This window comes from Nicotiana tomentosiformis, chromosome 9 (assembly GCF_000390325.3).
Source record: "Nicotiana tomentosiformis chromosome 9, ASM39032v3, whole genome shotgun sequence".
Classification (NCBI taxonomy): Eukaryota; Viridiplantae; Streptophyta; class Magnoliopsida; order Solanales; family Solanaceae; genus Nicotiana; species Nicotiana tomentosiformis.
Genome location: NC_090820.1, coordinates 62902894 through 62974982, shown reverse-complemented (window position 1 = coordinate 62974982; position 72089 = coordinate 62902894). Strand labels below are relative to the sequence as shown.

Below are 72089 nucleotides of genomic sequence, written 5' to 3'. Positions count from 1 at the left end.
TCCTCGTATTTTACTCATTATCTGGTTATGCCCCGTGAGTCTCTAGTTTTATCTGTTCATGTATCCACTCCAGTGGGCGATACTATCATTGTGGACTGTGTATATCGGCCATGTGTGGTGACTATTGGGAGTCTGGAGACTAGAGTGGATCTCTTGTTACTTAGTATGGTCGATTTAGAGTGATTTTGTGTATGGATTTGTTGTCTCCATATCATGTTGTTCTAGACTGTCACGCTAAGACCGTGACGTTGGCGATGCCGGGGTTGCCTAGGGTTGAGTGGAGTGGCTTCATAGACTATGTTCCTAGTATAGTGATTTCTTACTTGAAAGCTCAGCGGATGGTTGAGAAGGGTTGTCTATCTTATTTGGCCTTTGGGAGGGATGATAGTCAGAGGCCCCCGCTATTGATTCTGTTTCGGAGGTGCGAGATTTCCCGGATCTGTTTCCTGTAGACCAGCCGGGCGTGCCGCCCGACAAAGATATTAATTTCGGTATTGATTTGGTGCCGGGTAATCAGCCCATTTCTATTTCACCATACCGTATGACACCGGATGAGTTGAAGGAGTTGAAGGAGGAACTTCAGGAACTCCTTGATAAGGGGTTTATTCGGCCTAGCGTGTCACCTTGGGGTGCATCAGTTCTATTTGTGAAGAAGAACTATGAGAATGTGCGTTGATTACAGACAGTTGAACAAGGTCACAATCAAGAACAAGTATCCTTTACCGCGTATTGATGATTTGTTTGACCAGCTTCAGGGAGAGATAGTGTTCTCCAAGATTGATTTGAGGTCAGGGTAACACCAGCTGAAAATTCGGGACTCATATATTCTTAATACAGCTTTAAGGACCCTATATGGCCATTATGAGTTCTTTGTGATGTCTTTTGGGCTAACCAACGCCCCAGCAGTGTTCATGCATCTGATGAACAGTGTGTTTCAGCCTTATCTTGACTCATTCGTTACTCTCGTAGCCAGGAGGAGCATGCCCAGCATCTGAGGATTGCGTTACAGTGGTTGAGGGAGGAGAAACTTTATGCAAAGTTCTCCAAGTGTGAGTTTTGGCTTGGTTTAGTGGCGTTCTTGAGGCACGTGGTGTCCAATGAGGGTATTCATGTAGACCTGAAGAAGATAGAGGCAGTTCAGAGTTGGCCCAGACCGTCCTGAGCCATGGAGATTCGGAATTTTCTCGGTTTGGCTAGCTATTACCGTCGTTTTGTGGAGGAATTCTCATCCATTGCATCACCCTTGACTAAATTGACCCAAAAGGGTGCGCCTTTCAAGTGGTCGGAGGAGTACGATGAGAGTTTTCAGAAGCTCAAGACTGCTTTGACCACGGCTCCAGTTCTAGTTCTACCATCAGCTTCTGGTTCTTACATAGTGTATTGTGATGCCCCGCGGATCGGCATTGGGTGTGTTTTGATGCAGGAGGGTAGAGTGATTTCTTATGCTTCGCACCAGATGAAGCCTCATGAGAAGAACTATCCTGTCCACGACCTTGAGTTAGCAGCTATTGTTCACGCCTTGAAGAATTGGCGGCACTATTTGTACGGTGTCCATTGTGAGATTTACACTGATCATAGGAGTTTGCAGCATCTGTTCAAACAGAAAGATTTTAACTTGCATCAGCGGAGGTGGTTGCAGCTTCTTAAGGACTATGATATCACCATTTTGTACCATCCCGGGAAAGCCAATATGGTGGCCGATGCCTTGAGTCATCGGGCGAAAAGTTTGAGGAGCTTAGCATATCTTCTAGCAGCAGAGAGGCCATTGGCATTGGATGTTCAAGCCTTAGCCATCCAGTTTGTTAGATTAGATATTTCTTAACCGAATCAAGTATTGGCTTGTGTGGTCTCTCGGTCTTCTCCTTATGATTGTATCAGGGAGCGTCAATATGATGACCCATATCTGCTTGTCCTTAAGGACACGGTTCAGCACGGTGATGCTAAGGAGGTCACTATTAGGGATGATGGTTCATTGAGGATGCCCAATGTAGATGGTTTGCTTTAGTTGATTCTCTAGGAGGCTCACTGTTCGCGGTATTCCATTCATCCGGGTGCCACGAAAATGTATCAGGATTTGAGACATCATTACTAGTGGAGGAGAATGTAGAAGGACATAGTGGAGTATGTAGCTCGGTGCCTAAATTGCCAGCAGGTGAAGTATGAGCATCAGCGACCAGGTGGGTTGCTTCAGAAGTTAGAGATTCCGGAGTGGAAGTAGGAGCGGATCACTAAGGATTTCGTTATTGGGCTTCCACGGACTCAGCGGAAGTTTGATGCAGTTTGGGTGATTATGGACCGGCTGACCAAGTCAGCTCATTTTATTCCTGTGATGACTAACTATTCTTCCGAGAAGCTGGCTCGAGTGTATATCCGCGAGATCATCAAGCTTTATGGCGTACTAGTATCTATCATTTCTGACCAGGGTACGCAGTTTACATCACGGTTCTGGAGGGCCGTATAGCAAGAGTTGGGTACTCGAGTGGTGTTGAGCACAGTATTTTACCCTCAGACGGACAGACAGTCCGAGCGCACTATTCAGATATTAGAGGATATGCTTCATACGTGTGTCATAGAGTTTGGGGGTTCGTGGGTTCAGTTCTTACCTCTAGCAGAGTTTGCTTACAACAACAGTTACCAGTCGAGCATCCAGATGGCACCGTATGAGGCTCTGTATGGTACGCGGTGTAGGTCTCCAGTGGGTTGGTTTGAGCCGGGCAAGGCTAGATTATTGGGTACATACTTGGTTCAGGATACTCTGGAGAAGGTTAGGGTGATTCAGGATAGACTACGCACACCCCAGTCCAGATAGAGAAGTTATGCGGATCGAAAGGTTCACAATGTTGCATTCATGGTTGGAGAGCGGGTCTTGCTCCGGGTGTCACCCATGAAGGGTGTTATGAGGTTCGAAAAGAAGGGCAAGCTGAGCTCGAGGTTTATCGGTCCATTTGAGGTATTGCGACGTGTTGGAGATGTTGCTTATGAGCTTGCCTTTCCTCCCGGTCTAGCAGGAGTTCATCTAGTATTACATGTTTCTATGCTCCGGAAGTATCACGGCAATCCATCTCACGTGTTGGATTTCAGCTCAGTCCAGTTGGACAAGGATTTATCTTATGTTGAGGAGCCGGTGGCGATCTTAGATAGGCAGATTCGAAAGCTGAGGTCGGAGAATATTGCTTCTGTGAAAGTTCAGTGGAGGGGTCAGCCGGTCGAGGAGGCGACTTGGGAGACCGAGCATGATATGCACAGTCGTTATCCTTATTTTTTCACCACTTCGGGTATGTCTTTATGCCATTTTGAGGACGAACACTTGTTTTAAGAGGGGGAGGATGTAACGACCCGGCCGGTCATTTTGAAAGTATTAGTCCCGATCCCCTATTTATTGTTTTCCATGTATCTGTTTCTGTTTATGTGACTTGCCGGGAGGTCTTGTTTTTGGTTTCAGAGTGATTTGGGACACTTAGTCCCTAAAATAGAAGCTTAAGTCTCGGGATTTGGACCGTAGTCGGAATTGTGTGAAGACGACTCCGGAATGGAGTTCAATCGGTTCCATTAGCTCTGTTGTATGATTTTGGACTTAGGAGCGTATATGTACTGTGAATTTGAGGTCTGTAGCTAATTTAGGTTTGAAATGGTGAAAGTCGAATTTTTATGAAGTTTGACCCGGGGGTTGACTTATTTTCTATATCGGGGTCGGATTCCGATTCCGGAAGTTGGAGTAGGTCTGTAATGTTGAATATAACTTGTGTGCAAAATTTGAGGTCAATCGGACGTGGTTTGGTAGGTTTTGGCATCGTTTCCGCACCTGCAAGGGAAATTCCGCAGGTGCGGCGTCGCAGGTGCGACAGTGTGTCCGCAGATGTGGAAAAATGGGATTTCGAAGGTTTGATTTCCATTTTGATTTTGGGACTTTGAGAGCTAGGTGTGAGGCAATGTTTCGAGGTTTATTCAAGAATATTATTGAGATAAGTGATTCTAACTCGGATTGGATTATATTTCATGAATCTGTTGCTATTTTTATCATCTAATTAGGGATTTGAGTTGTAAATTTGGGGGAAAATGGTAGAAACTTCATAGGCTAAAGTCTCGGGTTTTCGAAGGTGATTTGAGCTTGGATTAGAGTAATTCTTGTATAGTTGGACTCGTGAGAGGATGGATGTTCATATTTTGTGACTTTTGTCAGATTTCGAGACATGGGCCCGGGGGTTGGTTTGAGCCTATTTCAGGTTTTGGCTTATAGTTTCGTATTTTTCTAGTGGAATTGATTCTTTTAGCCTATATTAATTATATCATACTACTTGTGGCTAGATTCGGGGCATTTGGAGATTGATTCGAGGGACAAAGGCATTGCGGAGTAGGATTTTACGCGGTTTGAGGTAAGTAACAGTTTTAAATCTGATCCTGAAGGTATGAAACCCCGTATTTTTGGTATGATGTGATTATTTTAGTTGTGACGCATATGCTAGGTGACGGGCGCGTGGGCGTGCACCGTGGGGGATTCTGACTTGGTCTGTCCCGTGAGACTGTGATGTTGAATAGCCTATTGATAATTACCTATTCTCTATGTGTTATAGAAATTTGATTGCAAATAATGTTAGAAATCATGCTTAGGCTATGTGATGGTACTGTTGGGACCCGCAGAGGTCACGTACTTGTTGAAATAATTGTTAATTGTTGTCCTGTACTCAGTCATGGTTTTACTTGCATATCATATCTCAGTTTCTTCTTGATTCTTGTTGACACACTATGTTATTTTTTTGTTTGGGATGATCTTTATGATTTCTGAGAGCCCGAGAGACTAGAGAGGTTGGTGACTGAGTTAAGGCCTGAGTGTCGAGCTATGAGCTATATATGTGTATATGGATCGGGTTGCACGCCGCAACGAGCCTTAGGGTTGTATGTATGTATCGGGTTGCACGCCACAACGAGCCTTAGGGCTGTATGTATGGATCGGGTTGCACGCCGCAACGAGCCTCTGAATTGTATATATATATGGATTGGGTTGCACGCCGCAACGAGCCTTATAGATATTTTTGTGGGATTGGGCTGCACGACGCAGCGATCTAGCGCTTGGGCTGAAGGAGCCCCTTCGGAGTCTTCACACCCCCAGTGAGCGCAGGTGCCTATTGAGTGTGAATACTGAGGGCTGAGAGCCGATTGATTGAGCTATTGTGACGAGTTGAGTGACTGTTGCCCTGAGAGGATGTACTTGATTTTTCATTTGTTGATGCACTTCGTTGCTATCTGTCATTGTCGTGAAATTTTTGAAAGATTCTATATCCGGATTTACCTGCACTTTAACTGTATAAAACTGATTTGATTTGAACTGCCAAATTTGAAAGCATGTATACTCTTTGCTGGAATTATTGAAAATGAATTGTATTTGTATAGCTCGTCACTACCTTCTTAGTTCCTTATTTATTTCTGTTACTTGCTGAGTTGGTTGTACTCATGCTACACCCTGCACTTTATGTACAGATCTAGTTGTGTTTAATCACGGAGGTCGTTGAGTTCGTGCGCGATCGAGTACCAGAGACTACGAGGTAGCTACCGGCATCCGCAGACCTTGTCTCTCCTTCTATTTTTTCTTTCTTTTTTGTATTGATACTTAGACACTGTTTGTATTAGACTGGATATCTAGATGCTCATGACTAAGTGACACCCCGATGTCGGGCTATTTTCCCGCACTTATGCTTTGGGTTTTACCCCGTTTTTATGAAAGACTCCAGTTATTTTAAATATATTAATTCATTTTTGTTAAATGTTGAACGTGTTTTGGAGATATCGGTTTGCCTAGTATCATGATAGGTGCCATCACGGAGGGTTAGGTTTTGGGTCATGACAATTTGGTAACAGAGCCTAGGTTACATAGGTCTCACGAGTCATGAGCAGGGTTAATAGAGTCTTGCGGATCGATACGGAGACGTATGTACTTATCTTCAAGAAGCTGACGAACCCTTAGGAAAAACTTAACATTCTTGAATTCTTGTCATGCGAATCTATTGATTTTGGTGACTAAAAATCTGTTGTTTCATTCTCTCACAGATGGTGAGTTTTCGTACTACGGGACGGGATGGACAGCCACCAGTACCTCCAGCCAGGGCCGCGAGAGGCCGAGGTAGGGGTAGACATGCAGCCCGCACAGCAGCTGTGGAAATACCAACAGACCCACCAGTTGCACCAGTTCAGGAGCAGGCTCCAGTTATGGACGAGCCTGTGGGACCAGCTCAGGCACCACCCGTGCCCATGGTGATTCCAGGCCTTCAGGAGGCCTTAGCTCAGATTCTGACCACTTGTACCAGTCTTACTCAGGCAGTCTCTGTTCTGGCCGCAGCAGCCACTTCTCAGGCCATGGGAGGCGCTCAGACTCCCGCCGCCCGCATACCAGAGCTGGTGGTAGAGGGATTCCAAACACCGGGGGCACCACCAGCCCAGCCGGTTGCAGATGCTCAGGATTATGTGGTTCCTGCTATGCCTAAGAATGAGCAATGTAGATTGGAGAGCTTTGGGAGGCTCCATCCTCCATCTTTCAATGGTGTGAAGGGAGAGTATGCACAGGGTTTCTTGGACAGATGTCAGACGATACTCCGTACGGCAGGTATTCTGGCGACCGGTAGGGTTTCGTTCACTACTTTTCAGTTTTCTAGGGCTGCCTTCGGTTGGTGGGAGGCTTACAAGAGGCGTAGGCCGGTCGGCGCAGCAACCCTTAGCTGGCAGCAATTCTCCGTTCTCTTTCTGGAGAAGTTCGTGCCTCAGTCCCACAAAGAGGAGCTACGCAGGCAGTTTGAGCAGCTTCGTCAGGGTGATATGTTTGTGACACGGTATGAGATGAGATTTTCTGAGTTATCCCGTCATGTTATCTGGTTGGTTCCCACAGACAGGGAGAGGATCAGGAGGTTCATAGATGGCCTCCCTTTTCAGCTGTGATTGCTTATGACAAGAGAGAGAGAGTGTCCGGTGCAACTTTTAATGAGGTTGTCGATATTGCTCATCAAATTGAGATGGTTCGCAGTCAGGAGCGGGTTGAGAGGTAGGCCAAAAGGCCTCGTGGATAGGATGGATTTAGCGGTGTTCCTTCTGGGGGCAGTTCCACCACGGTAGAGGTCGTCCTTTCAGACATGCTCAGACGGCTTGCCAAGTTCACCGTGGTGCATCATCTGGCCATGGTTCACACAGTTATCAGCAGAGTCAATCATCTCTCAGTGCTCTCCCATCTCAGAGTTCGTATCATGCTCCATCAGGTTAGGGCTCGTCTATGCCAGGTCCTTCTACTAGTTATCCCGGTGCTCAGGGCTCCCTTCAGTCCCCAGCACCAGCACCGGGGAGTTGCTATGAGTGTGGAGAGTTTGGCCATATCAGGAGATATTGTCCCCACCTTATGGGAAGTCCGTCTCAGCAGAGGAGCCAGTCTTTGACATCAGCACCAGTTTTTCTACCACCCGCTGAGCCAGCTCATGGTGGAGCCCAGTCAAGCTAGGGGTCGCCCGAGAAGGGGAGGCCAATCAGGGGGCGTCCATTGCCAGACCAGATGTCGTTACTTCGGATACTGTGATTACATGTATTTTCTCAGTTTTCCATAGAGATGCCTCTGTATTATTTGACCCTGGTTCCACTTATTCATATGTGTCCTCGTATTTTACTCATTATCTGGTTATGCCCCGTGAGTCTCTAGTTTTATCTGTTCATGTATCCACTCCAGTGGGCGATACTATCATTGTGTACCGTGTATATCGGTCATGTGGACCGTGTATATCGGTATTCATTGTGGATCGTGTATATTGATTGAAAGGTAATTCTAAACAACACATGTCGCACTTCGTTAAAACATGTTGGGACTTATCGAGATTATCTTATCAAGTACTAGCCACGGTACAGACGTTTTGGATTGTACAATGCATTGGGGAGTTAGAGGTAAATTGTTGCGAAAAATGGCATTTCTTTGGTCCATTATGCGACCGCAAAATCACTCCGCGGACCGCAGATCCGTCGCGGAGTGGAACAGAAAATGGGAAAATTTTGAAAACAATTTTGCTGCCCACATAACCATTATGCTGGCCACAAAATGATTCTGCTGCCCACATAACGATTCTGCTACCACATAATTGCATCAGATAATTGACTTCGAGGGGTCATTTTTGGAAATTTTCTTATCCGACCCTATTTTGATATAAGGCCTTAGGGTGTCATTTTACAATGTAAAATCTGATATTTTAGAGAGAGGAGAGAGTTATTCTAGAGAGATAAAGGATGTCACCAACATCTTCATGCTTCAAATTCTTGCTCAAGCTTTGGAGATTTATGGAAGAAATCCACAAGATCTTCATCTAATAGGTAAGGTTCTACTCCCTAGCCCTAAATTTCAGAATTTGGACTGAAGGTAGGTCATGAGAAGTATGATCCTTAGGTGTGGGAGTTGGTCTTTGTGCATGAACGTAACCATATGGGTAGTAGGGAGGTTATTTAAATAAAAGGAGTAAACTCTTGGTATTGAATTGGTTGTGGGGTGAAGAAAATCTTGTAGAAGAACCTTGTAGTCAAATTTGCACACCAAGTGTTTGATGAAATGCTTAAATGAGGTGAACTCACGAATATCTTCCTAATTATGGTTCACTTTTGTTATGTTTCTTAATAGATTGAAGTTGCTAGGATTTTCGAAACATTGTAGTGATGTAAGGAAAGCTCAAGAAAGGTATGTTGGCTAAACTTCTCTCTTAAAATTGAATCCCACGATGTTCTTGTAAGTACCGAGTTATTCATTATAAATTATTCCGAATAAGCTTTGTGCGAAAGAGATATGTTCAATATGTGTTTAGAATGCTCTTATCATGTTATGTTATCCTTCGGAAATGTGTTCAAAGTATGGGTTGTGTATTAAAATGTTATGGCTTTGAGTCGGGTTTCAAATGAAAGTTATGATGCCAAATTGTGTGAGAAAAACTTAATGTGCTTAAGACTCTTAATTTTTCATATGTGTATCTAATATATTGATTGAAAATGCCTTGTTGTTAATAACCCATAAAGATGATGGAAAGTGAAAGAAGTGGATTGGAGATGTAAAGTGTGGCTACCGTGCCAATAATGAAAGTTAAATTTGTGGCCAATGGTGCCAATAAAATGAAATGATGCGAGAAAGGTTATGAAATGAGCCTTGATTCAACTGCTCCAAATTGACTTCGAAAATAAATTTTCCTAAAAGCTTATGTGCTCAAGTCATGTCCAAATGTGGTTGTTTTAACTAATGTTATGCTTTGTAAGTATTTCCAATGTGTTATAAGCTCCTACGTTCTCATGAGTAAATGATATGGTGTTCCTAAATATTTTAAATGCTCTTAATGTTCTATGATCACCCATGGCAAGTACAAATAAGTGATAGTATGAACATGAAATGTGATCGCTTGCCAAAATGAGAATTATGAGGCATTATATGTTTCAATGGTTTCAATCATTGTATGTATGCTTCTAAAATAATAAATGCAAATGACTTCGATGTTAATTCCCCAAGAATCATGAACTTAGCTAATGACCTCAAGATGACAAGTGAGTGAATAACGAGATGAAAGGGAAATGTCCTATGCTAAATGATGATGAACCTTATGTCATGATCCAAAACCTTAGCCCTCGTGATGGCGCCTATCATGATACTAGGCAAGCCAACATCTCCAAAACACTTTCAACATTTGACAGAAATAAATTAATATATTTAAAATAACCGGAGTCTTTCATAAAAATGGGGTAAAACCCAAAGCATAAGTGCGGAAAAATAGCCAGACATCGGGGTGTCACTAAGTCATGAGCATTTAGATATCCAGTGTAATACAAACAGTGTCTAAGTATCAATACAGAAAAGAAAGAAAACATAGAAGGAGAGATAAGGTCTACGGACGACGGCAACTACCTCGTAGTCTCCGATACTCGAACGCGCACGAACTCAACGACCTTCGTGATGAAACACACCTGGATCTGCACATGAAGTGTAAGGTGTAGCATGAGTACAACCAACTCAGCAAGTAACAGAAATAAATAAGGAACTGAGAAGGTGGTGACGAGCTATACAAATACAGTTCATTTTCAATAATTCCAGCAAAGAGTAGATATGCTTTCAAATTCGGTAGTTCAAATCAAATCAGTTTTATGCAGTTAAAGTGCAAGTAAATCCGGATATAGAATCTTTCAGAAATTTCACGACAATGATAGCTAACAACTAAGTGAATCAACAAATGAAAAAGTAAGTACAACCTCTCAGGGCAACAGTCACTCAACTCGTCACAACAGCTCAATCACTCAGCTCTCAGCCCTCAGTACTCACACTCAATAGGTACCTGTGCTCACTGGGGGTGTGCAGACTCCGGAGGGGCTCCTTCAGCCCAAGTGCTATATCGCTGCGGCATGCAGCCCGATCCCATAAAAATAGCCATAAGGCTCGTTGCGGCGTGAAACCCGATCCATATATATATACAGCCCTGAGGCTCGTTGCGGCGTGCAACCCGATCCATACATACAACCTTAAGGCTCGTTGCGGCGTGCAACCCGATCCATACATACAACCCTAAGGTTCGTTGCGGCGTGCAACCCGATCCATATACACACATATAGCTCACAGCTCGGCACTCAGGCCCTAACTCAGTCACCAACCTCTCTAGTCTCCCGGGCTCTCAAAAATCAAAAAGATCAGCCCAAACAAAAATATAACATAATATATCAACAAGAATCAAGAAGCGACTGAGATATGATACGCAAGTAAAACCATGACTGAGTACAAGACAACAATTAGCAATTGCTTCAACAAGTACGCGACCTCTGCGGTCCCAACAATACCATCACATAGCCTAAGCATGATTTCTAACATGATTTGCAATCAAATTTCTATAACACATAGAGAACAGGTAATTAACAATAGGCTATTCAACATTACAGTCTCACGGGACAGACCAAGTCACAATCCCCCATGGTGCACGCCCACGCGCCCGCCACCTAGCATGTGCGTCACAACTAAAATAATCACATCATACCAAAAATACGGGGTTTCATACCTTCAGGATCAGATTTAAAATTGTTACTTACCTCAAACCGCGCAAAATCCTACTCCGCAATGACTTTGCCCCTCGAATCAATCTCCAAATGCCCCGAATCTAGCCACAAGCAGTACGATATAATTAATATAGGCTAAAAGAATCAATTCCACTAGAAAACACGAAAATATAAGCCAAAATCTGAAATAGGCTCAAACCGGCCCCCAGGCTCACATCTCGAAATCCGACAAAAGTCACAAAATGTGAACCCTCATCCACTGACGAGTCCAACCATACAAGAATTACTCGAATCCAACCTCAAATCACCTTCCAAAACTCAAAATTTTAGCCTATGAAGTTTCTACCATTTCCCCCCAAATTTACAACTCAAATCCCTAATTGGATGATGAAAATAGCAATAGATTCATGAAATATAATCCAATACGAGTTAGAATCACTTACCCCAACAATCTTCTTGAAGAAACCTCGAAATATCGCCTCACACCGAGCTCTCAAAGTCCCAAAATCAAAATGGAAATCAAACCCTCGAAATCCCATTTTTCTGCCCAGTTCTTCCGCATCTACAGACACACTCTCGCACTTGTAGAATTTTCCTCGAAGGTGCGAAAATGACTTAAAGGGCTGGGTCCGCATCTGCTATGTAGGGGCCGCACCTGCGAAAAATGGTCCGCTTTTGCGTTCACGCCTCCAGCTCACTTTTTCCGCATCTGCGGAACTTCACGCGCATTTGCGGGTCTGCAGATGCAAAAATCCCCTCGCACCTGCGACCCCTGACCATCTCCTCAACCCTCGCTTTTGCGCTTGGCCTGACGCACGTGCGTGTCCGCACCTGTGGTTCCCCACTTGCAGGTGCGAAACACTAGAACACCAGAAACTTAGCAATTGCACAAGTTCAAATTTTGATCCGTTAAGCATCCGAAACACACCCGAGGCCCCCTACTCCAACTTCCGGAATCGGAATCCGACCTCGATATAGAAAATAAGTCAACCCCCAGGTCAAACTTCCTAAAAATTCGACTTTCGTCATTTCAAACCTAAATTAGCTACAGACCTCAAATTCACAGTACAGATACACTCCTAAGTCCAAAATCATACAACAGAGCTAACGGAACCGATGGAACTCCATTCCGGAGTCGTCTTCACACAATTCCAACTACGGTCCAAATCCTGAGACTTAAGCTTCTATTTTAGGGACTAAGTGTCCCAAATCACTCTGAAACCAAAAACAAGACCTCCCGGCAAGTCACATAAATAGAAACAGATACATGGAAAACAATAAATAGGGGATCGGGACTAATACTTTCAAAACGACCGGCCGGGTCGTTACATCCACCCCCTCTTAAAATAAGTGTTCGTCCTGAAACAAGCATTAAAACATACCCGAAATGGTGAAAAGATGAGGATAATGACTGCGCATATCATGCTCGGTCTCCCAAGTCGCCTCCTCGACCGGCTGACCCCTCCACTGCACTTTCAAAGAAGCAATATTCTCCGACCTCAACTTTCTAATCTGCCTATCTAAGATCGCCAACGGCACCTCAACATAAGATAAATCCTTATCCAAGTGGACTGAGCTGAAATCCAACACGTGAGATGGATTGCCGTGATACTTCCGGAGCATAGAAACATGTAATACTAGATGAACTCCTACTAGACTAGGAGGAAAGGCAAGCTCATAAGAAACATCTCCAACACGTCGCAATACCTCAAATGGACCGATAAACCTCGGGCTCAGCTTGCCCTTCTTTTCGAACCTCATAACACCCTTCATGGGTGACACCCGGAGCAAGACCTGCTCTCCAACCATGAATGCAACATCGTGAACCTTTCGATCCGCATAACTTCTCTGTCTGGACTGGGGTGTGCGTAGTCTATCCTGAATCACCCTAACCTTCTCCAGAGCATCCTGAACCAAGTATGTACCCAATAATCTAGCCTTGCCCGGCTCAAACCAACCCACTGGAGACCTACACCACGTACCATACAGAGCCTCATACGGTGCCATCTGGATGCTCGACTGGTAACTGTTGTTGTAAACAAACTCTGCTAGAGGTAAGAACTGATCCCACGAACCCCCAAACTCTATCACACACGCATGAAGCATATCCTCTAATATCTGAATAGTGCGCTCGGACTGTCTGTCCGTCTGAGGGTAAAATACTGTGCTCAACACCACTCGAGTACCCAACTCTTGCTATACGGCCCTCCAGAACCGTGATGTAAACTGCGTACCCCGGTCAGAAATGATAGATTGTATGCCATAAAGCCTGACGATCTCGCGGATATACACTCGAGCCAGCTTCTCGGAAGAATAGTTAGTCATCACAGGAATAAAATGAGCTGACTTGGTCAGTCGATCCATAATCACCCAAACTTCATCAAACTTCCGCTGAGTCCGTGGAAGCCCAACAACGAAATCCATAGTGTTCTGTTCCTACTTCCGCTCCGGAATCTCTAACTTCTGAAGCAACCCACCTGGTCGCTGATGCTCATACTTCACCTTCTGGCAATTTAGGCACCGAGCTACATACTCCACAATGTCCTTCTACATTCTCCTCCACTAGTAATGATGTCTCAAGTCCTGATACATTTTTGTGGCACCCGGATGAATGGAATACCGCGAACAATGAGCCTCCTAGAGAATCAACTAACGCAAACCATCAACATTGGGCATCCTCTATGAACCGTCATCCCTAATAGTGACCTCCTTAGCATCACTGTGCTGAACCATGTCCTTAAGGACAAGCAGATGTGGGTCATCATACTGACGCTCCCTGATACAATCATAAGGAGAAGACCGAGAGACCACACAAGCCAATACTCGACTCGGCTAAGAAATATCTAATCTAACAAACTGGATGGCTAAGGCCTGAACATCCAATGCCAATGGCCTCTCTGCTGCTAGTAGATATGCTAAGCTCCCCAAACTTTTCGCCCGATGACTCAAGGCATTGGCCACCACATTGGCCTTCCCGGGATGGTACAAAATGGTGATATCATAGTCCTTAAGAAGCTTCAACCACCTCCACTGATGCAAGTTAAAATCTTTCTGTTTGAACAGATGCTGCAAACTCTGATGATCAGTGTAAATCTCACAATGGACACCGTACAAATAGTGCCGCCAAATCTTCAAGGCGTGAACAATAGCTGCTAACTCAAGGTCGTGGACAGGATAGTTCTTCTCATGAGGCTTCATCTGGTGCGAAGCATAAGAAATCACTCTACCCTCCTGCATCAAAACATACCCAATGCCGATCCGCAGGGCATCACAATACACTATGTAAGAACCAGAAGCTGATGGTAGAACTATAACTGGAGCCGTGGTCAAAGCAGTCTTGAGCATCTGAAAACTCTCCTCGCACTCCTCCGACCACTTGAAAGGCGCACCCTTTTGGGTCAATTTAGTCAAATGTGATGCAATGGATGAGAATTCCTCTATAAAACGACGGTAATAGCCAGCCAAACCGAGAAAACTCCGAATCTCCATGGCTCAGGACGGTCTGGGCCAACTTTGAACTGCCTCTATCTTCTTCAAGTCTACCTGAATACCCTCATTGGACACCACGTGCCTCAAGAACGCCACTGAACCAAGCCAAACCTCACAGTTGGAGAACTTTGCATAAAGTTTCTCCTCCCTCAACCACTGTAACGCAATCCTCAGATGTTAGGCATGCTCCTCGTAGCTACGAGAGTAACGAACGAGTCAAGATAAGGCTGAAACACACTGTTCATCAGATGCATGAACACTGCTGGGGCGTTGGTCAGCCCAAAAGACATCACAAAGAACTCATAATGGCCATATCGGGTCCTGAAAGCTGTATTAAGAATATCTGAGTCCTGAATTTTCAGTTGGTGTTACCCTGACCTCAAATCAATCTTGGAGAACACTATCGCTCCCTGAAGCTGGTCAAACAAATCATCAATACGCGGTAAAGGATACTTGTTCTTGATTGTGACCTTGTTCAACTGTCTGTAATCAACGCACATTCTCATAGTACCATCCTTCTTCTTGACAAATAGAACTGGTGCACCCCAAGGTGACACGCTAGGCCGAATAAACCCCTTATCAAGGAGTTCCTGAAGTTGCTCCTTCAACTCATCCGGTGTCATACGGTATGGTGGAATAGAAATGGGCTGAGTACCCGGCACCAAATCAATACCGAAATTAATATCTCTGTCGGGCGGCACGCCCGACAGGTCTACAGGAAACAGATCCGGGAAATCTCGCACCACCGAAATAGAATCAATAGCGGGGGCCTCTGACTAACATTGTGGACCGATATACACTTCAGAGGTTGATAGCCAGCCGACATCTTCAAGCTATCAAATCTTGAAGTGTATGGTTTTGCATATGCAAAGGAAGACTTGGCAGCAACTTCATACTTATCTTTGATTGTTCCCTCAATGAACTCCTCCAACCGGTTAAGAGCAATCAAGCATTCAGATGATATTTGTTGATCCTTAGCAAGAGGCACTTGCCTTATAGATGAGTCTCATTTATCTTTCACCTCAAGAAGCTTTCCAGGTGCATGACTAGTATCTCTATCTATCATGCTTTCAACTCTATCTATTGACTTGACAATCCGATTATCCCGATCTTGCACATTCTTTGTCAAGCCTTCAATTACTTTCTTCAATAATTACAAGTTGCTCTTCAACAGTTAAAGTGTTAGTTATTGTTGGTTGGATGGCTGTCGTGGATAATAAAGCAAAGCATGAATTTTTTCTTACCGTACCGTGAGTGAGCAACTCACGTGGCGTAATTGGGACAGATCTGGTGTTGAAGGCATCATCATCATCTTATGCAATGGTATCCTTAGATCTTAGATGGGCTAAGTAGAGCTAACATATTTTCGACCATTTTAGCAATGTTCTCTCCTTCTTCCAATTCACTTAAGAAGGATCTTTCTCCTTTTAAAGTTTGTGAACCAAAGACAGGAAATGATGTGGACGACACTAGAAATGCTTGTTATCCCAACAAGTATGCTTTGTTCCTGGAGATAGGTCCGAGACTTAGTTGCCTCCAGCACACTTTCACGTCAGAGAAAAACTTGGAATCAATAGCCTTAGTAGTAGCAAATTTGGAGATGACCTTCGTAGGAGCCATTTCTTGAATTTTGAAGGTAGCAGAGAAGAGATGAAAGGTGGAGGTGGTTCCACTGGGCGTACCAGAAATTTGTGTTTATTTCTCGTCATTTTTATTCAAGTCAAGAAGAAGGTTACAAATTACAAAATATAATATGAAGAGTTGACTTGGATTACAATCTCCATATTGCTACTAAATCTACAAATGACGTCCTCTGATTCTTCAACTCACAAACATCACTTCAAGGGCTCTTGGCTTGTTCTTGAAAAGACAAGATCCGTCACAAATAGTTTGATGGATGTTTACAAACCAAGATTTGAGATTTGGTTGCCACGAACGAAAGATTTGGAGATGCCCTCCTAGATTCTTGACTTGCACTTTTGTTGTTGGATTGGATCACGAACGAAGAACGCAATGTAGAGAAGACTTTAAATGTTTGCTTCATAGCTTCTCCAGCTTTCCTCCAACTTGCTTGATGTATTTCTTGTGTCCCTTTGGCCTTATGGGAGCTCTTTATTTATAATGGTAGAATAGCTTTCCTCCAATTTGCTTGATGTATTTCTTGTGTCCCTTTGATCTTATGGGAGCTCTCTATTTATAATGATAGAATAGAAGAGTTGTGATAAAGCCAAAATTATTTGCTTTAGTTTGATTCATCCATTTGAATTATGAAGCAATCTCATGTATCTACACTTGACATGCTTGGATTGGCAAGTTACTTGACTTGGTATGCCACATCACTTACCGTATGATAATCTTCTATTGGCCATACTACATAATTTGATATGTGGCATTAGCTTGGGCTTCAAGATTAACTAGTTGCCACTTGGTCCTTGAGCTAGTGAAATGAGCTCATATTTTGAAGTCCAACTAAATGAGCTAGATTGAATAAAGTTTATCTTCAATTAAATTCATGTTGACTTGAATAATTAACCTTGATTTGGGTTTAGTATTTCTTGAACTTAAGAACTTAATTCAAATTTAACATGAACTTCAATCCATAAAAATTTGTATGTCTACAGTTTGACAACAAAAAATTTGGATAAACGAACAACCTAGTTGCGACTTATACAAAGCTGACGCATAAACGGGCGAATCATCGAAACATATCTGCACACTTGCTAAAGATTTCCTCGGCTTATAGTTTGAAGGAAAAATAAAATAAATGGACTTGCATTATCTAATAATTTACATGTTAATATGGATTTTCAGTCAGCTCTTTTACATCTATCAGAAAGATGGTTCCCCTCCAAGGATCTACAATTTCCTTCTGAGGACCCAGAAAGGAAGGACAAAATTGCGCACATGTACAATTCTATGATAAATAATATAAAAGGATAAAAATATTTACCCCCTCTTCCTTCCACCATGTTTATTCTTACTAAACAATCTAACCTGAAAATTTTTCCCCTCCATGTTTGATCTCATTAAACATTGCAGTCTGAAAGCCATCCGAGCTTGTGATTCTCGTACGTGCGGGATCCAGATTATAATCCACGGAAATTTGTCCTCCATGGTGCATGGAAGAGTTAGATGAATTTAATTCCATAAAGCACCATTTTAGTGAATTCCAATGGGATATTTTATCCTGTACAAAAGTTCTGATGTTGAAATTCTTGTGAACCAGCTCCTGCTTTCACATGATAAGCACAAAGAGCAATAATCAAGCACAGTGTAAATAAATAGAGCAAGAGCAAGATTAGAGTAATTAAAGATTTAAGAGGTGATATGTCGTCTTTATTTCACTAGGTACCCACAGGAAGCAGAAGTGCTGGAAAAATGAACTAAAGGCTAAGAGAGTAAGCTGAGACCACTAGCTTTATATTTCTGCGGGAGAAATTCACATAACTAAAGCAAACTCACACTGAGAAGTCCATGTTGTACAGAAGATAAGATTTAATACCTGAAGATGGCTTAGTAAACCAATCTGACACACCAACAATAAGGTCGAAGTATATCCTTAGGATTCCATGTGCTGGCTAGTTCTGGACATATGACACTTACCAAACTCACTGATGGACAAGAAGCTTCAAATATCATCAGGAGATCTCTCATCCATGAAAAGAATGCCAATAAAATTAATGGAAACAAACTTCCACGGTTGTAATTTCAGAGGAACTTCATGAGATGACATAAGAGAAGCTCCTGAAGCAACAACCTGAGCCAGCCCAGTACAGCAACTTGGCATCCATGTTCCGGGGAGTATTATTCTTTGGTTAAACACACATATAAATGCACACTTAGAACCATTTCATGATGATATCCTCCTTGGGCTTGCAAGTTGGCGTACTTTTCCTGCAGTTGGGCTCCATGATTATCACAAGCATTGAACACCAAGATTCTTCAAATGGCAATTTCATAAAGCACAGCAAAGGATCATGTGGCAGGTCATTCATTAGACAGATGAAGTAAGCCCCGCATTTGAAGGTAAGGATTCTCCAGGAGTTTTTCATTGTTGCTCTGCAAAGAACACCATATCCCAAATGGGAATCTGTTATTACAATTCGAACACCATAAACATTTCACGAGCACAGCTTTTGCAAATGAATGTTCCATACCAATTTTACAACTATCTACAGAAACAGATTAGCTGTACATGCAACCTACAATTAGCATTTAGTTATACTTTTATATGACAGTCAACAGATTTAGCTGAAAATTGCTGCTGCCGCTGAAATGGTAATATGAATCAGGACACATTAAGTCAGCAATTTTACCGACGAAGTCATGTTTCATAAAACAGATACAGGCATCTCAGCATTTCAGGGATACTTCATTTTGAAAAATGTCTGGTGGGAAAGCAACCAATCATCAGACCTACAGATACTAGCTACAAGAAACAATGCGGTCCAAGTTACATCAAGAACCAGCAATTCAAGACATTTGATGGAGTTGCCAGTAGATGCAACTAGTGAATGCAGTTTCCACCAAAATCAATGATAGAACCAGAATATGCCATGATGAGGTCTGGAAACAAACTTTTGCAAGATACTGGTATTCATCATCAAGCGCACACATGGAGGGAGGACAAATAACACACACCAGTCCCATAAATTTTCTAACAAAGAAGGTAACAAAAAGGGGACCGCACCTGCTGAGCTCTAGAAACAAGGTTATGCAGCATGCGTTGGTAATTTTCTGGTTCCTCTGTCATCATCCTCTGCAAAATGCCAATTTCAGATTACTTCATATTGTAGAGGGACATACCATTGCCAAAGATCAGGAAAACAACAAGAAACTTGCCTTCAGAAGAAACATTGAAGAATAATATGCCACTCTTGAGTCTGTATCATCCAACAACTCCCTGCGAAATACCCATATGTGCAAAATTGTTTATGAACCTAAATTAACTCAAATATACTTATTTGGAGAAAAAACAAATGTAGAAATCACCTAAAGAATTCCTCCCCACCAACTTCTTTAAAAGCCGCAGGATCTGCTGTGCATTTACCAATTAAAAGTAGGAGAAGTGTGGCTCGTATGTCAGAGGTCGAACCAGGAACATTTCCTCTTCCTTTGCTTCCAACAGAAACACCTAATGCGATATTATCAGTCGCAGCACCAGCAAGTTGGATTAGCGGCCAATAAAATAAAGCAGCAGGAACACGTGCGACCAATTGCATAGGAACAATGGCCTGTCCATGGAGAAGCAGTGCCGCCATGGATGCAGTTTCTGGTTTTGGAGGATCCTTGTTTCTGAGTTTGTGGTTAGTATCTTCAATGTGTTCCTCCCAGCCAAAGTTCTCCTGCCGAGAGAAGCTTTCTCCTGGACTAAGCTTCTTATTCCAGCTAACATCTTTGATACAGGTCATAGGATCATCCAAAGATGTCATAGTTGAAGGGAGGACTTTTAGGCACAGTTGAGAAAAAAGAATTTCACACATCTGTTAAAAGGTCAACAGAAATATTGGAGTGAGACACGGAAACTGACTATTAAAGACACAGGTAATTAACAGCAAGAAGATACAACCACTTGTGGTGAAATAAGTTAACAGCACTACTAAACACCCACTGTTCCCCGATTGGTAAGTAAATTGGCATTTCGTAAGATGATCACTCTATGGGCAGTGCAACCCTAAACAATAGACAAAATAGGCTGGATCTTGCACTGATAAAAATCATGACAATAAGTCCATAAGAGCAGAGTTATCCAAAATACTGTTGTGATTAAGGTTTGAAGTTCTCTTTTTAAGGGATGGGAGCCAAATATTTATCGTTCCTAAAAAGTATAATACTATTGCTCAACAGAAACAAGCATTACAGAGATATGCAAATGTAGCTCAAACTCATATATCTCTAAAGGTCAAATAACAAGGCATAAAGGTGCAGGTGTCAGCTAACTCTTGGTCCATGATTTCTATCCTCTTAAGAACACCATGTCTGAAGCGTTTCAAGATTGAATTACTTTTTTATTATTATTATTATTATCATCATCATCATCATTATTATTTTACCAGAAAAGGACAAAAGAAATCACCTTTAATATATTCATGCGGTCCGTTTCATTAATCTGGGCCATCAGGCACAAGGCGCTATTCATGATGTCAATGACTGCATTCGCTTTATCGAGACGACTTTTATTATGCAGATCTCCAACCGTTTCACCACTAATTGCATGTTGGACTTCACTTTCATCTAATAAAAACTTGCAACGCATAAGAAGCCTCTCTAAAACATATAAAAAGCCCCATCGAATGAGGTTATTTTTCGATTTTAGTAGCCCACACATGAGCCATATAGATAATGGGACATCTAAATCTGGTGAATAGTCAATAACACTGGCTAGAGAAATTTTGTCCTGCAAGCTTCTGATTCTTGACCATATACTAGCATCCCCTTCCTCGACAATTTCTGTGATGATCAAATCCCCCAGCCAAAGATAACCATTGTGACGACACAGAGTTCTTTCAGAATGAAGAAGAGAATGTAAGGTGGCCCAAGATAGCTTTGCTTTCATGCCAAAACTGTTTCCATAAGCTCCATCAATACTTTCCAGCAATTTGCATGATTTAGTTATCTGCTTCATATGAGCAAATTCCTTATCTAGATGAGTAAATGACTTTATAAGCATCTCAAAATTCTCGACAATTTTTCCCAAGAACTGCAAATGAAACAAAGGTCAGACTACAACAAGAAAGAAAAAATAATTCACTAAAAAATGTCTCTGTGAATGGAAGTAAGGGGCATTATGTAGGCGTATAACAACATAAATACAAGACAAAATAGTTATAACAGCCTTTAATTTCTTTGCAACGTCGAGAAATCAAATTTATACACTCAAGTGAAAAGAAAATGACAGATTCAGAGATGCCCAACAATCCAAAAGGCTTTTCATTTGTGCCTTCAACTAGTTTATCAGCTCAGTTTAGCATGAACATTAAGAAGTCCAAACACAAAATGTGGAATGTTGTTATGGAGTTTTTTCTATTAAGTACCCAAATATCAGGCTAGATCAACCAACACTTGTCCGAAACTCCTAGGACAAAGTCCAAAAACACTAGTTTTGCCACTTCTCTTCAAATGTTGGACCCAAGTCCTTAAAATTGGATACAAAGACACCAAAATATACCTAGTAGTCTTCAATTCAATGATTTCGGAGATATATATAATTTACCGTAGAAATATTCTATTTCACTCTCCCACATCCCACTTTACGTGTCAGTATGTGACTAGCATGAAATTTAAGATGCTAACTTGACTTGCATAATTTATAAGTAGTGGTGGAAGAAACATAATTAAAATATAATGGTCGAAAAGTAATAAATCATGGGAAGAACTCATCTAAAAGCTTAAATTGTTGGAGATGGGACACTTTATATATATAAGGTCAGCAACACATCCGCCCTCTCACATCCCCCCCCCAATTCCATATGGACCTCAACCTGATTCTTTCTCTTGAAACAAGCAAGTGAAAATATTTTATTGATGTAATTTGCGTGAATTGACTAATCTAAAAGCTTAACATTTATAGATGGGAGCTTTTCTATTTATTTATTGATATCAAAGCAACAAAAAGTTAGATTAATTGAGAATTTATTTTTAAGAAAAAGTTAGATGAATTGAGAGGAAATCAAAGAATGAAAGGTGATTAATCCAGTAAATTTTGATTTGAAAAGTTGTGGAAATTATGTAAAATAATATTATTAGTAGAGTAGTATTAGACTAAGTTGCTTTGACGCAGCAGTTTAGGTGCCGCACCCGTGTCGACACGATACTAGTATGGGTGTGGGTATGGGATCCCTACCGGATCTGGTCAAATAATTTTGGGTATTTTGACCACGAAGATGGAAAAATTCAAGACGAGATACAATTTGATTCTTGAAATCAAAACATAAAACTAGGGTAAATTTTGAAGAAAATAGCATACCTTATCTAGGAAATCAATCATTTACTTATCTACAACTTGAGAATAAAAAAGAAATCCACACTTTACAAGCTATACGTAAGTATTTTACAAAATTTCTCATAATTTAGAAATATTTTTATATTTTTGAATTATTTTTAGCCGGATCCCCGCACTCGTATCCGTACTAGGATCCATATCCCCGAATCTTAGATTTACATCTCGAAGGATCTGACATCTAGATCCGCACCCGTGTCCGAGCAACTTAGGTATTAAACACTTGGGAGTTCCAAAATGGAGAAACCCAAATGAATTAAGACGGTATTACAGGTCCAAATCCAGTATAAGAAAAACATCATTCTAGTGAACTCCAAGAAGAAAATTACAAAAAAGGAGCCATCCCCTACCAACAGTAACAGATGTGTTGACTGCTTTACGAAGTTCAAAGCGGAGCAAGACGAAGACTTTTTAATGTTGTGTAAGGTTGGTGCTTTTTGAATCAATTCTTAAATTGACCTTATCCAAATAAAAGTTTGAGATATTTCTTTGGTGTTTATATATTTAACTTTTCATGGAATAGATGGAAATATGTTATTTGAATTATCTACGTATGCTTTTGGACAATTTTTTAGTTGAAATTAAAATAGTGTATTTTAAATTGAACTTGAAAAAGGTTTGTGAAAATTTTAGTGTTTGGACATGGACTTTCACTTGAAAAAATATTTGTGAAATTGAAAATTTGCAAGTGGAAGTTGAAGCTTTGAAAAAATTTCCTTAATTTCACCTTCAAACTACTATTTTAATGTAATATTTCACTTAAACTTACGACTTCATAGCCAGGCTATTATTTGCAAATTATTGTTTCGGTATTTGAAATATTGAAATAACTATCTCATGGTAAAAAGGAACAAGCATTTCAATGGCATATTTTAAGATATATATGATACTACATATAAATACCAGTTCCCATGTTGCTAATTTTCGAACATTCCATTTCTTTTTCTTTTTTTTTTATAATGGTAACATTAGCATTTCATGTCTTCTTTCTGACTCCACGTTGTACATAAAGTAGTGACTGCCTCCGTGTGACATAAACTTTTAGGTTCATTTAGAGAGAGAGCAACAGTGACCAATCTTGAGGAAAAGGCAGAAAATAAAATAAAAATATCTTCAAGAACAGCTTCTAATCGCATCATGAGGTAAATTTGCATGGTGCATTCCAGGAAAAAATTTGCATACATTGTATTAGCTAATGGCTCTCTCTAATGGACTTGAAGGCGTTATAACGCTACTTATAGATTCTAACACCAGGCTCTATTACCTACACATACATCACTAGACTTCCAATTGACACCTATTCTATGATAAATGGTTTGTCGCGTCCTGACATTCTTAGTAAACAAATTCAGATGGAATTTCAGCTAAACTCCCCAAAAACTAATAAAAAGATGCAAATGCCAAAAATTTGAAACATCACTAAGTTTTCTTTCTATAGATTGTATCACTCGGTGACTATATGGTAGTCACCCAAATCACACAAACTCATGCAAAATAACATGTCCCTATGTTTAAGTTTTTGGCGAAACAACACCAGCTGGAGGAAAACCTGAAGGGATACAGAGACAAATATAAAATAGAAAATCTGGGCTTACTACGTGAATGTTATAGGCCATTATCATCTTGAATAATCACATCATTAGCCTAGAGTCTTAAATTAACTAAGATCATGAAACTTACACACAAATGGCAATAAATTTGAACAAGTAATGCCGACAAAAAAGTCAAGATGACTGAAATAGGGGTAAAACAAACATTTTGGTTCCTTCCCAGGACTAAGAAAAGAGAATAGAAGCTCAATGCATATGGAATCTTTATCTGTAACATAGAATCGCCCTGGCTTGGGGGGATATTGGATACATGGAAATAAGATTGGAGTGCACATACAGAATTAATACAGGTAACGAACAAGATTACATTAGAGACCATTTTGATTGCAGGGTAGACAGGTGTCTCTTCATCATACACACCTCGAAGAGGCTTAACAACCCCACAATCTCCTCAAAAAAACAAAAAGAAAGGCAACCATATAGAGAATTACTTTCACTGAGATGCAATTTCCCCTTTCATCTATATTTAGGCTATTAACTATGTGATTAATCACCAAGAAGCACAACCAAGTTACTTCTCATTAACACATCATATAATGAGAAGCATCAATCTTTTTACAGTTCATCACAAAGAAGCATGATTGGATAAGCTTTCTCAGATGTTTTCACCGCAAAAATGACACTATCATGTTTTGACGTCCAATGAAAATTAGCAAGAATGAAGTGAGCATTACCATAGCAAGTCGGTCAGAATTTGGATATTTGGACAATGCACTAGATATTGGGCGTTGCAAAAGCTCTAAGATGCCTTCCAATCCAAGCTTTACGGATATATGCAAAGCTTCAGGTGCATCTGCGAGCATCAGCAGCATAGCGACAGGTTGGACCTCATCATCACTGTAGTCTGAAGTTCCACTAGCTATGCATGACTCATTTATTTGATGCAAAGCATAATCAAAAAGCACCAGGTACAGATTCCTTCTTTCTTCCCTTGAGTTTGAAAGCACTAACTGCATTGGTCGAATAAACTTATCTTTAAGCAAAACCTATTTCTTTGTGCGACATACAAACAATCACAAGTGAGATTACTAGTTGAGCTGATACTGTAACTTTATCAGCAAAAAACATCAACCATCCCCCACCCAAAAAGAGGAACGAGAACAAATATAACATTCCCAACTGGAAAAGCAAATTACCATTCGACATAAGACTCCCTTATGTTTGAATACATAAGATGCCCTCACATTAACATGATTTTCAATAACCCAGTTAAAGTATAGCCAAACACCAACTCAGTAAACCAGAATATTTTTTGCTAAACAGCTCATGAGACAATTTGGAATCTTTTCACAAACCCTGCTGGGTAAAAATCATTATCCTGCTCCAACTTTGCCTAAAAAATTATTAATTAAACACCCTTCCCCCACCCCAGCTTTAGATTATTCCAGCTATCACAGACGAAATCTCTTCAGAGATTCTGCACATCTTAAATAAATCTGTCAACAACTTATAGCACATAACTGGTCGGATACAAAGAAAGCTTCTACAGATAGTTTGACCTATAACTCTGGCTTGTACCAGAAAAGCAGAAACAACATACACTTGAATTTTATACAATAGACACAATATGCCAAGCAAAGGTTATTCACATATGATGGACTCCCAGTACAACTTTATCTCCATATAATAGGTACAAAATGCCAAGCAAAAGTTATTCCCATATTATGGACTTACCTCCATTGTCCCTAGAAACATAGGTGAATTATAAGCTTATAACCATGGTTAGGAAAGTACCTCTACAAATATGAATTCAATTCCACCGATAAGATCAACCTGCTGAATAAGAAATACAGGAGTAGCTGAAAGAGCTTTATTAGATAACTCAGGAATTTCATAAAACATGTTTGTTAGCATTCCGATAAGCTTGCTGTGAACTATTTCAGCCCAAGAGTTTATCCTGCTAACAGATATAAGCACCTGAACAACCTGCACGAGTATTAAGAAAAAAGTTAGAACTCAAACATCAAGCACTTTTGAAGCTTAAATTCTTATCATAGAAACAGAAGTACAGGTGAGAAAGATTACTATTAAATGCACAACCGTCAATTCATTGGTCATATGGATATTCATTTAGGGATCACAAATTATAACAGTGGGTGTTGACACTCATATTTACCATTATATGAAGGGGAAAACTAAGAGACTAATTGAAACAAATAAGGCAGCACCTGAGGTCATTGAGGACAAAATACAATAAAATACTTAAGGTAAAAACATCCAACTTATCCTGCATTTTCATGTGCTTATAATTTCTTTAGTTTACAGCCGAATAATATCTATATTGGTATAGATTCCTGTTAGAAAATAAGACGAGCGGATTGAGAGAAAACTCAGCTTGATTATTCCCTCAAGTCATTGGGGTTTAAATAGCAAAGTGTACATATTCTAAGAAAAGATAGAGAATCAATCACAATCAATTTACAATCAAGCTATATACAAGATCCTGGAATATTTTAGAATATCTACGAGATTCTAACATTCCCCTTAAGATGATGCATATAAACCATATGTATCAAGCTTGTTACAAACGCAGCCAATATGAGAACCAGTGCCTGATTTGGTGAAAATACATGCACGCTGATCATTTGACTTCACGAATTTTGTAACAATATTTCACGAGAGTACCTTCTCTCCGATGAAGTGACAATCGATCTCAATGTGTTTAGTTCTCTCATGAAACATTGGATTTGATGCAATATGAAGAGCAGCTTGGTTATCATCCCACAATATCCATTGACTAAATTCTTTAAACTTCAATTCTTTGAACACTAAGTTTAATCCAAATCAATTTGCAAGTTGCCACAACCATTGCGCGGTATTCAGCTTCAGCACTAGATCGAGCAACCACATTCTGTTTCTTTTCCAAGATACCAAATTACCTCCTACCGGAACGCAATATCCAGATGTAGACCGCCTATCGAAAGGTGATCCTGCCCAATCAGCGTCTTTGTATCCAACATTTGCTCAGGTCCTCGATCCTCAAAAAGCGATCATTTGCCTGGGGCTGATTTTAAGTATCGAATAATACGAACAACTGCATTGCTGTGACTATCACACAGAGGGTCCATAAACTGACTTACAACACTCACAGGAAAGGCAATGTCAGGTCGAGTCACGGTGACATAGTTCAACTTACCAACTAGCCGCCTATACCTTCTAGGATTACTAAGGGGCTCCCCCTATCGTGGTAGGAGTTTAATATTCAGCTCCATACGAGTGTCAATGGGTCTACAACCTGTCATAATTGTCTCCTAAAGATTGTCTAAAGCTTTCTTACGCTCTAAGATGACAACTCCTGATTTGGACTTCGCGACCTCAATGACTAGGAAATACTTCAAACTGCCCAGGTCCTTCGCCTGGAAATGCTGAAAGAGATGTTGTTTCAATTTAATTATACCATCTTCATCATTGCCCGTGATAACTATATCATTAACATACACGACCAGGTAAACGCACAGATTATGAGCAGTATGGCGATAGAATACAGAATGATCAGCCTCACTGCGAGTCTTACCAAATTCGTGAATGAGTATGCTGAACTTACCAAACCATACTCGAGGAGATTGTTTGAAACATATAAGGACCAGCACAACCGGCACACAAGACAACTAGATTTTCTCTCAGCAACAAAACCAGGTGGTTGCTCATGGAGAAAACCATTCGTAAAGTCCAACTGACAAAGAGGCCAATGGCGAACAGTAGTCATGGATAGAAAAAGACGGACATATGCTATTTCAGCTACGTGAGAGAAAGTATCACCGTAATCAAGCCCAAATATTGAGTATAAACTTTGGCAATAAGGCAGGCTTTAAGCCGATCAATTTGACCATCTGGACCAACTTTTACTGGATACACCCACCGACAACTAACGGTAGATTTACCTGGAGGTAGATGAACAAGCTACTAAGTGGCAAGTACCACTAGCATGTAAAGCAGACATCTCCTCGATCAGAGCATGTCGCCCTCCAGGATGAGATAACACTTCACCAATGGACTTAGGGATAGAAATATAGGACAAAGATGACACAAAGGCATAATGGGGTGATGATAAACGATGATAACTCAAACCAATGTACTAGGGGTTAGGATTAAAAGTTGATCGAATACCTTTCCGGAGTTGGATTGGTGGACTAGGAGATAAGTCCGCAGTAGGTGAAGGATCCGATACAGGACATGATGGTGGACGTTGACTGTGATGATAAGTCAAGAATGGTGGAGCGGTAGAAGATGGAACTAGAGATGTAGGTGGTGGAGCTGGAATTATATGTGGTGGAGATAGAGCTGTAGGTGATGAAACCAGAGCTATTGGTGGTGAAGGCAAGGAGGAAGGTGAAGGAGAGATAGTGACTGAATCTCCAAAACATGGAACTGGTAACACCTCAGAAATATCACTTAAACTTGTGAAGTATGATTGGTTTTCAAAGAAGGTGACATTAGGAGACATAAGGCACCGCTTGGAGGTCTGGTGAATAACATTATTATTCCTTTTGCAACCACAACAACATACCCAGTATTATCCTACACTGTGGGGTATAGGGAGGGTAGTGTGTACGCAGACCTTACCCCTACCTTGTGAGGAAAGAGAGGTTGTTTCCAATAGACCCTCGGCTCAGGAAAGCATAAGCGCATATTAATGGAAATATAGACAAGAAGAGACAGTACCAAAAAGCCAAATAAAAGCAGAATAAAAACAACAAAATAGTAAAGTGATCAACAATGAAAGAAAACAACGGTTAGTCATAAAAACCTACTACCAACAGAAAGCGAGACTGCGGGCCAATACTACTGTTACGAACACCCTAGACCACCTACTCTACTACCCTAATCCTCGACCTGCATACCTTCCTATCAAGGGTCATGTCCTCGGTCAGCTGAAGTTGCGTCATGTCTTGCCTAATCACCTCTCCCCACCTCTTCTATGGCCTACCTCTACCTCTCTGTAAGCCCTCCAATGTCAACCTCTCACCTCCTCACCGGGGCGTCTGTGCTCCTCCTTCTGACATGACCAAACCACCTAAGTCGCGCTTCCCGCATCTTGTCCTCAATAGGGGCCACACCCACCTTGTCGCGAATAACCTCATTTATGATCCTATCTAACCTGGTATGCCCGCACATCCATCTCAACATCCTCATCTCTACTACCTTCATCTTTTGGACATGAGCGATCTTGACTGGCCAACACTCGGCCCCATACAACATCGTTGGTCTGACCACAACTCTGTAGAACTTACATTTAAGTTTCGGTGGCACCTTCTTGTCACACAAAACACTGGAAGTGAGTCTCCATTTCATTCATCCCGCCCCAATACGATGTGTACGATGTGTGACATCTTCATCAATGTCCTCATCCCCTGAATAATAGACCCAAGGTACTTAAAAATTCCTTTCCTAGGGATGACCTGCGAGTCCAGCCTCACCTCTCCTTCCCCTCCTTGAGTCTCGCCACTGAACTTACACTCCAAGTATTCTATCTTGGTCCTGCTCAACTTGAAACCTTTAGACTCTAGGGTCTGCCTCCATACCTCTAATTGCACGTTCACACCATCTCACGTCTCGTCAATCAATACAATATCATCTGTAAATAGCATGCACCACGGCACAACCCCTTGGATGTGGCGCGTTAGTACGTCCATCGCCAGAGCAAACAAAAAAGGGCTGAGTGCCGACCCATGATGCAATCCCATCATAACCCAAAAAATGGTCAGAGTCCCCACCCACCGTCCTCACTCGGGTCTTTGCTCCATCATACATGTCCTTAATCAACCTAACATAGGCAACAAGTACACCTCTAGCCTACAAACATCTCTACAAAACCTCCCTCGAAACTTCATCGTACGCCTTTTCTAAGTCGATGAACACCATATGCAAGTCATTTTTTCTATCCCTATACTGCTCCATCAATCTTCTAACAAGATGGATGGTTTCTGTAGTCGAGCGCCCCGGCATAAACCCGAACTGGTTCTCGGAAATAGACACTCTTCCTCACTCTTAGCTCTACCACTCTCTCCCAGACTTTCATAGTATGCCTATGCAGCTTGATACACCCTGATAGTTATTGCAATTTTAGATATCACCCTTGCTCTTATATACATGAACCATCGTGTTCCACCTCCACTCTTCGGGCATCTTCTTTGTTCTAAAAATAACATTAAATAACCAAGTGAGCCACTCCAGGCCTGCCTTGCTCGCACTCTTCCAAAACTCCACCGGGATTTCATCTAGCTCGGTCACTTTGCCCCTGCTCATCTTACGCATAGCCCCCTCAACTTCATAAACTCTAATCCGCCTACAATACCCAAAGTCACAACGACTCCCGGAAAGTTCCAAATCACCCAGTACAATGCTCATGTCCCACTCCTCGTTCAAGAGACTATGGAAGTAGGTCTGTCATCTCCGACGGATAAGCCTCTCATCCAACAAAACTCTACCTTCTTCGTCCTTGATGCACTTCGCTTGGTCCAAGTCACGCGCCTTCCTTTCTCGCACCTTGGCTAACCTGAACAACCTTTTATCCCCACCTCGGTCCTCGAGTTCCTCGTACAAATGACTAAAAGTTGCAGTCTTGGCCGCCGTAACTGCTAGCTTTGCCTCTTTCTTAGCCAACTTATAATGCTCCCTATTCACCCTTTTCTCTTCCTCGTCTACACTTTCCACTAGCTTCAGATGCGCTGCTATTTTGGTTTCCACTTTTCCTTGCACCTCTCCATTCCACCACCAGTCTCCCTTGTGACTACCAGAGTAACCCTTTGAGACTCCTAATACCTCTCTCGTGGCTTCCCTAATGCACTGCACAGTCGTGGTCCACATAGCGCTTGCGTCCCCACTACTCCAAGCCCCCATAGTCAACAGCTTGACCCCTAACTCCTGCGCCTTAGCTTCCGTCAAGGCTCCCCACCGGATCCTATGTTGGCTATACATCGCCATCTTCCTCCTCTTCCTCGTTATCTCAAGGTCCATGACCAGGAGCCTATGAAGGGTCGAGAGGTTCTCACTCGGGATGACCTTGCAATCCGTGCAAAGATCTCTATCGGACTTCCTGCAGGGTAAATAATCAATCTGAGTCTCGGCCACCTAACTCCGAAAGGTGACCAAGTGCTCCCTCGTCTTCGGAAAACTCGAGTTTGCTATCACCAAATCAAATGCTCTAGCAAAGTCCAGCAGAGACATTTCTTCTCTGTTTCTATCTCCAAAACCAAAGACACCATGCACATCATCATACCCCCCAGACGTCGCTCCAATGTGGTCGTTGAAATCTCCTCCTATGAAAAGCTTCGCAGTATGCGGGATACCACGCACCATCTCATCTAAATCCTCCCAGAAACGCCTCTTGACTTCCTCATCCAAACCTGCTTAGGGTGCGTACGCACTGATTATGTTCAAAGAAAAACCTCTAACAACTAGCTTAATAGTCATCAGCCTGTCATTCACCCTCCTAATCTCCACCACTAGTTCACGGAGGTCCTTATCAACCAAAATACCCACCTCGTTCCTGCCCCTACCGTCCCAGAATACCATAGTTTGAACCTGTCCACATCTCGCGCCTTATCTCCTACCCACCTAGTCCCCTGTACACAAACTATATTAACTTTTCTTTTCTCAAGAATCTTCGCCAACTCTTCAAATTTTCCAGTCAAAGTTCTTATGTTCCAAGACCCCACTCTCAGCCTAGTAGTTCTCCCTTAGCCCTCTTACCCCTTTACCCCGCACTCCCTCCCCCGCACTGACACCCCCGAGGACAAGACCTTACCCTACCTACCATCGTTCACCAAAGCCATTATAATCTAGGAGTCACTACGCAAGCACTATCTCGAAAACAAGCGACAAAATAAAATGAATTACCGAAATATAATCCACCACTAAAGGTCGCAAAACAGGTGAAGAAATAAAATAAAGGAACTAACGGGAACAATAATTTACAACTAAAGGTCAGAAAAACAAGTGAAGAAATAAAATAAAGGAAACTAATAATCTACAACTAAAGGACAGAAAAATAGGTGAAAAAATACAATAAAGGAGCTAAAGGAGACTATAATTTACAACTAAAGGTCAGAAAAACAGGTGAAGAAATATAATTGCTATCCCTTTTGCATCCTCGGGAAACCTGGAAATACACACATAAGAGCACAGGGAGCTAACTTAACTTTTCGTGGAGTAAGGTAATGAACAAAACGCGTGCTCCCGAAGACATGAGGTGGAAGTGAGAACAAAGGTTAGTGGGAAAACAACACAAAAAATGAAACTTGATTCTGGATAGTCGAGGATGGCATACAATTAATAAGATAACAAGTTGTGATAATTGCACCTCCCAAAACGCAACCAATGATGAGATTATATGAGTATGGTACAAGCAGTCGCAATGAGATTCCTATCATTCTTTTATCTACTCCACTTTGTTGAGATGTGTAGGGGCAAGATATTTGATGAATGATCCCATGAGAATTCATGCACTATTGAAATGAGGAAGACAAATACTCTGGGCATTATCACTACAAAATGTGCAAATAGAAACCCCAAACTGATTTTGGATTTCCGTGTGGAATGTCGGAAAATAGAAAACAACTCAGATTGATTTTTCATCAAAAATATCCAAGTGCACCTGGAATAATTATCAATAAAACTGACAGAGTTACAGATTATCAAGGTAGAACTGACCCGACTAGGGCCTCAAACATTTGAATTTGGACTAAAGTGAAAAGTGACTGCCCAATTATCAAGACGCCGAGGAAAATGGAGCTCGTATGCTTACCGAGCTGACATGACTCACATTCTAGAGTGGACAAGTGAGACAAACCGAGTACAATTTTCTGAAGTTCTGATAAAGTGGGATATCCCAACTGTTTATGTAGTAAATCTGATAAATCAGTAACAGGATAAGTTGTTAAATGAGGACAAGATGTGAGTCCATGTGACTTAGCAAAAATAAGATAACAAAATCCATTTGATTCACCCACCAATATAATCTGCCCCATACTACGTTCCTGTATAAAAACAAAGTCATCAAGAAATAAAACAAAGCAGTTAAGTGATTTGGCTAAGCGATTAATTAGATATGAGATTAAAAGGACTACCGAGAACATAAAAAACTAAATTCAAAGGTGAGGAAGTGGACTTGCTTGACCTATTTCAATTGCGATGGTTTGAAACCCATTGACCATTGTGACTGTTGGAAGAGATTGAGAATAGAAAATAGTAGTGAAAACGGATTTATTACTAAAAATGTAATCAGACGCTCCTGAATCAATAACCTAACTATTGGGAGGAGAAGATTGAGAGACACAAGTTACGCTATTAATTATCTGAACAACAGAAGTTATCTCAGAGGATGTCTGCTTGTGTGCTTTATACTGAAGGAATTTAATGTAATCTGATAAAGAAATCATCCAGCAATTCAAAGCGTTGGATCCTATTTTAGCGCAACCAAATTCCTCAAATCTAGGAAGCTGCCCAAATCAAGACAGAATCTGATAATTGTAGCCAAAAATCAAGGTCACAGTGGCTGAATTTGAACTTGCCGGAAAAAGTCACCTGAATATTTTGAAAGTGGCTAGATCCCCAGGAGTAGGAACTAGCCTTGGAAAGTTGCCGAAAAATTGACGATTTGCAGGAAAAAGTAATCTAAACTTTGTTGAAACTCTAGCCTATGATCGGAATGTTCTGAAAACTGGATGGGTGGCGTCGGTCGTCGGAATAGTGAGTCGCACCCCAAGAAGTCAAGGTCGAAGTCTGAAAGTCGCAGGAAAATGGCTCACGTACCCGACGCATGAGATAGATCTCGCTGGAGCTTTTCTCCTTTGTACGGCGCATGGAAGCGCATGAGAGCTCCTTTTCCGACTAGGATGACTGGGATTTTCTCGCCATAGGAAGCCTGACCTGATGGTGGTGCTGATTCATGCACAGCAGCTACAGAAATAGAGATAAGTTGGAATAGTACGTACAATTGCCGGAAAATTGCACGGTGATTCTCTAGAAATAGCTGGTAAATGCATAGCGAGTTTTAACACAAGGTCTCTGATACCATGTTAGGAAATAAGACAAGGAAGAACGAATTGGGAGAAACTCAGCTTGATTATTCTCTCACGCCATTGGGGTTTAAATAGTAAGTACACATATTCTAAGAAAGGAAACAGAATCAACCACATTCAAAATACAATCAAGCTATATTCTATTTACAAGATCCTATAATATTCTAGAACATCTATGAGATTCTAACAATTCCAAAACTCATACTTATGTGGTACTATGTCTTATTAATTTGTTACACAAAGATTAGAAACAATTTGACTTTAACCTTTTCATTTTATCCGTAATGGCCCGCTTTTATAGCCACAAAAGTCTTATAACATATTTAAGACCAAAAGTTCCAAAAGGTTTTCTTTCTTTCTTAAACTCCTTGCACAATCAAACTACACAAGGTAAATTGAAACTGAGGGAGTAATTATTTTCCTTAATTCTATCAAACAAATCAACTTCATTTATCAATATCCTCTTTTTTATAAACAACAAAGGCAGATAATGTGTTTGCCTATCTACAATTGCAACAACAACAACAACAAACCCAGTGTAATCCCACAAGTGGGGTACAGGAGGGTAGAGTGTACCAGGACCTTACCCCTATCTTGTGAGGGTAGAGAGCTTGTTTCCAATATACCCTCGGCTCAAGGAAAGATGAAAAAGAAGCAATAGCAATAACAACAACACGATAATAGATCAACCAAAGCGAAGAAAACAAGAATAGGAATAAGAATGAGAAACAGAAACCCTAGGTAGTAAAGGAAAACTAAGCGTAAGAAAATACAAGAGCAATATCAATAATACTGATAAGTGAAAGAAATACGTTGCACTACCTACTATCCTTCTACCTTAATCATCGACCTCCACACCCTCCTATCAAGGGTCATGTCCTCAGTAAGCTGAAGTTGCGTTCATGTCTTGCCTAATCACTTCCCCATAAGGCCACAACACCTGCTTGGTCTACCTCTACCTGTCCTTATACCCTCTGAGGCTAACCTCTCACATCTCCTCACCGGGGAAACTGTGTCCCTCCTCTTCACGCGCCCGAACCACCTTGAACTCACTTCCCGCATCTGCCTCTCTACCATTCTCTCTCTAAATACCAAAATTGGTTCACCAGCTAGGGTTCGAACTCATGGAATTTATTGATAAATAATATATTTAACTCACAAACATCATTTATCAGTAATATCAGAATACCTATTTCCTTTCCCTATGTTTAGTTGGTTCCGTCAATCAAGAAGTTAAATGTCCCACTATACACACCTTCCCTCCATTTTCTGGAATTTTATGGAAGTCCAATCAAATCCTTTTTCTTTTATAATGGTATAAAGTCTTACGTTAATGCTCAGCACCAAGATGGTACTGAAAAGGTTACACAAACTGGACTTGTCCAGATTACATGACAAAAGACTAGCAAGTCCAGAAAATCAAACACATCAGTATTCTCCATGAAAAAGAAAGTGAGTAAGAAATGTCAACAATAACAAGCCAAGGTAAAGACTCACCCTTATGTCAAGGCCTTTAAGTCTCCTCCTCCTTATTCTGCCTCTATCACAGACAAAATATAGTAAACAACTCAGAGCAGAAGCCCAGATGGATTCTTCCATTTCTTCTATCTGTTCATCACAGTGTAAATAGACTTAGAAAGAGAATAGCAACTAGCACTTAAGTAACATCATCGCACAATGCTATTAATTAAAGATAAATGAGCTCAAAGTATGAGAATAAGTGAGAAGCAGGAGATGATGCTGGATCAAGGAACCATTGCTTTCAACCTAATAAATCTGAGCATGAGAAGCACAGTTCCATCTACTTACGCAGTACAGGTGTTTATGAGCCCACGATTCCATGTTCATTATATCAGACACATTTGAAAGGAATTTGCAACATATTATCCTAAAAGGAAGAAATATATAAACAAAAAGAAAGTACTCCAATATGGAGAAACTTTCTTATTCCAGTTTGCCTCAGTGACGCGTTACGAATGAATGGAACATAAGGCCTTTGAGGGGTTGAAACTTAAGTTGCACAACTTGGAAGATTACTTTCGGTTAGTGCATTATTTTGGTGGCTGAAACATGCAATCCTGATGTCAGTGGATCTTGCCAATTTTTAGGATAACCAGAGAGGTTGTTCAGTACACCAGATGGGATAAGCTAGAATGGCAATCCCTTCAGATTTTCAGATTGGATGGTAGGGAGGACATCACTGACCAAATTGGATTGCAGTCCAGTGTTTGGCAAACAGGTATAACAGGTAACTGTAAGATCAACTATATCTTCTCATTTCAATGTAAACTCCAAGGTTTAGCTAGTTTGGAGAAACAGAGTAAACTGCCCAATATGTCTCCAACTTATTCTTGAAGCAACCATTTTCTCCTCGCCTATCATTTCGTTTATATTGCATCCTCAACTTATAAGATTTTGCCCTTAACTGGTCCTTCCAGCCATCGTTGGCCATATATATGGTGTTTCATCCATTTTGGGCTCCTACACTAATATTAATTCTATAACTGCTATCTTGCACATGTGGGGATCCTGAATGACTATGCATAGATCATCTCCTTTTGTGGTTCACTCAACTGACATCATTCCCACTTTTATTATCCCTTTCCAGTACAGTAATGAAACAAGAACCTGGACATATGAGTAACACCTGATGCTTCCCAAAGCTTCGAACAAAATTTCTGTCCAAAAACGCAAAGGCAAAAAAAAAGGAACATGAAAAGAACAAAAATAGAAGAACAGACAAGCTATTCTTCATTGTTCAACCACAAAGCTGGCCAGGCGCCCACTGAACCCCCTTCCCTCTGGGTATCCCTCCTCTCTCTTGACTTCTTTCACTAATCTGCAAATCCGTGACCTCCCAGAAAGGCACTGGCTGTGATTCTTTTGAACACAGATGATGAGGTAAATTTCTGTGAATCTCATTTTCATTGTTGTTCCTTATTTACACGTGTTCTTCCTTTTATGTATTTTTCTTCAGAATTGATTTATCAACAATAATCTTTCAACAACTACCCTTTTTAGCATCACATGCCATTACGTCATGCTGGATCCCAGCTTCAATTTGTCCACCAGCTGTCAGAAGGACATGGCAAACACAACTGTGATGAATTCAGGATGCAATGGCAACAAGGTCAGAGCCAAGGACAAAATTGTACCTTCAGGAATAATTTGACAACCAATTAAGCAATTCACAAAACCCAAACTAACTCAAAAATTCAGGTGTAGGACTAAGCCAGTGAATCAGTATCCCAACTCAGTATTGAGAACTTTCCAACTAAGTCCAACGGCTTACTCAATAACTGATCAGTTATTCCTCAACATTAAAGGTTAAATCTTGATTCAGCTTAATCAAAGAACTTCTAGCCCAAGCTATGTAACAATGCGTGCAAATCTCAATTATCAACATTTTATACTAAAACTTTTTTTTTTTTTTGAAAAGGTAAAATTTTATTAATACGCAGTATCAAGAGAATACTACAGCAAGAAAAAAAGAAACACACTAGACTTGGTACATCAGATCTCTATAAAATCTAACAAGTCTAGCACATCCTGAAAATTAAAAACACAATTTCCACTCCTCCAATAGTACAGATTTTGAATGCATCTAAATTTCAGAACTTGAAATTGCTCCTTTTTGCCATCAAAACATCTTCTATTTCTCTCCATCCAAATTGTCCATGCAATGCATAATGGGACATTTATAATAAATTATGATAAAATAGAAGAACAAAAAATAAGATTCCGGGAAATCAAATCTTACAAAAATCTCTCTTTCCACATTGAGGCGCTCGATATAGAGGCAACCAAAAGAAAATAACAAAAGAAAGGAACAAAAACAAATCTAAAACCAACATCTAGTAAAAGAAACTGTCGTTTCTTGTGTTTCTTGTGCAACTCGGTCAAAATAAACATTAAAAGTGATGACCAAGAAATTACACACATACACACACGCACAGAGAGAGCTTTGACTGTTGGGCACACTTACCTGGACAAGATGAAGAAGGATCTCGTACAGGATGCCTAAGATCCAACACTCAAACTTATCAATGGCTGAGGAATTTTTAACTTTCTTAAGATAATCTGATTTTTTATTTCCCTCCAAAGAAAGTTGAATTTCATTGTCCAAATAAGTTTCTTTACAATACTCTTCAATTGTCGAAGCATCATCTGTTGTTGGAGGCTCCAATAAATGAGCATGAACTCCAAGATTCAAAATTAAATCAAAGGCCCGAGTCTTTGATTCCAAACGAGAAGAAGTCATCATTTCCTACGGTCAATTTTCACAAAAGTTAGTATACTGCATATCATCTACACAATAGAGCGGCCATCTAGAACAAGGCAGCACCTCAAGCATGGACAGGGCAAGAGGAGCAGCGGTCTCAGAATCCAAAACATACCTACAAAACCACAATTAGAAAAGATTACCCTTGGGAAAAACTACCAAAATAGAACTAAAACCATTTGTCATGGAAATGTGAAGTTTATACACCACTAAACATAAAATGGTACTCTTAGACGTATCCATAAGGTCCATATTAGGTCAATTAAGATCCATATTAGCTCTTCATAGAAAAGATCCATACCACGTCAAATAATTTCTACTTGTCAAGTGTAAGATAAGAAGAAAAAGAAGAGAGAGACATCTGCAGCACTTGCATTATCAAAAAGTTAATACTAAAATTAAACTACTGTTACAAGACAAGTAGGACTGTAAATTGTCCTAGTCTAAAACCCATGAACATGAATGGCAAGGTACCGAATCATTGAAAGCTGTTGGCTACTCAGTCAAGGATCAGATTTCAAAATCAAGAAGCTGGAAGAGCGCATCAAATGTTGATACTCATAACACAAGCATTTATGATATTGAGCATGCAGTAAAAATTATGCCAATGCCATACTTTGATGTTTGAGAAGAAAGTGACTTTCTATGACAGAACTAATTCTACTTTGATGCCGATTTGCACTACTAAAGGTAAATCAAATTACCTTTTAGGGGATAATATATAGAAATAAACAAGATTTAAGTTATGGTTGTCAAAGTTTATTGTAAAAGTTGTAGATGCAGGGAAAGGAGCACATACATGTCAATTACAAGTTTGACAAGTACGCTGACAGCCACATCCATTGATGGCTTTCCACTGTTGTTACTTAGTTTAGATGAAACAGTCATCAGATAAGTATTTGGAGCAGAAGTCTCAGAGCAGGCTGCAGCAATAACCTCGTACACCTCCATGGGATTCAGTCGCAGAGGCTGTTGTTCACTGAAAACAGTAAAATATTAGGAGTGAAGAGTGACAAAAAGGGAGGAAATTAGGTAGTGGGAGATGGATGCATAACTAGAAGGAAAGCAACAGTAAACATATTATTAAAGAAAGTAAACCCAATGACCAAACATATTAAAGAAGACCTACAACAAACTGATAAACCATGTTCTTGAAGAGAGAACATTTCTTCAAGTAGAAACAACTTTCAGTATCATATCTATCATCTCTCAAAATAATTTCTACCTGCAGACACACTTTGCCTCCTGTTATTTAAGAATCTCAATGATTAAATCCCCTGGTTTAGAAATCTTCTACCCTTGTGAGGATTTCAACATCAGCAATTTTCCCATTATTTTAACTTTTCCAGGTGATAAAAAGAGCGGAAAACCTCAAAAAGTAACTACGGGTACAATACAAGTATCCTCTGTTTTAGTTTGCTAATTCATAGTGTATTTTGACAAACGAGGACGAAGCACCCATGGCCATGTCAGGTCGATCGACACTGGTCTCGAGATAGACAAAGGATCAATTTAGCAAAGCTAAAGTTTGCACTTGTAAGACAAGTAAGAAGCAATGTGAAATTCGGCAAAATAATGGATATGAAGAGAAAAGATAGGAGGTCATCTATCTTTGTTAATTGCTCATCAGCAGCTGAATAAGGATGCCCACACTTAGACTACGGGACAAATCGTATCTGTAAAGCACGTAAATAGAGAAGGTATTAGCTAGAAGTACTTTAAATTCATGGAGGGGGAGACAGACCAACTTCCCCGGGGGGTGGGGGGACGGAAATTGATAAGATTCTAGTAAACCTGCCGTATAAACTAATATGACCCAAGATAGCCAACATGCGCTTTGGTCCAATTAGAGGCTACTGCCGTAATTGGGCAGATACATGTGCAATTTGGCCAAAAATTGAAGACTATATTGTATTTGGTGGTTATACTTGTAATACTTAGCTCCTTAGGTTAGTATAAGGGTATTTTGGTCATGTTAGCCAAATATTCACTCTGGTATAAATAGCCCTTAAGGCTTTCATTTTAGGTTAGACATTTGATGATTGATAAGTTCTCTTTTGAGATGTGTAATGATTGATTCCCATTGTTGATGACTTGTTCAAGATGTGTTCTTCAAGTGGAATCACACTTCCACCTGAAGGTATTCCTGTAGTTAGGCTCACTTTGTTTTACAATTATTGGATGATTGATTATATCAATTGTTCTTCAATTACTACTTTGTGGGGTCTATTCTCAAATTCTATCCTTTATCTTTAATTTATTGTATTCCCCATTTTAATTCGCACCATTTTGGTATCAGAGCTTGGATTTGTTTGTTTCTACATACATTGGCTAGAATTTGATTTATCAAATCAGAAAATTGCAAAAAACAAAAAAAAATGAAAATTTCCACACACAAAAATAGAAATCAATATATGTGTTCTTTTGTTCTAAACTGAGTTTATCTATTTCTTCATATCTCCTTGTTGACTTTGATCTTCTAAACTTGTGAAGCTCAGCTTTGTTTTACTGAAAGTTGAAGGGAATTTTGAGCTAATTAGATGAATTAAAAACAGAAATTCATCTTTGATTTCTGGGATTGGTTGAGTTTGAATCGACTTGAGGGTGTTATTGCTTTGTGGACTGAAATTTGTCTTAGTTGAAAGTGTGCTTCAGTTCAAAAACTGATTTGCTGCTGAAAATCGCTTGAGTTCTGCTGAGTTAGCTGCTGTTTTGAGACCCCTTGTGATGAAATATTCAGTTGGTATTGGCATAGCACCATATTTCTATATTGCTGAATGGAAGAAAACTGTTGAGTCTTTAATATTTTTGCTGCTATAGTTATGCCATTTCAGTCCAGAATTCCTTCACAGTTTTATACCAGAATATGCACCAGTTAGCTGCAAATTTCTGCAGAGAAGGAACTCAATTTGGGACAGTATTAGACAGCAAATTTCTGCATTGTACATCAGTTCTCTGTGCACTAAGAATTCAAAATTCTGAACAGTGAGCAGTTGAAGTTTGCCACTGTTTGTGGTAAATTTGAGGAGTAAATTGATAGCTGAAATTCTCCTTTTTTTTTTGCTGTACTTCTTAAGTGCTTGTACTTTTCTATGTGTTCTTTACTGGTTTGGTAGAACTGGTTCATAGCTATTGAGAGTTTTGAAGTTTGGTTAACATCTGTTGTTTGCTTCTGAGTTTTGAGGTAAGATTCTTGAGATTGGACTGGTCTTGAGGTGAATGGAAACTTAAGTTTTACACCAGTTTGAGGAAGCTGCTGATTGCTACCAGTTTCTGTTCACTATTGAGCTTATTTCTGGGTAGATTTTGATTGAAATCCTTATAATTTGAGGTTCTGCAGTTTCAGATAAGTCATGCACTGTTCACCAGAAATTTCAGGTTGTTTGACTGCAGTTTTGTGCCCAGTTTCTGTCAATTTCTGATCAGAAACTTGCCAGAAATTTTCACAGCAGTCTTGCAACTAATTTGTTGAGTTTGGACCAAACTGAGTTGGAGAACAAGTGACAATTTCCCTGGCAGTTTGAGTGACAGTCTGCACAGTTCAGTTGTATTGATTGGGGAGGCTGCATTGTTTGCCTTCTAGTGGGAACTGATTGAAGATTAGTAGTGAATTCCAATAGGAATCTCATTTGTGTAATACTGCAAAATCTCTTACAACTGTGAGCTGTTGCAGTCGTGAGAACTTCCTAGAATTTCAGGTTGCACGGATTAATTTTCCTTACTTCAGTTTCTTCCTTATCTCTTAACCTTGCTAGAATACAACTTGGTATTTGATCCATACTAGCGATAATCTAGTTTACTTTGAGTGCATATTTTATGTTGTGCTACTTCTTTTGTGCTTTTCTCTTTATTTTGGTTGTGAATTATTTGGCTTGTCTGATTGCTTTGATTGTGCCTTTCTTTCATGTCAACATAACTTCTTGTTGAGTTGTCCCACATTGGAGGGATTTGAGGTCCTTGGTCTCCTTATATGGTCTTGGGCAATCCTCACCTCATAAGCTAGCTTTTGGGGTTGAGTTAGGCCCAAGGTCCATTTATCATGGTATCAGAGCCAGGCCCATCCCAATTATTGTTACCGATGTTGTGCCCCCATTTATGTTGTCCACGCTCCAGTTTGCAGGCATGGGCGTGAGGGGGAGTGTTAAGTTGTCCCACATCGGAGGGATTTGAGGTCATTGTTCTCCTTATATGGTATTGGACAATCCTCACCTCATAAGCTAGCTTTTGATGTTGAGTTAGGCCCAAGGTCTATTTATCACTTCCACTCAAGGTTTGAAAGTTGATGAAAAGCAAGACGCTTCTAGCTATGCCAAATTGAAACTTGAAGTCAAGAGTCTTTCCAATGACTCAATGGGAACTCTTGAACGTATTGTATTCCTAATGAAATAAATGAGAGAGAAAAGATAGAGATGAGTAAGGGAAAGAAAAGTGGCAATCCTAGAGAGGAAAAAGGAAAGCATGATTTGCAAAATGAGAGTGGATTGTCACAAGGAGAAAAAAGCAAAAACCGAAAAGAAAAATGAAAAGAGAGAAAACAAGATGAGATAAGAGAAAAACAAGAGTGTGAGTGACAGTATATCTTATTATAACTCTAATCTTTCTAACCTTCTTCCTTTAGTTGTTTGGATTCTTTTGTAGCTAATTGTGAAGATGAGCCAATTGAAGAGATAACATGGGAAGAACTTCATGACTTGGGCAATGCAAAAGAAGTTGAAGTTTCTTCTTCAAATACGCAAGTGAGCTCAAATTTGGAAGACCAAGGTAAAAAGGCTTCTATAATTGCTTATTAAGGTAAAATGGTTAATCCTAACTCTCTAGTTACTTCAAATGACATTGTTAGTGACTTGATTGCGAGCGATAATTTAACTACTTGTGATATTCAACATTCTTTACTTTGTGATGACACGCAAAAGGAAAGTTGTGACCATACACTAGTTGAATATGATTTTGGAGATCAAATTGTTAATGAATGTGAACTTGAAAAGCTTCAAATTAGTTTGTGCCATTGGTTGGAAATCATGAATTTGAAGGCGTTTCCTTGAATGCTTGCCATGAAATTAAATTTATTTTTTCTTTAGCTACAAGAAACACTTTTGAGAGTAAAAATTTGACAGAGGATGAATGTCTATTCATCTCTTGGCTAGTGAGTTTTGTCTATTCGTAACACGGTGCAGATCTAAAGGTCGAATTCTTCGAGATGTAAATTCTACGATTCGGGGATACAGATCCTAGTACGGACACGGGTGTCGGGATCCGGCTAAAAATAATTCCAAAAAACATAACAATATATCTAGATTATGAGAAATATTGTGAAACACTTACGGATAGCTTGTAAAGCATGGATTTCTTTTTTATTCTCAAGTTTTAGATAAGTAAAGGATTGATTTCCTAGATAAGATATGCTATTTTCTTCAAATTTACCCTAGTTTCGGTTCTGATTTGGAGAATCAAATTGTATCTTGTCTCGAATTTTTCCGTCTGTCGTGGTCAAAGTACTCAAAATTGTTTGACCAGATCCGGTACAGATCCCATACCCACACCCATATTAGTGTCATGTCAACACGGGCGCGGCTCATAAACTACCGTGTCGGAGCAACATAGACTAACATGACCAAAATACTCTTATACTAACCTAAGGTGATAAGTATTACAAGTATAGCCACCAAACACAATGTAGTTTCAACTGTTGGCCAAATTGCAAATGTAGCCGCCCAATTACGAAAGTGGCCTCCAATTGGATCCAATAGCTTATTGGCTATCTTGGGTCGTATCATCTCCTTTATCTTTAATTTCTTGTATTCCGCATTTTAATTCATATTGTGAGAAGGCACGGGAGAAAATATGTTATTGATATTGGATGATAAATACAATACAAGAGGTCCCTATTTATAGCTATACACTACAAGGAGATATTACTCATCTTCCAATGTGGGACAAGACTACACTATACATATCTATAAACTAACACTCCCCATCAAGCCGGTGCATACACATCATATGTACCGAGCTTGTTACACATGTAACTAATACGAGAACCAGTAAGAGACTTAGTGAAAATATCTGCTAGTTGATCATTCGACTTTACAAACTTTGTAACAATATCTCCTGAAAGTATTTTTTCTCTAACAAAGTGACAGTCGATCTCAATGTGTTTAGTCCTCTCATGGAACACCGGATTTGACGCAATATAAAGAGCAGCTTGGTTATCACACACTAGTTTCATCTTGTTGATTTCTCCGAACTTTAACTCATTGAGCAACTGCTTGATCCAAACTAACTCACAAGTCACCATAGCCATGGCCTGATATTCGACTTCGGCGCTAGATCGAGCAACTACATTCTGTTTCTTGCTCTTCCACGAAACCAAATTACCTCCTACTAGAACACAATATCCAGGCGTAGAACGTCTATCAAAAGGTGATCCTGCCCAATCAGCATCTGTGTACCCAACAATCTGCGCGTGGCCTCGATCCTCGAATAGTAATCCTTTGCCTGGAGCTGACTTTATATACCGAAGAATGCGAACAACTGCATCCCAGTGACTATCACAGGGAGAATCCATAAACTGACTTACAACACTCACCGGAAAAGAAATGTCAGGTCTAGTCACTGTGAGGTAATTCGATTTGCCAACCAACCTCATATATCTCGTAGGGTCTCTAAGAGGCTCCCCCTATCCAGGCCGAAGCTTAGCAGTCGGATCCATAGGAGAGTCAATAGGTCTGCAACCCATCATTCCAGTCTCCTCAAGAATGTCTAAGGCATACTTCCGCTGTGAAATAACAATACCTGATCTAGACTGAGCGACCTCAATACCTCGAAAATACTTCAATCTGCCCAGATCCTTAGTCTGGAAGTGTTGAAAGAGATGTTGCTTCAGATTAGTAATACCATCCTGATCATTACCAGTAATAACAATATCAACATAAACCACTAGATAAATACACAGATTAGGAGCAGAATGCCGATAAAACACAGAGTGATCAGCCTCACTACGAGTCATGCCGAACTCCTGAATAATTATGCTGAACTTACCAAACCAAGCTCGAGGGGACTGTTTCAAACCATATAGTGACTTGCGCAATCTGCACACACAACCATTAAACTCCCCCTAAGCAACAAAACCAGGTGGTTGCTCCATATAAACTTCTTCCTCAAGATCACCGTGGAGAAAAGCATTCTTAATGTCTAACTGATAAAGAGGCCAATGACGTACAGCAGCCATGGACAAAAAGAGACGAACATATGCTACTTTAGAGAAAGTATCACTATAATCAAGCCCAAAAATCTGAGTATATCCTTTTGCAACAAGACGAGCCTTAAGCCGATCAACCTGGCCATCCGGGCCGACTTTGACTACATAAACCCAACGACAACCAACAGTAAACTTACCTGTAGGAAGAGGAACAAGCTCCCAAGTGTCACTCGCATATAAAGCAGACATCTCGTCAATCATAACATGTGGCCATCCTGGATGAGATAGTGCCTCACCTGTAGACTTAGGGATAGAAACAGTGGAAAAAGAAGATATAAAAGCATAATGTGGTGACGACAGACGATGATAACTTAAACCGACATAGTGGGGATTAGGATTAAGTGTGGATCGTACACCTTTGCGGAGTGCAATTGGTTGACTAAGAGGAGACAAGTCCGCAGTAGGTGCAGAATCTGATGCGGGGCGTGAATCACCTGGACCTGATGCTGGATGTGGACGACGATGATAAGTCAAGAGTGGTGGAGCGGCAGAAGGTTGAACTGGATTATGTGGAGGAACTGGAGCTATAGGTGGTGGAGCTACAACCGGAGATGTAGGTGGCAGAGCTACAACTGGAGCTATAGGTGGTGGAGCTACAACTGGAGTTGTAGGTGGTGGAGCTGGAGTGACTGAATCTCCAAAAGTGATGACCCGAACCTGTGAAGTATGATTGGGTTTCAAAGAAGGTAACATCAGCGGACATAAGGTACTGCTGGAGGTCAGGAGAGTAGCATCGATACCCCTTTTGTGTTCTCGAGAAACCCAGAAATACGCACTTAAGAGCACGAGGAGCTAACTTATCTGTTCCTGGAGTAAGGTTATGGACAAAAACAAGTGCTTCCAAAGATACGGGGTGGAAGAGAGAACAAAGGTAAATGGGGAAACATGACAGAGAATGGAACTTGGTTCTGGATAGTTGAAGATGGCATACGATTAATAAGATAGCAAGATGAAAGAACGGCATCCCCCAAAAACGCAACGGAGCATGAGATTGTATGTGTAGGGTACGAGCAGTTTCAATAAGATATCTATTCTTTCTTTCAGCTACCCTATTTTGTTGAGATGTGTACGGACAAGATGTTTGATGAATAATCCCATGAGATTTCATAAACTGCTGAAATGGGGAAGACAAATACTCTCGGGCATTATCACTACGAAATGTGCGAATAAAAACTCCAAATTGATTTTGAATTTCAGCGTGAAAGGTTTGGAAAATAGAAAACAGCTCAGATCGATTTTTTATCAAAAATATCCAAGTGCACCTGGAATAATCATCAATGAAACTGACAAAGTAGCGGAATCCTAAGGTGGAACTGACCCGACTAGGACCCCAAACATCTGAATGGACTAAAGTAAAAGGTGACTCTACTCGATTATCAAGACGCCGAGGGAAATGGGAACGGGTATGCTTACCGAGTTGACATGACTCACGCTCTAGAGCTGACAAGTGAGATAAACCATATACCATTTTCTGAAGCTTTGACAAATTGGGATGTCCCAACCATTTATGTAATAAATCTGGTGAATCAGTAACAGGACAAGTTGTAGAAGGAAGACAAGATGTGAGTCCATGTGATTTAGCAAGGATAAGGTAATAAAGTCCGTTTGATTCACGCCCGGTACCAATGATCCGCCCCGTACTGCGTTCATGTATAAAAACATGGTCATCAAGAAATAAAACAGCGCATTTAAGTGATTTGGCTAAGCGACTAACAGCTATGAGATTAAAAGGACTATTGGGAACACAAAGGACTGAATCTAAAGGTAAGGAAGGAAGTGGGCTTGCTTGACCTATTGCAGTTGCCATGGTTTGAGACCCATTGGCCATTGTGAATTTTGGAAGAGATTAAGAATACGAAATAGTAGTGAAAAGAGATTTGTTACCAGAAATATGATCTGATGCACCTGAATCAATGACCCAAGACTCAGAGGATGAAGATTGGGAAAAACAAGTCACACTATTACCTGTTTGAACAACAGAAGTTATCTCAGAAGATGTCTGCTTACATGCTTTATACTGAAGGAACTTAATATACTCTGCTAAAGAAACCATCCGACTATTCAAAGCATCGGTTCCCATGTCGCTACAATTTGTAGTAGTATGGTTAACTTGAAATAATGGAAATAAGTAACTCCTGTGAGAAAACTGAAGAAAGAGCTTGAAAAACACTGTTTACAGCAGGAAAATAGAACATTGTTCTGTTCCGAAAAAATTGTTCACGCCGAAAACACTGTAGCTCGCCGGAAAATTCCAAAGTTGTCGGAATTTGTTGTAACCAGGATGGATAGACTCGGAATTCCTTTGCGAGCAAGCTGTCCTGAAGAAAAATTTTCAAAAAATGGCCAGAAAGGTCACTCTTCAAGCCGGAAAAATATAAAAGTGGCCGGAATTTGATTTGAATTAGATGGGTAGGCTCGGAATTTTGAGGAGAGCACACTGTCCTGAAGAAGCTTCGCGAAAAAATGGCCGGAAAGTGGCCGGAACCCTCGCCGGAAAAGTTGTTGCCGGCGCGTGGAGGAGCGTGACGGCTTTTCTGCCAGATAAAATTTCAGGGGTTGGTAGTCAGAGGGTGATCTACCTCGTGGTGGTGTTGATTTTAGCACAACACCAACAAAAAGTGACTTTCACTTAGACAAGCCTTAGGTCACCGGAAAAATTACACGATGACTAAGTTCTTTCTTCCCGGTTAACGCTGGAATGACGCACAGCGATCTTTTCTCACTAATGCTCTAATACCATGTGAGAAGGCACGGGAGAAAATATGTTATTGATATTGGATGATAAATACAATACAAGAGGTCCCTATTTATAGCTATACACTACAAGGAGATATTACTCCTCTTCCAATGTGGGACAAGACTACACTATACATATCTATAAACTAACACATATCATAAGCAAAATAGAATAAACTAGCCACCAAATTTGAAGAATCAATGGTTAGATATAAGAACTCAAAATCATCTACAATTTGAAAAGCGTAAAATTTCTTGATCTCGCATTGAAAAAGTTGCTTATAGAGAGAACTAAGCACTTGAATTATTTTAAAGAAAATGCCACATGACATATACGTTTTTAGTAAGTAATGCCTCATGATATACCTGTAGTGTCGATACTGGAAAAGCGGCTTTGCACGGGGACGGAAAGTGCTCACCGGAGAATCCTCCCTGATTCATACATATATAAGGAAAGAAGTTAGTATTACAATAATTAGAGCTTCAATGGTTTAGATTCATTACTTTGCATGACTTGAGATTATACTATTGCTCTTTTAGGGGTACATCGTTGAGATAAAGAAGGGTTTTCAACACTTCTGATAATACAGATTACGGAGTCCATTTTTCTATAACTTTAAGTAAAAGCTCCACATGCTTTTGTACCTATATACTATTCAAGATATAATAGCACGTAAAAATAAGCACCAATGCTGAAACAATAAAAAATCAACTTATACATCAGCTTGCACAAAGCACATCTAGTGTGAAATAAGACATCGAATTCACTGGACAAAATGAATCCCCTTTCACTTCCATTAAGAATTTGAGATTGTTTTTTATCATATTACAAAGCATCCTCAAGCAACATTAAGATGCAAAAATTCAAAAAGATATAGAAGAGAAACAGTGCAAGTTGAATTTACCATAGTTGTTGAGGCCCTGGTTTAGAACGTTTTAGAGCTGTTATTGCTCTTAAGTGGGCACGAGCAGATGCAGAATTGGTCACAGTCGTGAGCAGTGAAGGCTGTAAAAGTTGATCGAGATAAGGCATCTCCGTACTGCCAAAGATTTTCCAAGGCTCACCCTTCATTTTTGCTTCCATGTCACCAACAAGAAGAGCTGCTGCACCTACTTCGAGGAAATTATGTGCACTGACATCTTTGGGATTCAAAAGATGGTCACTGAAAGTTGAGGTTTCCATAATTAGTAAATGCCACGCTGAGTGAATAGAAATTGCAGACCGCTAGGAAACAAATTTACTACCTTTTGGATAGAGATGGTGACGATTGTTGATCTCTGCACCAACGCCACTTGAAAACATCAAAAGCAGTGAGTTCATGATCTTCCATTCTATTAATTTCTTCAGCAATAGGTGACTCTGAAGTTGAAACAGTAGACACATCTTTATTCTCCAATAATTCTTTACCATTTACAGGGCTAAGTTGGGAGTTGAAGGATTTGCTCAATAAAGATGACAGCGTGGGAAGTGCTTGTCTTGATGCAGATGTTGCTCCAGCAAAAGCCGCTGGTTGAAATGACCGCTTTGGGATATATTGCGCGACTAGAGAACGAACATAATTTAAGGACTTCACAAGTGCTCCTGATGCATAACTTGAAACAGGCAAAGGTGATACAGTAGTTGATGTTGTAGATACACCACTTTGTTGACTTAAAGAACGTGACCATGGAGCCAATTTTCGGTTGGGACCCACATCACATTCAGAAATGATGCTTACACAAAATCGGTCGATCTGTACCAATGTCTCCTCGCTGGGTTTATATCTGTAACAAACATAAAGCAGAGTTGTAATGGTGAGAGATTTATGGTTTTTCATGGTAAGAGAAGTAAATGACCATAGTATTCAGCTGAAATTAGGATATTATAAGCACGGTAAACATGAAATTTGAGGTCACTTGAACTGGCCCCACTAATGTTTTGTGAGAGGGGAAAGTCAGGATTGATTCAGTTCCATAGGTCGCTCATTGTTTATCAATACAAGTTTAATTAAAGTGATTACAATATATGAAATTGGCTGAATCAGATCCAAGGAAGAGTAGTTATAGCCCGCTGATGATGTAATTACATTGTCTCCTCTTATATTTCAAATCCCAAATTTGTAGCAACCAAATTTACGCTTCACGCTGATGAGTAAATGTAATGTAGGTTATAGTAAGTTTATCGCTCCAAGGACTGAAACTATAGCATGACTTTTATAATGAATTTGTTTGTCATAGTTAATTCTTATAACCAGCAATCATTTCTTCATGTTATCTTTCCACTTTGTCAAATTCCCACATAAATGAATGATCATAAAAATGATCTTTTTCAGAAACTTTACTTCCATTTATATTTCTGTAATTCAAAAACCTTTACAACTGGTTGAGAACTGGAAGTTTGAAGCATCTATTTCCTGATTTATATTCTCTAAACCAACAGGGAGTAAGGAGGTATGGGGTACTCCGTGATGGAATATAACTTTCAAAAGGCTGCTACAGGATTGGAAATGCCCAGAATAACAGAATTCTACATTACCTCAAATCAATTGAGAGGATTACGAGGAGGAGGAGATACTCTTACATGGAGTAAATATAGCAGTGAGACTTACACAATTAGCACAGCATACAAGGACGGGAATCAGGAGTGATCTCAAATCAACTTATGGCCATGGAAACATATTTGGAAAGTGATACTCCATCTGTTCCAGTTTATGTGAACGTATTTCCTTTTTGGTCCGTTCCAAAAAGAATGACCCCTTTCTAAATTTGGAAATAATTTAACTTAAACTTCCAATTCTACCCATAATGAGAAACTTTTATAACCACACAAATAATCTGGCATGTTTAATACCACAAGTTTCAAAAGAATTATAGCCATACAAATATTCTGACTTGTTTAGGACCACAAATTTCAAAAGTCTTTTTTTTTCCTGAAACTCCGTGCCCAATCAAACAGGTTCACATAAATTGGAACGGAGGAAGTATCATACAAAGTGGCATGTCTCACTTGGCTAGTGGCTAATGAAGCAGTGCTCACTCGGAAAAATCTAAGGAGGAAGGGAATGACAATTTGCTTAAGATGTTATATGTGGACAAGATGCAGAGACAATTAGCCAGTTGTTTCTACACTGTAGAATGACTAGTCAGCTGTGGTAATTGTTTATCAATCTCAGGGATATTAGATATGGACAATGCCAGGAAGAACTTCTAAACTTTTGTCTAGTTGGAACACAGGGGAAAGCTCTACTTCTAACAAGAACAGATGGAAAATTGTACCGGCAACTATTTGGTGGACTATTTGGAAAAAAAGAAGTCAAGGTGTTTTGAAGATACAAAATAGCTCTACACAGAAGATCAAGATGAATTATACAACAACAACATACCCAGTGAAATCCCACAAGTGGGTCTGGGGAAGGTAGTGCGTACGCAGGCCTTAGTCCTACCCTTTGCAGGTAGAAAGGTTGTTTCCGATACACCCTCGGCTCAAGGCAAGCATAGTCACAGCAGTTTAGAGAAAGAAATACAATATTGAAGAAGTCAATGGAAAAGAAGCAGTAACAACAGCAAGGTAATCATAAAACCAAAGCAGAAACAACATCAAGTAGTAATAGATATCTGAGAATAAGGAACTATGAGAATAATACTACGATTACCTACTAACCTTCTAACTTAATTCTCGACCTCCACACCATCCAAATTAGGGTCATGTCCTCAATAAACTGAAGAAGTGTCATGTCTTGCCCAATCACTTATCCTCAATACTTCTTCGGCCTACCTCTAATCAAGATGAATTATTGCGTCACACAATCTCCAAGTCCGAAGGGATCCAGTGTCCAACTACCGACTCCTCCCGGAATTGCGTTATCGGAGCCGAGCCAGGAATGACCGTTAATGGACACCCACCACTTTTCACCGATTAGAGAGTCCCTCTTTAATACATTAAGAAAAGATGTTCACAAGGGCCAGAAAGACTCGGTCAAAGGAATTTAGAACACCTACGTGTTGGTAAACGAAAACCACCTCGACCGGATCAGAGTAAACAAGAATGTCGAATCAGGCCGCCCTTTGCCTTGAAAGAATTCACACGCGGCCACCAGCTTTCCCAAAATAAGGGGAGATCTGTTGCTTACTGCTCACGGTAACATCCGACCTATACTGTAATCAAGTCGTTCGCCTATCTTTCTGATCTTCTTTCCTTCTATTCATCAGATTTTAGGCTTTGAAATGTACTCTTCTTTTTAGTTTTGGGTATAAACAAGAATATGTAGATAATCAGGACTCGATCACAAAAGTTTTAGGCTCCTCGTAAGAACAAGGATTTTTGGCTTTTGCTTTTTATTTTAGCCTATCAAGCTATAAATTTTGGTTCAAGTACAAACTTTGTGCTGATGATGTGATATATATATATACATATATATATATATATATACACACACACACAGGATATGTTACCTTCTAAAAGAATAACCTTTAAAGCTTCACTCCATAGTTATTACTCCCTTTAGGGGTGATCACGGTTCAATTCGAGTCGGTGTTTCCCTAAAGAGAAATCAAATCAATTAAGTCAAGTTTTCAAATACTTGAACAAATCAAACCAAAATTAGTAGAAACTTCATCGGTTGAGTTTTTGATAGTTTTTTTGAGTTTTATTTATTCATTTTTCGGCTTTTTTTATTTGTTGTCGATCTTTTTAAAAAAATGTGACATAACACTATCAAGGACAAAATCTGTGTAATTGCCAAACAAGATTGCCACGCATAATATACCAATGCAGACCGATAGTAATAGCACCTCACAAAGTGCATACAAACACTTAACTAGTCCATATGTTAAAGTACTTATATTCACACGGAAGCATGTAGATTACAAATATTCGTCTCGAATAAAACAAATTTTATCAGTGTGAGAAATAGCACAGGAAAAAAAATATTTTATTAATATAAGTTACTTTACCATAATACAAGGAGCCCTATTTATAACCGCATTCGGCATAATACATAATACTCTTATATACATTAACACTCCTTCTCAAGCCGATGCATATAAACTAATACAATAACCAGTGAGGGACTTGGTGAAAATATCTACAAGCTGATTATTTAACTTCACAAACTTTGTAACAATAACTCTTAAGAGTATCTTTTCTCTGACAAAATGATTGTCAATTTCAATGTGTTTAGTCCTCTCCTGGAGCATCGGATTGATGCAATATGACGGGCAACTTGATTATCACACATAAGTTTCATCTTATTGATTTCTCCAAACTTCAATTCTTTGAGCAACTATTTGATCCAAACTAGCTCACACGTAGTTATAGCCATTGCCGATAGTCTGCTTCTGCACTAGATCGAGCAACCATATTCTGTTTCTTGCTCTTCCAAGACACTAAATTATCTCATACTAAAACACAATATCCAGATGGAGAACGTCTATCAGGAGGTGATCCTGCACAATAAGCGTCAGCACATCCAACAATCTATTCATCGCCTAAATTCTCAAACTATAGTTCTTTGCCTGGGGCTTATATCGAAGAATCCGGACAACTGCATCCTAATGACTATCACGGAGAGAGTCCATAAATTGACTCACAACACTCGCAAGAAAGGAAATGTCAGGTCTGGTCACAACGATGTAATTCAACTTACCAACCAGTCGCCTATATCTTGTAGGATCGCTAAAAGGCCCCCCATGTCCTAGTAGAAATTTAGCATTTGGATCCATAGGAGTATCAACGGGTATACAACCCGTCATTACCAGTCTCCTCAAAAATGTCTAAGTCGTATTTCTGTTGTGAAATAACAATACATAATCTAGACTGAGCGATCTCAATACCTAAAAAATACTTCCATCTGCAAAGATCCTTAATCTAGAAGTGTTTAAAGAGATGTCGCTTCAAACTAGTGATATCATCCTGATCATTACTGACAATAACAATATCATTAACATAAACCATCAAATAAATACTTAGATTTGGCGCAGAGTGCCGATAAAACACAAAGTGATTAGCTTCACTACGAATCATGCCAAACTCCTGAATAACTGTGCTAAGCTTACCAAAGCAAGCTCGAAGAAACTATTCCAGACCATAGAGTGACCAGTGCAATCGGCATACAAGGCAACTAGACTCCGCCTGAGAAACAAAACCAGGCGGTTACTCCATATAAACCTTATCCTCAAGGTCACCATGGATAAAAGAATTCTTAATGTCTAACTGATAAAAGGGCCAATGATGGACAATAGAGATGGATAGAAAAAGTCGGACATATGCTATTTTAGCCACGAATATTTGAGTATACCCTTTGGCAACAAGGGAGGCCTTAAGCCGATCAATTTGGCCGTCCATACCAGCCTGGACTGCATAATCCCAAAGACAATGATCACTATAATCAAGCCCAAATATTTAAGTATACCCTTTGGCAACAAGGGAGGCCTTAAGCCGATCAATTTGGACGTCCATACCAGCCTGGACTGCATAATCCCAACGACAATCAATGGTAGATTTACTCGGAGGTAGAGGAACAAGCTCCCAAGTACCACTAGCATGTAAAGTAGACATCTCTTCGAATATAGCATGTCGTCATCCAGAATAAGATAGCGCTTCACCTATGGACTTGGGATAAAAATAGAGGATAAAGATAACACAAAGGCAAAATTAGATGATGATAAACGATGATAACTCATGCAAGTATAATGGGGATTAGAATTAAGAGTGGATCTAATACCTTTCGAAGTGCGAACGGTAGACTAGAAAAAGACAAGCCCGCAGTAAGTGAAGGACCTGGTACAGGATGTGAATCATCTGGACCAAATGTTTTACGCCGACAGCAATGATAAGTCAGGAGTAGTGGAGCTCTAAAAGGAACTGGACATGTAAGTGATAAAACTGGAGTTGTAGGTGGTGGAGCTAGAGTTGTGGGCAATGGAACTGAAGTTGTTGGTGGTGGAGCTGGAGTTGTGGAGGAAGATAGAGAGGAGAAAGTGACTGAATCTCCAAAAGATAGAACTAGTGACACCTTAGAAATGCCTAAGTGATCACCTGAACCTGTGAAGTATTGTTGGGTTCAAAAAAGGTAACATCAGCAAACATAAGGCAAAACTAGAGGTCAGGTGAATAACATCAATATCCCTTTTTCTGTTCGCGTGTAACCTAGAAATACGCATTTAAGAGCACGGGGAACTAACTTATATTTTCCTTGTATAAGGTTATGAATAAAACATGTGCTCCCAAAGACACGAGGTGGAAGAGAGAACAAAGGTAAGTGGAGAAACAAGAAAAAAAATAGAACTTGATTCTGGATACTGAGGATGGCATGCGATTAATCGCAACAGAACATGAGATTTTATGAGAAGGGTACAAGTAGTCTCAATGAGATGCTTGTTCTTCCTTTCAGCTACCCAATTTTGTTGAGATGTGTATGAATAAGATGTTTGTTGAATGATCCCATGAGAGTTCGTAAACTGCTGAAATGGAGAAGACAAATACTCTACATTATAACTATGAAATGTGCAGATAGAAACCCTAAATTGATTTTGGATTTTTTGGCGTGGAAGGTTTGGAAAACAGAAAGTAACTCAGATCTGATTTTTTATCAAGAATATCCAAGTGCACCTGAAATAATCATCAGTGAACCTGATAGAGTAACAGAATACCAAAGTAGAACTGATCCAACTAGGATCCCAAACATCATGGACTAAGTGAAGGGTGACTCTGCCCAATTATCAAGACGTCGAGAGAAATGGGGGAGAGTATGCTTATCGCGCTAACACGACGCACACTCTAAAGTTGACAACTGAGATCAATCGGGTACCATTTTCTGAAGTTTTGATAAACTGGGATGCGACGACCATTTATGTAATAAATCCGGTGAATCAATAACAGGACAAGCTGTTGAAGGAGGATAAGATGTGAGTCTATGTGATTTAGCAAAAATAAGGTAATAAAGTCCATTTGATTCACGCACCAATGATCCGCCCCATACTACATTCATATATAAAAACAAAGTCATCAAGAAATAAAATAAAGTAGTTAAATGATTTGGCTAAGCAACTAATGAGATATGATATTAAGAGGACTACCGGGAACATAAAAAAATGAATTCAAAGGTAAGGAAGAAAGTGGACTATGACCTATTCTAGTTGCCATGGTTTGAGATCCCTTGGTCATTGTGACTATTGAGAGTGATTAAGAGTAAGAAATAGTAGTGAAAAGAGATTTGTTACCATAAATGTGATAAGATACACCTAAATCAATGACCCAAAAGTCATCAGAAGAAGAAGAAGATTGGGAAACACAAGACAGGCAATTACCTGTTTGAACAACGGAAGTTATCTTCAAATATGTCTATTTACTTTGTACTGAAGGAACTCAATATAATCTGATAGAAAAACCATCTAATTATTCATAGTATTGGATCTCATGTTGCTACAACAAATTTCTCAAACTCTTGACTAAAACTTATATGGTTAACCTTGGAATGCCAAGTCAGAACAAGTTCGCTTCTGGCAGAATACGAAACAACTTTGAACCTTATGCCGATGGCAGAAACTAAAGATTTTTCAATTAGATGGAGTTGGAAAGGGAAAGACGACCTTAGGAAACCAAGAACTTCACTTGAAGTGACCGGAAATCAATAAATCTTGCAGGATAATTGAAGAACTATCTTGAAACACACGGTTTCGGTGACTGAAAATTCACAAAATTATATAGGTCAAGTCGGAAGAGGCAGGCGACCACCGCAGAAGGAAAATCAAACTTGGAATATGCCGAAAAGGGGGCTCACGCACCGGCGCGTGAACAGAACTTGCCAAAAATTCTGGGGACCTACTAGGCACATGTCGACGTGTGACATGAGATCTGCCGGAGGGTGTGACTAGAGCATGGTCGTCGAACTATGGTGGACCTCGTGGTGGTGTTGATTTTCGCACAACATCGTCAGATCTGAAGGTTGATGCAAATAGCCACTTAGGTCACTGTCAAATTGCACCACGACTGAGCTTTTTCTTCCCTTATGTCGTTGGAGTGACGCACGTTGATAATTATCTCACCAAAACTATGATACCATGTGAGAAGTAGCACGGGAAAAAATATATTATTGATATAAGCTAATTTATTATAATACAAAGAGCCCTATTTATATCTACATCCACGCAATACATACTATTTTTTTTTATAATGGTAACATGAACATTAATAAATAAAAACAGCATTACGGCAGTGCCAATCCATATTTACAAGGAAAACAAAAACCAGCTATGTCCACCTAAGATTACAGTGCACCTATCAGGTCTACTAGAGATTCTGCCTCCTCTACACAGCTTTCTTTACACCAGAAATGAAACAAAAGAAAACACTTCATCTTGATGTTCTGTAAAGAATTGCTTGTCTTCAAAAGTTCTCAAATTTCTCCTTCCAAACTGTCCACCAAATGCAAGTAGGAACCAATCTCCACCATTTCTTCTGTCTCACTATACCCCCATTGTAATTCCAACACTTCAGCAATCACAAGTGTTTGTTGGCATGCTCCATTTAAGGACCACAATATTAAGAAAGAGCTGGCACAATTGGTCAGTAAAAGGACAATGAAGAAACAAATGGCTATTAGTTTTTATAGTTGTACCACATAATAGGCACCTAGAGCATAGCTGAAAACTTATTTTCTCAAGTTCTCTTGGGTTGGACAAGCCTTTCTTGCAACTAACCATGAAAAGCATACTTGAGAGGTGCCTCGATTTTCCAAAAGTACCTCCAGGGCCACATATTCTAACTGTTGGTTTGGAGTAGAAATTAAGGTATATGCGGATTTGACTTTAATATTCCCATTCCTGCAAAGGTTCCAACAAAGTTTATCTTCAGTTTCTCCGAGACCTTGAAATTCTTCCAAGATATTAAAGAAATCCACAACCCTCTCTAATTCCCAGTCATTCAAGGCCCTCCTAAAAGTAACATTCCATCCTTGCTGTGCCCAAGCGCAATACATACTACTCTTATTCCGACGTGGGACTAAGCCTCCGACATAATTAACGATCAACACCAACAGAATAAACCAATCAAGTCAAAAATATCGCCAAAAGCATTACTCTCAAAAATATAAAAAATATGTGCGTGCATAATTATAATTTTTTAATAGAGTATTTATATAGTCAGTTTGGTTCGTTTTTCGGTTATTTTTTGCTTAAAACCAAAACAAATCAAACCAAATTTTGTTGGTTTTTTAAACTTAAAAATCAAACCAAATCAAATAAAAAATGTTGTTTCTCCAACTTGGTTTTCGGTTTTCCTTGAACACACATAACTCCCTCCATTTCAATTTATATAATCCTCTTTTCTTTCTGGAACATTCTTGAAATTCATTTTACCATTAAGCTCTTAATATTGATTTTTTATAAAGTAATAAATTTTATTAATAATGATTGGGCGAAAAAACATGCACGTATACAATTAGAAATATGGTTTTCTACGAACGACACGCAGTCATTTATGCAATATTGTAACCTTATGAGAAAGTTGCTCGGACATGGGTTGCGGGTGTCCGACACGGGTGCGGATCTAGAGGTCGAATCCTTCGAGATGTAAATTCTAAGATTCGGGGATACGGATACGGGTGCGGGGATCTGGCTAAAAATAATTCAAAAAAATAAAAATATAAGAATATTTTTAAATTATGAAAAATATTCTGGAATACTTACGTATAGCTTGTAAAGTGTGGATAAGTAAATGATTAATTTCCTAAATAAAGTATGCAATTTTCTTCAAATTTACCCAAGTTTTGATTTTGATTTCGAGAATCAAATTGTATCTCGTCTCGAACTTTTCTATCGTCATGGTCAAAATACCCAAAGTTGTTTGACCAGATCTGATAGAGATCTCATACCCACACCCATACTAGAGTCGTGTCGACACAAGTGGCGCACTTAACCTACCGTGTCGTAGCAACTTAGCTTATGGGTGCATCAAATAGAAATAAGCGACAAAAGTCTACTTCTCAACGGAACAAAGTTCATTTGGACACCCTCAAAAACTCTCCTATTTCTTTCCCTTCAAATGACCCACAAAAGAGCTAGCGCCGGAAGCTTCCATGCCATGTTTCCCCTTTTCTTCCCAACTAAAGATCACATCTTTCATTGTGCCTTGCATCACCCAAGATATACCATACCAATTAAGAATCTCCCACCATAACCTCGATGCAATCAAACAATGAATGAGAAGGTGGTCAACGTCTTCCCCCGAACATTTACATATGAAACACCAACTGACATAAGTACTCTTCCTCTTCCTCGGGTTCTCAGCCGTCAAGATTACTCCTCTAGTTGCTAACCAAGTAAAGAAGCAAATCTTTCTCGATGCCTTTGGGATCCAAATCAAACTATGCGGAAAAGCAACCTTCTCACTAATCAAGAGCTTTCTATACAAAGGTTTAACCGAGAAAACCATTATTCATCAAATCTCATCTCCATACATCCTGGCAATCTTGTAATGTACTTTGTTTTAGACGTAGCTCAATTAGACTTCGGAACTTCGCCCACCTCCCAATCCTAAAAGTTTCTCCTAAAACTCACATCCCAAAACACTTTTCTATGTTGAACTATTATCTCCCTTTGACATGAAATGTTGTAAATGTTGGGGAACATATTGCTCTAAGTGTTATCCCCATACCACCTTTGTCCCAAAAACTAACGTTCTTATCTCCTGCCCAAAAGGATATATTTACACTAAACTATTCCCATCCCCTCAATATATTTATCAACAATCCGCATCCATAAGGCATAGTGACTTTCTTTGTCCTCCACCACATCCCATGACCCTATATTTATCCTCTATCACCTCCCTCCATAAAGGATTTTCCTTTGTCTTGAATCTCCATAACTACTTTCCTAGCAGGGCCTTATACTATGTGTGAGAAAGTACGGGAAAATTATATCATTGATATCACTTTTCAATATAATACAAGAAGAAGCCATATTTATAGTTATACTCTACATAGTACATATTACTCTTATTTCAATGTGGGACTAGACTACTTATATACATAATGCATAACTATCTAACACTCCCCCTTAAGTTGGTGCATATAAACCATATGTACCGAGCTTGTTACAAATATAGTTAACACGAGGACCAGTGAGGGACTTAGTGAAAATATTTGCAAGCTGATCATTCGACTTCACAAACTTTGTAACGATATCTCCTAAGAGTATCTTTTCTATGACGAAGTGACAGTCAATCTCAATATGTTTAGTTTTCTCATGGAACACCGGATTTGACGCAATATGAAGAGCAGCTTGATTATCACACACCAGTTCCATCTGACTAATTTCTCCATATTTCAATTCCTTGAGCAGTTGTTTGATCCAAACTAGCTCACGTGCTTCCGTAGTTATTGCTCGATATTCAGCTTCTGCACTAGACCGAGCAACTACATTTTGCTTCTTGCTCTTCCAAGACACCACGTTACCTCTTACTAAAATAAAATATCCAAACGTAGAACGTCTATCAAAAGGTGATCCTGCCCAATCAGTGTCTGTGTATCCAACGATCTGCTCATGGCCTCGATCCTCAAACAACAGTCCTTTGCCCGAAGTTGATTTTATATACCAAAGAGACTGTGAATAAACAATAATTGACAAAAGTGACCTATTACCAAAGATATGACCAGAGGCGCCTTAGTCCATGACCCACAGTCCAAGAGTAGTAGACTGAGAAACACAGGCAAAGGAATTACTAGCAACAGAAGCATTAGTCTGAGTAACGGAGGCTACTTGTGAAGATGTCTGCTTACTTGCTCGATACTGAAGGAACTCAGTATATTCCCCTTCAGATAAAGAAAACCCATGGTTACCTATAGTCTCGGTTTGAGCAACATGGAAAATTTTAGGTGGTTGACCATGCAAAGAGTAACACACCTCACGGGTATGTCCAAGCTTATAACAATAAGAACACTTGGATCGAGACCTTCCAAAACGACCACCTCCTCGTCTATCCTCCATAGTATGAGATACCCAATTTCCCAAGGATGCGAGAACAGAGGAGTCAACTATCTGTGATGAGATTAGTGTGTGACTAGGCCTTGCAACAAGGCAAAGTAATCGAGAGAATAATTCATCAACTGTAGGGACAATCGGACTAGCCAAAATCTGGTTACGTACTGAATCAAGGTCATTAGAAAGTCTAGGGAGGGTAAGAACTAGAAACATCTTATGTCGTTCTTGTTGCTTTTCAACACTAGCAGAAACTGGCACCAATATCTCAAATTCTTCCATGACTGCATGTACTTGTCCCGAGTAGAAATATCGAATTCCTGTTTCTTCAAGTTTGTTACTGTGATATCACATTATAGAAACGAGTTATGTCATTAGTGTATAAAGTGCGAGCCTTTTCTCAAACTAAATGACATGTCTGGAGTGGACGAAACAAGGGCATCAACTTGGGATCAATAGATCGCCACAGGATACTACATAATTGAGCATCGATCTTCTCCCAAAGTGGCTTAGCCTTTTCATCTCCCTCACTAGCCTTTTTGGTTAAATGATCTTGAACATCTTGACCCTTACACCACAACTCAACAAAGGAAGCCCAGTCTAAATAGTTTGAACTTCACATTAAGGGTTCTGACGTAATCATGAAGCTTGAATTTTCAGAACCTGTGTTTTTAGAATCAAATACATCAAATCCCAAAGACATTGTTGGACCAAATAATCAAGAAGTCACAAACAACCGTCAAGAAGCAGCAGAAAAAGGACATTGTAGCCGTCGGAAATTTGAACAATCGCCAGAATCTACGAGTCATCGGAAAATAAAAAAGTTGTCAGAATTTGGTGTAACCTGGATGGGTAGGCTCGGAATCACCTCACGAGCCAACTGTCAAGAAGAAATTTTGTCAAAAAATGGCTGGAGAGTGCCTCACACGGCGGCGCATGACCTGGAATCTCGCGGGAAAAATTTTGCCGGCAGCGCGTGTGAGTTTCTGCCGAAGAAAATTTCAGGAACTAGTCGCCGAAGGCTGATCTACCTCGTGGTGGTGTTGGTTTTTGCACAACACCGACGGAAAAGGAGTTTTAACCGGACAGACCTGCGGTAACCGGAAAATTTTCCGGTTAACTGATTTTTTTCTTCCCGGAGTCGCTGGTATTTTTGCACAGCGATGAATCTCTCACGGTTTCTTTGATACAATGTGAGAAAACACAGAAAAATTATATTATTGATATCACTTTTCAATATGATACAAGAAAAAGCCCTATTTATAGCTATGCTCTGCATAGTACATATTACTCCAAATCCAATGAGGGATTAGACTACTTATATACATAATGCATAACTATCTAACACTACATTTTCTCAATCAAACTAACTTTATAACTATTACTTTAATGAAGTCGGACAAAAAATTAAACTATGTTCCCTATTAAATACTATCATATAGAATGAAACAAATGTGGTACTTTAAAAACTCAGTAAATGAAGGATCAACTTGCTTATTCTAAAATCTTCATGCCAAATTTTGCCAAACAAATTGATGCTTCATGCTAATGATTAAATGGAGGAAGCGTGTACGTTCTTCCCTACAAGAATTGAAACTAGAACTTGGTAATTTATGAAGAGTTTGTTGGTTTACAAAATGCTCTCTTAACCTAAAATAATTTATTTGTTTTTTGTATGTTCTCTTTTGACCTTGTCAAATTCCTACGATAAGATAATGATTGATCATAAAAATGATTTCTTTCAAGTTTTTTTTTTTTTTTCTGAGGATGGTAACAGTAATTTTTTTTAAAAGATTTCTTTGATACAAAGAACTTAATAGCTCAACTCCATTGGAATTACTTTTTAACAATTTGTGAGTGAATGTTGGATCAACTTACTCATTCTACAAATACTGCAATAAATTCTAATAAAAACTTGTCTTTTAACATCAATGAGGTTTTTACAACTGTCACAGATCTAAGATCTTACAGTATTAAACATCAATAGATGGTAAAGAAGGAAAGCAATATCAGGTTCATGCAAATTGAGTATGATGAATTTGGTGGTAACAGAAAGCTGTCACAAAATACTGTTAAAAAAAGAAAGCTGTTATAAAATGTATAATGATGACAATCTCAATAAGCTAAATGCCAGTGGTCCAGTGAGATATGAACCTTGGATTTTCAATGGGAAAGAAAGAAAGATACATTACAGGACGAAACTACCTTAAGAGATACCGTTTCAACAGCGCCACACATTTTGCTACAACTGCTGGGCTGATTCAAAATTAAAAAGGGAAAATTAGGACATAAGTTGGACAGATTACAAAGTAATGGTTATAGGAAACGTGAACATCCAATAGGCAATAAAGCAGAAAAAATTATCAAGAGGGGAGAAATGTAGTTTCAGAAGTATAATGCCTAACAGAACAGTTCAAAATTACAGAAGAAAATTGCTGCTACAATAAACTATTAATGATCTTTTTCTTCCTAGCTTCAGCTGTAACAATATTTCCTCACACTAAAAGAGCAAAGGAGAGCATCAGCAAACTGCCATGATATTCTAGTACAGCGTGAACTAGGATCCAGCAGATACTTTTTGCAGTAAGCTACAAAAACTAATGATTCTCATGTATATACATACAGAAAGCAGTAACATAAACAATACATTTCTTACTGATTGATTATTTTTCTTATTTTCCTTCTTCACAGAAAAATATCCTATAATTATGGGTACCTATATTTGAAGTTTATGGTAGTAATCTTTTTTGCGGAAAAATGTTTTCCTTGTTCGCCTATGTAGAGCAAACAACAACAACAACAACATACCCAGTATAATTCCACATAGTGGGGTCTGGGAAGGGTAGTGTGTACGCATACCTTACCCCTACCTTGTGGAGGTAAAGAGGTTGTTTCCAATAGTGTTCGCCTATGTAGAGCTTTTATCAAAAAAACTATCTTTCTTTACATCTAAGAGAAAAACATCTAGCAACTTCCATAGTGAATTACTTTATGATCGGAGATGTTGCACTTCTTACGAACCTTTTAGTTTGTGATTAAGCAACTAAATACGCAATGACTCCTTGATTGTGAAGTACTTTCGCATAATAGATGTATCAAGAAGGTTAGATTTCACATACAAAAAGAGGAATAACATCCAATTATCCAATATCCTATCAAGCTATCTTGCAAGCACCAAATTTGAATTAGTGGGCCTTACAGGTTTACATCAAGGTTTGGGATACGAGATGCTTCCCATCAACTGGGCTGCTAACTTTCCTAACTAAAACCTTTACGAATTACTGTGTTTTACCATGTTAGGAAGAAAGTCTTGTTCCTTGACAAGTACAAAAATATTCCTAGTACAGAAATCAAAGCACATGCAAACTTTACCCTGCATTTCATGAAGGGCATATTGGAAAAAATATAAAATTATACCAATATAGAGAATTAACTTCAGAAACAATTGATAATTAACAAAAAAAAATTATATTAACACAATATTGTCTCGAATGGAGAAACAACACTATAAAACTTAGCCTCCACTTCAATATACATTAAATGCCTTTCGTCCACCATTTTTTCTTACTACTTAAGCTTTTAGATCCTACGCCGATCACAAATTATCTTATTGAAAAGGCTATATGATACCATTTAAAATTTTATCACTTTTAATGATTATCTTTCCACGTCCTTAGGCTTCTAGATAGTTTTTTTCCTTGGAAGTGGACTTTTTAAATAGTAGTCTTAAATATTTTTAGATAACATCAAATACCTCACCCTTTGAAGAGGCGATTTTCTTTAGTCCTTCAGAAGTTAAGAAGATAACGGTAATGAACCTGATCATATTCCATACCAATTTGGGTATATTTGGTTGTATGCTTCAGGATTATGAAGTTCATCTGTGGTAACTCAAAATATTGACTTGGATTAAAAACCAAACACTAAAGGAAGTAGTTCTTATTATATTATGTCAAATTCCTCTAAATTGATGGTGATCAACTTTCACAACTTGTTTGTGACCTCCATCTTTTAAAAACTAAAAGACTGCGATGGAAAAAGAATTGGAAATTAGTATGACACCAAAAACATACTTTGCTCAGTCAATATTATTGTGTTAACTAAGTTTCATAAGCCATGTAGGTTGTAAATCAGGCAGTAATAGTAAAAGCGTAGTAATTTCAACGGTAATGCAACTGCTCATATTCCATATCGATTTGGGTATATTTGGTTGTATGTTCAGGTTTACGATGTTCATCCGTGGCAACTCAAAATATTAACTTGGATTAAAAATCAAACACTAAAGGAAGTAGTTATTAAATTAGGCCAAATACCTCTAAATTGATGGTGATCAACTTTGACAACTTGTTTGTGACCTTCGTCTTTTAAAAACTAAAGACTTCTATGGAAAAAGAATTGGAAATTAGTATGACACCAAAAACATATTGTGCTAGGTCACTGTTACTGTGTTTTAAGATTCATAAGCCATGTAAGTTGTAAATCAGGTAGTAATAGAAAAGCGTAGAAATTTTGAACTAAACAATATAGTGCAATGACGCTTATCAAAAATGAACAAAATAAAATACAGGGTAACGCAGTTCGATTGAAGAATATCACCATTTCAAGTCCAGAAAGGGTAGATACTCCTAAATCCTTTTTACTGGGATTACTTTTCTAGGCTTTGGATCAAATTGCAAAAGCTACTAATGGAAATGCATTTAAATTCTTAACATAATATGCTTTTTAGGCACGCCACGAGAGGGTAAAATTTCTCTTTTTCTTCCTGCAAGAGAGGACATCAGCCATGCATTTAGTGGTTTGTTAGTTTCCTGCTAACTAAAAATAGTAAAGAACAATGATAACTAGAAGCACGCATCAACTTATGAGCTTGTGCTATTTCATTTTTTGTTTATGGGAATTTGCCTATAATATTGCATTAACTTAGCCTATTAAAAGTTCTACTTTTCCCTTACAAAAATTTGACATCATTGTCCCATAGTGCCAATCAAAGTTGCATGGTACATGTTGCATTCCTTACATATTTCTCATGAGAAAGGATTTGTACTGATTTAAATTCATCTCAACAAGTGCTCATATACATTCTACCATACTAGAAGATAAGACATAAAAAGAAACACTCATCAGAAACCTCTTCAAAACAGTTCTAAATCTACATGAAAAGAATTAGATAATCCTTGATAACTTTATAATCAAAAGAATGGCAATTAGCTAAAATTTGAAATTCAGCACAGAAAAAATTCAGCATAGTTATGGCAGCATAAGACAGATACAGAAGTATACTGCTTTGAACTACATAGGCATGTTAGTGTACCATTGCATCTATCAACAAGTATTGTATACCTGCGTTCGCGCTCTGCTATTGTATGATCCAAAATAACAACATAAGCCAAGTCAGTGGTTGGATATGCTGCCAGATATTCCTGTAAAAAGATAAGCTTATATAATGAATGCAATTTCTCATCTGATTTTGTAATTTTAGAAACAGCAAGTGCTGGTCCATAGGATTTCAATGAATCCATACTACATGATTACCATAATATAGAAGGACATATGCCAAACAGTGTGCATCTTTACCAATGCAATTATGCTAAAAGGAGCTAGTACACCATAATCCAGTAACCACTTAAGTTTCAATTTAAATGACTCCTATTAAGAAGAAAAAATCTCCTGATAAGACAAGTTATTTACTTTTCTTGTTAAGGTTTGTGGCAAGAAAAACAGCATATGTGATCATTCAACTATTATTCATTCCACCATTAAAATTCATAATGTGATAGTTCACTTGTAAAAATGTAGCACTTACCTTTTAACTAGTTTGAGTCCCATTAACTCAGTTACTAAATAAAAGCACAACTATGGAAACATAAATAGCATGTCAGAAATTGGATGCGACAACATATATGGAGGGATTATCCTCAAAATTCCGACACGAAAAACCTTTGACCATATAGGCTCATAGAATGCCCAAATATGATAGCTTCTAAGTTTTAGGATAACTGCAAAGTCTTCAATTGAGTATGAAATAAAATAGATGCATTTCAACTTAGAAACTGTTTTAGATATTTGCCGTCATGGCAAGAGTTTCTATATCAGTCTGAACACTCAGATTGTATGTCATGATAAGATTATCTTCATGTATTTATTAATCCAATAAGTTGGGAACGGTTCCTTTTGCTTACAAATTATTAGTCAAATTGGCGAAAGTAGTTAAAGCTTTTCAAAATAAAGCTAGTATCCAAACCTCACACTTGCTCCTTTGATCTTTTGCAGCCTATAAGTTTTTGTGTTTGTCTCCTTTTCCAATACCCAGAAAGACTGCAGCAGAATCCCCTATCTTAAAAACATGCTAACTAAATGACTATATTACACTTAACAACATCATAAATCAAAAAGTCCTAGACATTCCACACCCAATTTCCTAGATTAAGACGCAACTACTCATTACATCGGCAAACGTAAAAGGGAAACTCGAGCTTTAAATAAAAAAGCAGGTACAAAACCTTCAATTTTATCAAAAAGTTGGAATCAAAATTTTGCAGAAACCCTAGATTCAATAGTGTAAAAAGAGGATCGAAAACCTGACCCGAAGCGTGCGAGAAGCTTCGGAGGCAGTGGCGGAGGGGGTCCCATGGTGAGCAGGAGAAGAAGAAGAAGAAGATAGACAATCAGCGACAGCTCTGCGAAGTGGCTCAGGTGGCTTCTTAAGCGAAGAAGATCTCAATCTGGAAGCTCCTCCGCCTCCTAAAGGCAACCTGGAGCTGGCTGGGCTCCGAGATGGACTGTAGATCGCCGACATCGATTGCTATGTGATGGAGATGTTTCGAAGTGGATGCTATAGATACATGGGATAAATGTAGTATTCAACTAAGCTAACTCTGAATTTGCTCCATTTGAAAATTGCAAAAAAAAAAAAAAAAAAAAAAAAAAGGACTGAAAATCTGTCTGTGAGAGAGAAAGAAAGGGTGAGATGTGGAATTGGCAAAGTGCAAGAGTATAATTAGCTGTATGTCTTGCGGTATGAATGTACTAGAGCTAAGCTACAGACCGTAGTTTTATTATTAGCTGGCAGGCGCTAAGTTAAATGCGGGCACTTTCAACCGCTGACAGGGTTTTTCCCCCATAATTCCTCCTCTTTTTGTATTTTCTTTTTCTTTCCTTTTTTTATTTTTTTATTCTTGTCATGGATCACGGTTAGATTTGTCAGTTTAAAACTTTAAATATTACGATCCAAATCTAGATTTAGGTCGTGACAAGGTATCCAATAAGTCACTACCCATTAAGCGAACCCACCAAACTAAGTCATACTGAAATTGTAAAAATAGACAAAATAGAATACAACTAAATCTGTCTTATATAGATAAAAATGTGAAAACGAAGGACAATATCAAAACATCTGCTACAACCCAATAAAAAGCTTAGTTATGGAGTACTAGAATATGAGTACCAAGTACAAGATGCAACTCAAAAGCCAAGGTCTAAACTAAACATAAAAGATAAACCTAATACTGCCTCGCGAAAAGTAATAATGGTCGAGATAAGTTGAGTTGCTGGATCATCCTCAATAGAACCTGCACACATACATTAGTTATGAGTCAAAAAGACCCATCAAGATCATTCACTTGATCTCCGAACTTAACCCTCGGACAAGTCTTTAGAAATTGCTAATAATGCATACTTAAGTAATACAAAGCAATACAAGTATAAAATAGTAGACTGAGTAAAGCATGTGAATTTGATATCATGAATACTAAAGAAGGTAACATGAAAAATGCCACTACTTAAGAACTGCTAAAACTACTATGGGGTTATGAGTTTGCTCGCTCAAATATGAATCCAGCTTTGGAGCGTGGGTTGCCACTCACATGATGCGGTGTATCAATCACCTCGTCTTACCGTTACTAAAGCATAGCATTAGTTAAAACAGCCACATTTGAGCATGACTTGGGTACATAAGCTTTTAGGCAAATCTATTTATGAAGTCAGTTTGGAACAGTTGAATCCAGGCTTATTTCATAACCTTTCTCCCATCATCTCATTTCCTTGGCACCATTGGCCACAAGTATAACTTTCATTATTGGCATAGTGGCCACGCTTTACATCTCCAACCCACTTCTTTTACTTTCAAGCATCTTTATAAATTACCAACAACAAGGCATTTCAAATCAAGACTTCAGGTACACATATAAGCAATTGGAGTTTTAGACGCATGGAATATTCTTTCAAAATTAAGCATAATGGACTTTTGTTTGAAACATGACTCAAAGCCATAACATTTTAATATACATATCATTCTTGAACACATTCCCAAAGGATAACATAATATGATAGGAACATTCGGAACACATTTTGAATACATAATTCTCGACACTTTGCTTACTCGGAACAATCGAATTTATTGGGAACAACTCGGAACATGGGAATAAGGAACTTGAGCCAACCATACTTGAAACTTACGGGAACATCATGAAATTCAATTCTAAGAGAGTAGTTTAGCCAACATACCTTGTTTGAGCTTTCCTTAAGTTACTACAACGTCCCAACACTTATAGCAATAACAATCTATAGGAAGATAGCGAAAACTGGATAATAATTAGAAGGATTCTCATGGTGTAACTCTCTTAGGAATTTTGTCAAATACCTAGTATGAAAAATAGAATACAAAGCTTTACAATGGCAATCCCTTCCTCTCTCAACCAATTTCAATAAGAAATTACCCAAACTAGTTCATTAACCCCACATATTACAAGCTATTGACACATGCATGGCCTAATTCCAATCCCACAATATACTTAGACCCTAAAATAACTTGTATAGGTGGTATAGGACAGGAACTTACCGGATAGATGGTGGTCTAGTGAGTGGCTTTCTTGATTCTTGAAGATTGGTGCAAGAATGGGTGCTTAGAATGTTCGGCCTTCCCCTTCTCTCTCTAAAATACTCTTACATCTCTCTAAATTTACCGGACATTTGTTTCAAAATGAGCCCCAAAGGCTATTTATCAAAATGGGATCGGGTTATAAAAATAGGAAAATAGACCTTCCGAACTTAGGTCTACAGTCGCAGAATGGACCGCGTAACAGACATACGACCCGAAAAATGGGCCGCGAAAATGATGCCAAGAACTGGGTTAGTCTGGACCGGTCTGCAGTCCGCAGACCACTTATGCGGTTGCAGAATGGACCACAAGATCATCCAACAAAATTCTTCAAGCCAAATCTGCGATGGAAAATGCGAACCGTGAAATGGATATGCGATCACAGAATGGACCGCAAAACGACCTTCAAAATTCAACCATTTTTTTGCTCAACTCTGTGATGGGTATGCGGCCAGTGGAGTGGTTCTGTGGTTGTGAAACTGACCGCAGAATCGCCTTTTTCTGACAAAAATTTCCATCAACTCCTTAGTGCATTCTTCAACCCAAAAAGTCTGTACTGCGGCAAACTTGATTTATGATTAACAAAATATAGTTTGAATCCAATTACTTTTCCATGAATCTGCCTACAACATCTATAACATCATATTTATGCTTACCATATCATTTACAGCCCAAAACATCATAAGAATAATCTTCAAAAATAGTCTACACGTCTAGCACCTTAACTTTTATCGTCAACCTCTTATTTTTCATGTTATCTTCTTCAATAAGCTTAATTAGCAAATAGATAATCTTAACAACAACATCCGTAACATAATTGAACTATTTATAACAATTTCCAGCCACAATAAACTATATATATAGCATCAACACAGCCCATAAAAAGAGATAATGATTCCTTATGCCATGTCAATTACTATCTTGTAGATTTCCTCTCAAACAACTCAACCAAAATATGACTAAACTTAAGCACAACCAACAACATGATTTACTTAACTTAGGCAGTATATATAACTTGAAATCCCTAGCTGGTTTAGCTCACAACAACCCTCAATCATACCACAACACCATAGGAGTTGTATTCTCTTCATGAATCAACTTTTGTGTTCAAGTTGGTGTGTAAACAATTGTATTTCTCCTTGAAACTCTAATATATATGAGGTAGTGATTATTACCTTAATCAACAAGAACAACACGAAATCTGAGGTTACTTCACTTGAAGAATCCTCCAAAATAGCCACAAGATTAAGGACTACGATCTAGCAAGCACCAAGGGATCTCTAGCGTTGGATTCATGTTTTTCTCTTTGGTTTTCACTCTAGAATCACAGAGATTGCTTTGAGAGTGTTTTGGGAGAGTATAGGGTCTTTTGGGTCTAAATATGACCTCAAATGAGTCTTGAACCGATCTTTAAAGGTTGGAAAATCACCCACCGCCTAAGTAGGTCCCATGGGAGCTGCTTGCGCAGTCTCGCAAAAACGTAAATATCTCTCTACTTCGATTTCATATTGATGAACAGCTTAATGAGTTGGAAACTAGACTCGTAGACCTTCAATTTTGTATGTGGGTCATCCCTTAATTCTAAGTATATTGGGAGAAAAGATTAGCTATATTTGACCTAATTTTCAGCACATTATGAATGTAACTTGTGATGACATTTGCCAACTTTTGTTTCACTATTTGCTTGACTTCAAAATGTAACAGACGACTATCATACGACTAAAATAACTCATAACATAACCTTATTATTAGGTTAATCACTCTAGTATCACCCCAAAAGTATATGTTATAACATTCTCAATTTGTCTACATTCGACAAAACTTATTTTTTTCAATTTGTTT

The 72089-nt window shown here is 39.3% G+C and overlaps 1 protein-coding gene across 1 annotated transcript; it reads right to left on the bottom strand.

Moving 5' to 3' along the window:
- Positions 1-17257: 17257 nt before the first annotated feature.
- LOC104110283 (uncharacterized) lies at positions 17258-68384 on the bottom strand. Its single transcript, XM_070185576.1, has 18 exons — positions 67956-68384; positions 66713-66792; positions 63578-63628; positions 49664-50182; positions 49324-49581; positions 48785-48850; positions 39227-39406; positions 38491-38542; positions 38131-38412; positions 35643-35753; positions 25858-26049; positions 24798-25073; positions 20591-21214; positions 19507-19997; positions 19357-19417; positions 19205-19273; positions 18017-18573; positions 17258-17743 (listed from the first exon to the last, which is right to left on the bottom strand). Exons 1-17 carry the CDS (start codon positions 68166-68168, stop codon positions 18502-18504), a joined length of 3597 nt encoding a protein of 1198 aa, XP_070041677.1. The 5' UTR covers positions 68169-68384; the 3' UTR covers positions 17258-17743; positions 18017-18501.
- Positions 68385-72089: the final 3705 nt, after the last annotated feature.

Coding starts and splice junctions, on each gene's coding strand:
- LOC104110283 (XM_070185576.1), bottom strand. CDS start 68,168: ATGTCGGCGATCTACAGTCCATCTCGGAGCCCAGCCAGCTCCAGGTTG. Junction 63,629..66,712: donor ATAGCAGAGCGCGAACGCAG/GTATACAATACT, acceptor ATTTTGAATCAG/CCCAGCAGTTGTAGCAAAAT. Junction 49,582..49,663: donor TCACCATCTCTATCCAAAAG/GTAGTAAATTTG, acceptor CTCAACTTTCAG/TGACCATCTTTTGAATCCCA.